This window comes from Cupressus sempervirens, chromosome 11 (assembly GCF_028749045.1).
Source record: "Cupressus sempervirens isolate cs-2001-9-10 chromosome 11, ASM2874904v1, whole genome shotgun sequence".
NCBI classification, from domain to species: Eukaryota; Viridiplantae; Streptophyta; class Pinopsida; order Cupressales; family Cupressaceae; genus Cupressus; species Cupressus sempervirens.
Window position 1 is genome coordinate 801,988,660 of NC_143128.1, and position 72,089 is coordinate 802,060,748.

Consider the following 72,089-nt stretch of genomic DNA (forward strand, 5'->3'; position numbering starts at 1 on the left):
GGGAGAATATCCTAAAGAGACAAGGCCTAAGAGGCAAATAATAGAAGAGAAGAAAGTTTCACAAGTAGAAGATTACTAACCTTCTCAATCTTCTCTACATATAGGAGAATAACAACTCATTAGAGAACAAATTGAGAAAATTGTGTCTGAAGGGGGTGTATTCATTACTACTAAAGAGTTGGAAGAAGGGAATCCCCAAGAGACCCCTATGCCCAACCTTGAAATGAATTTGGTAGATCTCAAAGGAAAATAGTTAGATCCTATGGTAGAACAAGCTAGCCATGAATTTCTATCAGATGATAACTTTATGAAATCAAGGGCTTTCTATCAATTTTCTCGAAGGATAAATATGCCATATTTTGATGAAAGATGTAATAAAATAAAGGATGACTTGTTAGAGAAGGAATACATAGATGTATAGGAGGAAATAAAAGATGAAATGATGTAAGAATTCAAAATCTTGACTCTAAACAAAGAAAGAAAAAATGATCAAATTATCTAGAGTTGTACTTTTTCCAAATTGGGAGATTGTAGATGTGATGGTTTTTAACACTTTCATTAAGAAATTGAATGTTGATGAGAAGAAAAAGAAGGGACTCAAAGGTGCCAAGTCTAGTGAAGACCATGTTTCTCTAGTAATCTAGTCTATAAATAAAGGATCTACAGCTAGCTTTTCTCAATCTAATGATACTAAATTAAGGGGCAACTTGATTGTCAAAAGAGTAGAAGACACTCCACATGATGAAGCAACAAAATTTAGTCTTGAATCAATTACTCTTACCTTAAATATTGCCAAGAAGGAGAAAAGATATACGTTAGAATTACAAGAGAAATATGAATAGGTCCTAAAGGTCTATAATAAGGATGTTCATAAGAGGATTAAACTTGAGAATAAAATAGAAGGACATAGAGGATATACAAGTAAACCTAAAACTACTTATCCTCATCCCCAAGTGCTATCTTTCAACACAACACCAAATGTAGAATTTCCAACTACTCCACATGGACCCCAATTCTCTAAAAATGATGAGTTTAATGAAGAAAAGAACAAATTATGGGCCATGCATGCTGAATTGGATGTTCAATGTTAAGATAAATTAAGAAATACAATTATATATTTGGTGCACAAGATTAATTGGTCTGTATTTTATGAACAATTGTCAACGTTAATGAATATATGGAATGAGTTGAAGAATAATGAGGCCACTTTGAATCCAATTGTAATGGAATAATAGGGATATATATATCATTATTTTATGCTTCTAAAGCATTAGTATTTCTTTTGAACAAGTGGAAAGAACATTTGACATGACTAATGGCCTCTTTGACTTTGACAATAAGAGAATTCTGCTCCAAAGGAGGATTATAAATTATTTTTGAAAATATATTGTTGAAAATTTTGGGCTTTTGCCTCATGTAATCAAGAAGAATGGGCTAAGGAATTGGATGATTTGATATGCATCAAACTAAAAAAGGTCATAAATGAAAAGAATCACATATGGTTTGCAAAAGCATCTAAGAAATTTATCAGGGTACAAATACTTTTTAATTCTTTAAAAAGGATTTTTCTGAAATTAAGGAGTTAGGAGAAGAAATCTTGAAGAAAAAAGAAATTTTGAACTTTAGCTAGCCAAATGATTCACTTTTTAAAAAGTGGATGACACATATTCTTTAGGGCCAATTAGTTAATATCTAAGGAAACTAGTGAAGATGGTGTGGAGCTTGATAAATTGAAGATAATTGATGCATCAGCTCCAACAAAAAAAAGGAAAGGGGAGAGATTAACTATAGTAACAGGTGTGGAAGTTCAAACTAGTGACTTAACAAATGAGCAACCAATTATAAATATTGATTTTATAGTTCAATATCATGATCTAGAGGGAGATCCATGAGACACAATAAATTTTTATATATTAGAACATGACTCACCACATGAAAATCAAAATGTCCCATAGTCAGAGGAACAACAAATGCATCTAGACCAATCATCACAACAAGCCTCTCAACAACAAGAAGATTCATGATAGAAACATTTTGTTGCAAGAAATCAAGTGAGTGCAATTTTTTTCCTTATTATGATAGAAACCTTTTTTATTGCAAGATATTTTTCTCTAAGGACAACTATCATTGTTCTCTTAGGCTGAAGCTTGTTGCATCTCATGTTATATAAATGAGATTTCAAGGCTAGAGAAAGGGTCTAGATTCCATAAAATTTTGAGTCTTAGAATATTTTTGTAGTTAGTCTATTAGAATCTATGTGAATTTTTTTTTGTATTCAAATTTGCATTTATGATAATAATTAGAACATGGAAAGATTAGGTGTCTGATCTTGAGTTATTTTAAACTTGATGCCTGTAATGTGTTATTTTCAATTAAAATAAATACAAAGGAAGATTCTAAAAATATCCTTGTCTCTAAATTTTGTCTCCTATTCCATATATCTAAAAATTTGAGAATTAATGAATAATGTTCTTTCATTTTAATGTAGCTTGGATGTGTTGTATGTTTGTTTATTGACTACCCTTAAGTCAAGGAATTAAATAAATGATTTCATTAAAGTGATAGGTTTTCTAGGTGTGTGTGATAATATTCATAAGAAGAGAATTTAGAGTTAACTACTGATAGTTTAAATTGTAAGGAAACTAAATAGATCAAGTTTTACTAGTATGATTTTCTCTATACCAATGGATAAGGCACCAATCACCAATTGGGATGCAAACTATTGATGCAATTGGCTTACATAGAGCAAAAATATAAATCAAATCAATCTTTACTTTCTTGTATGAAGAGTTAAAATAATAATTAGAATTATTTGAAATAATCTCTTGAATGTCATTGTTAGTTGTTACTATAAAGGATTATTTGTAAAGTATATAAGAATTGTGACCATATTCTGCTATACGAGATAGAAGTGAAATAGAAAGATGACTCTACTAAGTATATATTGAATTCAAGAACCATAAACTAATTATATATATCTATATATCTATATGATATGATTTTCCATGATTGTAAAATGTGGAGTCAACAAAGATTGAATTTTGACTAGCTTGACTCTTATTTTACTCTCTTCTTTCATAATTTTAGACTACTTCCTGTACAAAAATCTTAACGTTAAAAGTGAATTGAACTTTAACTTGCATCTAAGGTTAATCTACTTGTACTTCACTATAGATCAACATCTATCTTGTCAATTTGATCTCTTATCTCCTTTACAAATGCTACAACATAACATAGCTTTCCAAATAATTAAATAATATTAGAAATCATGTTTTAAGAATTATCATATTAGTTAGAGAGTTCAACCATCTTTATGACTATCTTGGTTGACACTTTCCCTATGACGTTATTGTCATATTTTCTTTCATCTCTTTCCATCATCTTCTATTGAATATCAATGTTAGGCTCATTGATCTTATCAACATTTTTTATAAATTGTTCAAGAATTGGGGATTTTTCATCAAAATTATTAACATTTATAGTGTCAAGGAAAATATTGTTCATATCATAAAAAAACTTTATGCTTTTGGACTTCTCTTCTTAGAACTTCTTGCTTAGCCTTTCTAGCATACAATTCATGGGCATGTGCAAGATCATGGTGTGCCAAAAAGTGGCAATCTAAAAAATATGTAGTTCTAAAATATCTCAAACCATTTCAAAATCTATTCCAACTTTTTTCCCAACCACCCTGATACTAAACAAAAAAAATTAATATCTTTATTATTTTTTTATACCAAACCTACATGGTCAACTTAAAAACATCCTAAAAATGTGCTTTTTAGCTATTTTTATGTGATTTTTACTTCAAACATGTAGCTGATGACTTTTTTTTCACCAAAATTTGATGAAATGAAAAGGGTTTCTTAAGAATGTTCTTATCTTTCCATAATTGTAAGGTTTGTCAAATTATGAGTTTAGTAAGTAATTACTTATTTTCTAATGGAGTTACATATAAAGTGTTGACTGACACACTACTTGAATAACAACTATAACTTTCAAATGGTACAACATTTTTTAAATCCAAAAGATTCAACACATTCTATGTTTCTTCTACTATAAAGAAAAAAAAATGAAAAATTGAATTTTGTTGAGTTTTGAATTAGTTAAGGTGGCCAGACATGAGAGTTTTTAAATTCCAAAAATACTAAAGTCAAAAATTAATTATTTATTATTTATTTAGAATTAAAATACCAAAAAATATGTGTCACATCTAGGCTTGAGTCTACTACTTATATATAGAATATTATTTAAAAATATTATCATTTGACTTTGATTAAGGTGGTCAGACATGCATCTACTTCTTTTTTTGGAGATTTTTGTAATATTGCATTAAAATTCAAAATTTTGACCAATCAATTTTTTTTTTTGAGATAATTCCTAGTAGTTTAGAGACTAGATTCAATTTTCTAGAGATTATTTTCTCTCAACTTTTTTGATATAAAATTAATAACAAGTAGAAAATTGAACGTGAAGTTGACATAATCCTAATTGTCTGATTTTTATTGCCACTTAAGAGCATTGTTTGGTTGTGTTGGAAATATTCAGGATATGATAAGTTACTGAGAGGGGAGGGTTGAATCAGTAACTTTAAACTTTCCTTTAAATTTACCACACATCCATGTATACTACTGTATACATTAGTATTGAAAAGTAAAACATTCATGACACAAAAGAACATAATATTTTGGTGACCCAGAAACCTTCCAAATAGAAAGTAAAACTAGGGTGGGGATGATACCCACAAAAATTTAATATTGTAGCATAAAGTTGGCCTGTTAAGGATTACATTGACCACTTTTTGTGATCTACCATATTAGAAGCACAAAGGACTCCTAGGTCCACCTTGTTAAAGGATTTATAAACATACAATGAAGTATGCACTTAGTTAAGAGATTTATACAAAGACTGTAGTCTACCTTGTTAAAGGATTTAGAAAACTGATTCACCTATTAAGATGAAGCAATGGATCTACTTACAACTGATTGCTGATAAGATCCTTTATGGACTAATCACCTTATGTGATATATATAACTTTTCTGCTTCTGTATTGAACTTGTTGTATTCCTTGAACTACTTCTGAAAATCCTTTGCATATCCTTTTCATTATTTCACTATTTCTTCATAAATACATATGATATCTTGCAACACACATTACATATATACCTTTCAAATTTACAAAACTACAAGTTCAGCGAAAACACATGTGAACAAATACATTACAAAGTTGGCCCAATAGTAAATAACTCGGGTTCACTGAACTGACTCGGTGACCTTCTGAAACATGGAATTGACTACATTACTTGGCATCTTCATGTACTTAGTAGAAGTAAAGGCTTTGTCCATACTAATCACTTGATGTAGTTCTGAAATCAGTAATCACTGGTGACTTGGTGGATGATGTGTCACTCGATAGATAGTGCATATTGCGTTTACCTTACTTTACTTATTAAACACTACTTCTTCCAATGCTTGATTTACATTGAATCTCCATCACACAAACTTACTACTTGGTAGACACTATGTAGCATGATAGCTACTAAGAAGCTTGGTAGGCACTGCTAGTCTTCACATTGCATGTATTTACTTGGTAGCTTCAAGAATGCTCGGTCTAAACTGCTTAACTGCTAAGCTTACAAGGTAACCACTAAATACTTGGTATAAACTATAGACTAAATGATGAGCTCAGTAAGAATTCAAAATCAAATAAGTGTTTTCACTAATGAAACATACAACATAATGCCAACAATCTCCCCCTTTGGCATTAGTGACAAAAACACTTATGAACCAAAACTTATGTTAAATGACATTCTTATTTTTATTTTTCAAAATTGATCTTTGTAAAGTTTTTGTATATACATATCTTACATATCTCCCCCATATATATGGCATAATATATACATAGCTTTTATCCATACATATGTCAATTTATTTTCTTTCTTATTTCTCCATAGGTCTCTTTTACTCCCCTTGCTCCCTTCTCTTGTTCATCTCATACTCCCCCTTTTTGACAATAATGCCAAAGAGTATATACAATAAATTCAAATAGAGACACTCAAATGTGAGAGAAATTTGGAGTGTACCTTGAGAATAAGAGACAATGTCTTATCCCAATTACCTTGCAAAATTTTGTAGGTGGAGAGTGCCACTTGAACTTCTATAGAAAGTTCAATCATATGATCTACTATAGAAAAATTGTTGTCTTGGATCAATGTTTTCAATAGGCAATATGTTTTTGCATTTGGTCCATGACTGGAAGGATCATATTTTGGATGTCAATCAGTGTAGACCTGATCCTAGCTTCTTCTCTAAGTAGCTCTACCTACATTTCTGACAAAAAATTCACCTTCATGTGATTTGATGAGCTTGAACTATGGTCAAGCTATAAATTTTGAGCACTAGCCTTCATATCCACATCAATATTATTTAATTTTTCTTTAGCATCCTTGGTGTACTCAATAACATCACAAAGCTTGCCAAAAAGTAATGTTACATTCATAAAAGATTGCTCAAGGTTTCTCAAAATTGTGGATAATTCTACTTGCTTTATTGCAATGTGCTCAAGCACCTTATTGTCAAATTTCTTCTCTACCTTTTCAATGATCTTCTCTTGGCTAGATGTGTCCTCATTAAACTTATTTACAACCTCTTCTAGTTGTAACAAAATGTGTTGAGATGGATCAACATCAACACCTAGAGCTTCAGTAATTATGCTTTTGGCATTCTTGATTATTGTGAATTCCCTATCCCTCTTGTCTCTTAGCTACTTTTGCCTTGTCTTTTTCTCTAAAATTTGACTGACCAATCTCATTTAATTGGTTGAGGTAGTGGCCAAATCTATCCTGTGAATAATAATTTCTTTATCCAAGTCTATATCTTCATCAATTTTCTTACCAATAAGCAAAAGCTTTAGAGGAGTCTTTGGTTTTACTTCAGTGCTTACTTCATTGGATTTAGAAATAGAAACAATAGTTCATATAGATGGACTAGCAGAAGAAACTTGAATTGGTCCAACTGAAGGAAAACTGAGAGAAGTACCAACTATATCCAAAATTGATGTGCTTCCCAAAAATGATGTACCAATAGGTAATGTATACACTAGAATATTTACAATTGAAGAACTAATAGAAATTGGTGCAACTAGAGCTATGGTAGACAAAATTGTAGAATGGGTTGGTAGACTCACTATAGATGAAGTAGAAGATGCTGACATAGTTGTCAAACTGATAGTTGTGTAGATAGTTGTGATGGATTGCTTAGGTTCTAATGAAAAGGGATGTAGCTTGATAGATGAAGTTACTAATACTTCCATATAAGATACCTGGAGCTATGGGGTGGTACGAGCAGATGATATTTCTGATGTAGATGCAATCAATCTTGTTGAAGCTAGCTCCAACCCTGATGGATATGTTAGCTTAGGTGAAGAGTGAGGAAGGGAAGAAATGACTTCTAATGTAATATTCATTGGATCATCTTCTTCATCCACTTCCTCCTTGTCTTCCTCTTTAGCTTCTTCCCTTATCTCTTCATCATCAAGCCTTAGTTCCTGATAATCTTCAACATAAAAAGTAGTACATTGAGTGTTGTCATCTTCTTCATCATCACTATCACCATCATCATCCTTGATCTCAATCAGATCATCACTAGGATTATACAAATGATAGATATTCTTCCACATATTTGTTGAATCTCTTACAACATGCTCAATGTCCTTAATTAGAATCAAACATGTGTGAAATCTGATCATCATTTTACCTTTATTATTCTTCATGGCTGCCTTTATTTCTACCTTAGTGAGATTTTGCAATAGTTTCTCAAAGGACTGTTCATAGATGTCCTTGGCCATCTATGTGGCTGAATCACACCTCGGTTGCAGTCTAACTAATAATTCTTTTGAGATCTTTGTCATTTTGGTGAGTACCAACTCCTGGATCTTCATCTTCTAGGCATCAGTTCTGGTTTCAAACTTTAAAGTCTTAAATTTTGTGATGCCAACTCCTTCTTTCATCTATTTTGGCCTTTCTTGGAAGGTAAGTTGGGGCTTGTTGAATACTACTTCACCTTTATCATTGCCTTTACCTCTCTTGGTGAAAACATTTGTGGAGGCCTTTGGAGGTTTAGTAATGATAACCTTCCCTTTCTTCTTTGTTGGATCTACCTCCTTTTCTGATTCTTGCTATTCATCTTCTTGTTCTTGATCCTCTTCTTCATCCTCTCATTTTCCCTTGGTAAGCATTAAGGACCAGTGACAGTTTTCATCTTAGCAATCTTCCTCTTACCTTTGTTAATTGTTTGAGGTAGCTTAATTTCCAATTCAATTCTGGCTTTTGCCTCATCATAAGTGGCAAAGACTAGTTTCTTGGGATCTACAGGCTCATTTAGTAGTGCTTCAATGATGTCCTTGGTTTCATCAATATTGACCTCATAAGGGAGAGGTTTCACCCATGCAACTCAAGGCTTGACTACCTGAATGTATACTATATCAAAGTCTACCATGAAACATACATCATCTTTATAGTCTTCAACAAGTTTAGGAGGAATCCTGAACTTGCTATTCATTCTTTCTTTGAAGTCTTCAAAATAATTATCCATTATACTATCAAAGTTTACACCCATTTCTGTTATAAACTTATTTATTTGATACAAAATGGGAACATCCTTTCTCCATATGAAAAAACCTTTGGATGGAAAGAATTTTTACACATAAAAGAAGAGACATGTTAATAAGAGAACCAAATTTGTAGGGATTATTCTTTGATGACTTGATGCTATCCATATTTTTGTTTAGTTTATTTAGTAGTAGCTTTGATAGGTCAAATTCCAAGTTTTTCTTCACGACTTTGAATGCTAAGCCTACTACCTCACATGGCACTCTATTCTAATGATTGGAACTATAAATCTTGTGGGCAATTACATGAATTCTGAACCTCAACTCGACATCAGTAATAGTGCTAATTTTCAAACCTCTATCATCCCAATTGGCTAGGGTTTTCTTTTAGAGTTCATCCCAACCTAGGGTTTTGGTGGATTTAGCTTTGCTCAGAATGGGAAGGCCAGTAATCTTGTGAATAATATTTTCTGTGATCAATATGGGTTGCTCCAACCATAACTAACTATCGTGAACATGGCTAAAAATATACCTAATCCATTTTATCTAAAAGCTTCTTGGCAGGTGTGATATGGGTGTCAACCCTTTTGTTTCCAAATTCTTGTGCTCAAGTTTTAGTGAGCCATCAACACACATTTCTTCTAAAGCACCATTCATTTCTAGGGTTCCTATCTCTTTAATTGAACACTGAAAATGAGTGTGGATATTGTTCATCAAAAGTACCTTTGGTGGAATTTGTGATTGTGTGCCATTAGGGTCAAGTTCCTCCATCACTACTGGAACTAACTTGAAATTTGGTGCTTTCCACTCTACACCTTTGACCAACATCTCTGATCCTCTTTTCACCTTACTCTTGCTAGTACTTTTGGATGCCATTTCTTCTTGATAAGTGATGGAAATATTTGAACAAATTCCCTAACTACAAATTCATTCGAAATCACTTGGAATCACTTGAAATCGCTTGAATGCACCTAGAAATCTCTTTGCTCTTGAAGACGTAGTGAAAAATAAAGCTGAATTCTACCTTTTTTGATGAAAATTTTCCATTAATGTTAGGTACCATACTGACGTAGTCCATGATAGAATGGCATCCACTAACCTAACTCAGTAAGAGTATCAACTTGGTAGATGAAGTAAGTTCATTTTACTCTAGACCTTGCTCAGGAAGGTCTCTAACCAACTTTCCTCAATGGAGTCTAGTGCAACTCAGTAAAAGATAGCCTTTCTATGATCTTGGTGTATCTGGAATACTGATTGGATCATTTGCATTCCTCATATTTCTTGGAATTTCTTATGATTTTCTTGCTGAGTACAACTCCAACACATTCTTAGGAATTTAGTTTGAGGGGATGGAGCTACCCAATTCTTGAGTGACTTCACTTCCATGATTTGAGCTTGTATCTTTAGTAGATTTAGAAATCCATTGATTCTTCATTTATTTCCTTATGTTGTCATCCCTTACTTTCTTTTCATATTCAATTTTTCCTATATTCATGTAGTTTAGTGCATGTGTAACAGCTTATAGTAGTATCCTTCTTCCTTAGGTGATGTCTTGCACAATTTATACTAGTGTGTCCATATTCTCCACAACAATGACATCTACATCAGGTATTCTAGTGCCATGCAAACATTGCCTTTACTAATTGTTTAGCTAGATTTGGATCTGCATTGAGATGCCTTGTGACCATGCTTTTTGCATTTGTGACATTTACCTTCAAATTTTGGTTTCTCCTTGCATTCATTGGCTTTGTGACCATGCTGATTATAGTTATAGCACTTTCCATTGAATTTTCCCTTTCCATTGCTCCAACATTTGTTTGATGTATGACCAATTTCCCCACAATGATTGCATTAGGGTTTTTGATTCCTTTTTGCACCTTTCTTTGAAGATTCACCTTGTTATTAATTGTATCCTAGTCCTACTTAACCCTTTTTCCTATGAAGGTTCTGCCCATTTTGCTAATTCAATTGATTCACATCTTCTTGTGATTTCAACATTCTCTCATTGATTTGTTTTTTAGCATTTAGGTCATTCTTCAATTTTTCAACAATTTTCTTTTCACATCTTAGTTCTCTCATTATTCTTTTATTAATTTCCCTTTCATAATTTGGATCACTTCTTATTCTTCCATTCTGTGTTTTGAGAATCCTAATTTCTTCATTTGATTCAGTGATTTGATCAATGAGGTCTTCATGCTGATCAGATTGATTCTATTCTTCATTGTTCCTTGCCTCCAAGTCTTGATTTACCTTATTCCTCTATTCCAAAATTTCACATAGCCTAATTGATTGGATTTCATTTTCTCTTTTGAGTTTTCTTACTTCTTCTTGCAAAGAGCCATTTTTTTCTAGGAGTGCTTTGATTGCCTCATTAGCTTCATCTGAGCTTCTTGATGGGAAAAGGTCTTCAATCTTTTCTTCAACATACTGATGGTCATCAATTTTTCTTGCAAGTTCCTTTCTTCTTTTTAGAGATTGAGAAAGAAGCTCCTTTGCTTCTTTGAGGTGAGCTATGGCCATCTCTAGATCTAGCTTTTCATTTTCAATTGCCTTGTCAAGTCTGAATATCTCCATTTGTCCTTTGATCTTTTCTCAAGCTATAAAACTTTTATCTTGAGAACAAAAAAGCTCTGATACCAATTGTTGGAAATATTTAAGATATGAAAATTTATTGGGAGGGGAGGGGTGAATCAGTAACTCTAAACTTTCCTTTAAATTTACCAGGCATCCATCTATACTACTATATACATTAGTACTAAAAAGTAAAACATTCATCACACAAAAGAACACAATATTTTGGTGAACCAGAAACCTTTCAAATAGAAACTGGGGTGGGAATGATACCCACAAATTTTCAATACTACAGCATAAAGTTAGGCTGTTAAGACTTACATTGACCACTTCTAGTGATCTACCCTGTTAGAAGCACAAAGGACTACTAGGTCCACCTTGTTAAAGGATTTATAAAATAACAATGAAGTATGCACTCAATTAATAGATTTATACAAAGATTGTTAAGTCTACCTTGTTAAAGGATTTAGAAAACTAATTCACCTGTTAAGATGAAGCAATGGATATACTTACAACTGATTGGTGATAATATCCTTTATGCACTGATCACCTTATGTGATAGATATAACTTTTCTGCCTCTATATTGACCTTGCTGTATTCCTTGAACTATTGCTAAAAATCCTTTGCATATCCTTTTCATTAATTTTCTATTTCTTCATACATACATATGATATCTTGCAATAGACCTTACATATATACCTTTCAAATTTACAAAATTGCATGGTCGACCAAAAAAAAAGTGAACAATTACATTACAAAGTTGACCCAAGAGTAAATAACTCAGGTTCACTAAACTGACTCAATGACCTTCTGATACATGATGTCCATTGCATTACTTAGCATCATCATTAACTTGGTAGAAGTGAAGGCTTAGTCCATACTAATCACTTGATGTAGTTCTAAACTCAGTAATTGTATCACCTAGTTTAGTAGAGTAAAATAAACACTAACTATTAAGGAAAGCATTACCAATACTAAAATGAGTAAACACTTAAGATAGGACTAATTTGTTATCACCACAAATGGAGGAAAACCAAGAATGGTAAGCTTCAAATGGTATAATACAATGATGTAATATATATGTCCCCACTTTAAGGTATGTATGCTCATAAGCTATGCTCAAGCTTAGATGGATGGATGGAGTGATTGAGGCAAGGTTTCAACAATGGAGTCATGGAGGGATTTTGCCATTATAATGGTATTTTGGTAGTTTATGAGCTCTGAAAATAGCATTATAACTTTGCATGGAGGATGGATTCATTTTAGTGAAGGGAGAGGGTTCAATTTATAGGCCAATGGTTAGAGGAATGGATGGCCAAGATGCAAGGATGACAAGATGGTGAGGGAGGGCTAGGATGCACTCAAAGGGGAGCACATTGATTGTTCTTGTTTAGCACCAATGGGGAGGTGACACTTGTCACAAGGAGGATGAGTGTGAGAGGATAAGATAAGGGTTGGTCAAAGGCTCGATGAGGGTGGTTGGATATGTAAGAGTCATGAGTGAGAATGTAAGAGCCATTTATGGCTTTTTAAGAGCATTCATGACTTGGTGGTTGGGATATTTTGAGGGGAGACTTTAGGTTGGATTAGGAAAGTCTTAAGCTCACTTAGGGAATGTGACAAGGTTAGGGGGGATTAGGTTTGGGTTAGGATTAGATTAAGGATGTTAGAGATGTGCAAGTGGATGGCATTCATGAGGGTGGGTGAGTTAGTGGCTAAGCTAGGTTAGTATGGGTGAATGGGGTGGATTAGTCTAAATGGAGGATTTAGGATAGTTTAGGGGCTATTTAGATTTGAGGGTTTTTATTTATTAAAGTGATTTATTTAATAAATTTGAGATTTGGAATTAGATAGGAGAATAGGATTAATTGATAAATAATGGGTTATTTGATTTATCAATTAAGACTATAAATGATTAATTAAATTAATCAGCTAGGGGATGGCAAAGGATTAATTAAATGGGAATTTAATTAATGATGCCTCTAGAGATAGCTAAATAGGATTACTAAAGTGGTGTAATTAGATTTAAGTGTCTACAGTAACCACTGGTGACTTTGTAGATGTAGTGTCACTCAATAGATACTGCACACTGAGTTTACCTTGCTTCACTTGGTAAACACTACTTCTTCCAATGCTCAGTTTAGATTGAATCTCCATGACAAAAACTTACTACTTGGTAGACACTATGGAGCATGGTAGATACTAAGAAGCTTAGTAGACACTACGGGTCTTCATATGGACTATATTTACTCAGTAGCTTGAAGAATACTCAATGTAAACTGCTTAACTGCTAAGCTTACAAGGTAACCATTGAATACTCAGTATAAACTGTAGACTGAGTGATGAGCCCAGTAAGAATTCAAAATAAAATAAGTGTTGTCACTAATGACAAATACAACATAATTCCAATAGGTTGACCATGATCCTAAACATATCCTCACTCAATATTATTATTTATTCTTCAAAAATATTTGTTTTGTCCTAATTAGGTATAAAAATATCTTCATCTAAGGTAACTCACTTACCATTCATAACCTAGGGTAAGTGTACTAGCTTCTTCAATCTTTTACCATTACCATCTAGTTTTCTTGAGCTTGGAACTATCAATTACAAATCCTTTGCCTGAATTACTAGATTTAGATTGGGTGACTCTTGCATCAAAACACCTTGATTTACTTCTTCTCTTAATTTATTCACTTTTGTTCATCTCTTTGTACTTAGTTGTTGTGTTGAGATACCTAGTTGATCTTTCATAGTAGTTTGAACTTTACTTGTTGAACTCCATTTGCTAGCCTCTTTTTCTCCCTTTGGTAAGGTCCTAAGGTAATTGATTGACTAATTCTAGAAGATTGATCTTCTTGATCATTAGAGTTCTTCTCTCCTTTCTCTTCTTCTTCATTATTAGTTCCCTTTGTGGCATCATATATCTTTAATTTATTAGGAGGTTAATTTTTTGTAGTATTGGCCATCTTTTCTTGATGCTCAAAACCTTCACCTTGTGCATCACCTTAACTAACCTTTTGCTCAAATGTAAATATATGAAAGTTAGAGGTATCTAGTGTTGTGCCTACAATTTGTGGACATACCTATATTCCTATATTATCATATTAATATATTTGAATGAACATGGGATTAGGATTTATCAATACCTTTGTAATAGGAATTTGAATGAGGGTCTCATCCTTTAATTCTTCCTCAGTCAATGAAACATCATTATTTTGATTTTCTACAAATTTATCTTTTATATTTATAGTTTCATGTTCACTTTCTAGAACCTTTCTTCATATGGCCTCCTCTAGATCTCTAGTCTCATTATAGTAGTCATCTTTATTATCTAGCTTAACTTGGTTAGGTTCATATTCTCTAGCTCCATCTTTATTGACCTCTTTAGGAATCAATCCAAAGATCCTCTTCCATATTAACTTACTTTATTGCATAATATCTATAATTTTACTCTTCAAAACAAATAACTCAATTGACTTAGGTTTGAATATATTGCTATACTTGTGCATAAATTATCCAATTATTTTATTTTTCAATTTAGGCATGATTTGAGCTAATGTGGCTTCACTAATCTACCTGTCTATTATTATACCATATTGCCACTTTGCATCTATTTTTTTATACAATTCATTAACGACATTATTCCCTATTAGTCTTGATGTTTTCCATCATATCCACAAGGGATTATTCTATCTTGGCTTTATCAATTTTATTTAACTTTTCATAATTAGTAAATAGAAAACTTGATAATCTAACACTATTTCTAATATTCTCACATACTGCATTTGTGATTTTGGGAGGCTTGTGTACAAAAAATTATTAATGAGTGGCATCATCATATGAAATCTTGTCATCACCTTCGTCATTTTCAACTATGATCCTTCTCCTTAGTTTTTTCATTTATTTACTAGGTTCTTATTTGGTTACACTAAGCTTTTTCTTTATTCAACAGGAATCTTCACTTGGTTTAACAATTCTTTCCATTCCATTCTTTTGTGGCTTGGTCTTAGTTGTAGTAGTGACTTCCGTATTTCTTAGTCTTTTCTATGTTGGAATTTACAAGTGGGAAGATTTACTTCTGAGAGGAGAGGGTGAATCAAAAGTAACTAATTTTAACCTTTTCAAAACCTTTTAATTGAAAATATTCACATGCATCTAGTTCATCTAATAATCATGAAAGCAAAGACATGCATGAAAAAAATAACAGAAGAATATGGTAACCCAAAAACCCTCCAAAATGAGAAGGTAGAACTAGAGTGGTGATGACACCCATAAAGTATCACTACAAAAATATGTAACTATTCAAGGTTACAAAATTTGACCACTTCCAATGGTCTACCAAGTGAAAGGTGTGTCTCGTTAAAGACTTTACACCTTGTTAAAAGTGACCTAGTTAAAGGATTTACAGGTACTCACTTGGAATGTTACCCTATTAAAGGATTTAGCACCTTGTTGAAAGGCTTACAACATGACTATTAAACCAACCTATTATCATAGGTTGTACATTCCTAATACAATTACTAGAGAGTATTAGAGAGTCTTGACCTAATAACTTGCAATCCTTAATTGCTAACTCTAGATCCTTTTTTTTTTCTGATTGCTCTGATCCTTGCTAGATTTGATATGTCTCTTCTTGAAATTACAATACTCTATTCTCAATCAACTAAATTCTACAATGTTGTTGTGTTCTTTCTATGTCTTTACACCCCTCTGCACTTTTCTATAATTCATACATACACTTCTCACATCCACACATACATAATGGGGTTTCATCCTCCTTTTAAAGGCTTTGAAGACTTAGGGTTAGGTATGAATCTATAATCAATACCTACTCTTCATTTCCCATCCAATTCTTTCACTTTTCCTATTAGTTGCATGGCTTCTCCATTTTTCTTATTGGCTACATGCTGATTACATAGGTAATGCAAAATATTTGATCTTATCTTCAAGATTTCTTGAGATTCATCCCGAGTCAGCTCAAAAATGGTTTACATCTGAGTTTTTGAAGATACAAACTCATATGCTAATTCTATCTTGCTCAGTACTTACTAGTTGCTGATGCTCAACACATATAGGAATTCTATGCCACTTAGCTCCTATAGCAATAATATTTCACTTGGCATCTATACTTTTCTTAGCACTTATAGTAACTCATCATCACTTATCACTCAACACTTTAACTTCACTCAGCACCTGAAGTTTACTTGGCACCTATTGAATTGCTGACTTAACACACACTATAGCTCAACTTTTGTATTATACTTGGCATCATCTTGAGAATTTGGTTAAGTATGTTGACACTCAAATATCAAAACCAATCTAAGAGAAACAATCTCCCCCTTTGAATGAGTGGAAAAAACACTTAACTAAGCATTATGAATCTAATCTCTATGAGTATACTACACATTCTATTCAGCATATGTACAAGACTTCAAAAACCTGTTCAAAATTTTGTGTACCTCAAAATTTTTTTAACTTTGTCTCAGTTGATTTTCCAATTCTATAACCAAAATTCCACTCTTGCAACCAAAGACTCTTGTGTTGAATTTGTCTCATGCTGATGTGTTTGATACTCTTTTCCTTTTTTGTACCATGTATCTACTTGTTTGTACTCTCCCTTTGTTTCTACTCCCCCTTCCACATCTTGTTGCAGTTTTTGCATCCTTTTGGCTATATCTCCTCAAAAGTTCAATATCTCCCCTTTGGATTTTCTTTATTACCTCCATAAAAGAATGTATTATCTCCCCTATTATTATTATAATCTCCCCCATGAAATAATAAATATCTCCCCCTTTTTGACACTTATGTCAAAGGGTCCTAAGAATGAATAGAATATTTAGCCAAAAATGTTTTGTTTACCTGCATTATCATTTTCAAAGAAGCATCCCAATTGTCTACTAAAATTTCTAGTGATTTCTGCTAGATGGTTGTCTCCACTACAAGATGTACTAGGCCTTCTAAGGTAGGAAGATTAGGATCTTTCTTTAAAACATATTTTGTGTAGGCCATTTCCTTATGCAATACTTCTAAATGTGGGGTAATAGTAGATTGAAGTATTAGATTGGCGTTGACATTGGCCTCTTTTACTATCAATACAACTAACTCCTTATGGGTGTGAAGCATTGTTGCAAAATGCTTCTCACTTTGAGATGTATCTTTGGGTAGTTGTGTGCTATAAATCTTAAGATTTTCTTCCAAGCTCAGTATTCTTTGGCTAGTTTTTTGTGTGAAAAATGATGGGTCACACAATTTGTAGTACAATGAGAATATGTTCTCAAGTATTTTTTTCACTTTTTCAACTTTCTTAGCCAATTCCACTTGTGAAAGTGGTATCTCACTTGATATTTCCTCATTAACTTTCATTTGAAATTTCCTTTTAGACCATTCTAATAACTTAACATCTGTATAAAGCTCTTCATTTTGTACCTAGTCCACTATGTTGGATAATTGCTCCATGATGGGCTTGGTTTCATTAGGTACTGGAAAGCTAAATACATCAAGGAATATGTCTTTGATTTCCACCAATGCTTGCTTTTGTCTATACTCATTTCTGAGTATCTCCTGCTTCTTCCTTCTCTCCAATGCCTCATGCACTTCATTTATGTATGCTAGGTTATTTTTTTTGCAGTCATAACTAGATATGACTATTTATTCATCAAGTGTAGGGTCTCCATAGTGAAGTACACTTGTTACCTTGTTGAAGCTTGAGCTTGGTGTTGAAATTTGCAGTGGCACTAAATTAGTGCTTGGCTACTTGGTAGGAGTCCCCATAGTAGGCAAGTTCACTAGTGTCTATATTGCCTCTTGCTCTATTTCCTTAGGGGTTTTCTCCTCTCCCTTATCCATTTCTCTAATGCCTTGATCAATGATATTGATTTGATGAGGTGCATCTTGGTTTTGTGTTGTAGGAACATCTTTTCCTATGTGTTCCTTTGCTAGCTCCTTAGTAGTTGCTATTACTATGACTGTATGATCAACCTTAGTAGTTGTTTCCTATACTTCTTTCTTGTTTGGTTTATTTTTTGTAGCTATGGGAGGTTGTGAAGGTGATTCTTGTTTACTCACCTTCTCCCTAGTGATTTTTGCTACAACCTTTTGCAACTCTTCCACACTCACCAAAATAGGATTTGTGGATAGTTGTGATTGCAATGTGGTTTGGTGAAGGATATTTTTGAGATCCTCTATAGTCAATGGATTGCTATTCTGACCTAAGGTATTAGGAACATCCTTTACAATTATTGTTTTTGTAGGTGCTATATGTGGAGGAATTGGTAGTGGCAATTGGGTGTCTTGGACACTTTGTTCTGGTTGCTACTCTTTAGTTGTTGCCTTTTCACCTTGTTGGGTCTTCTCCACTATTTCATCTTATTTTTCTTTCTCTCCATCCTCCTCTTTTTCATTCTCCTCTTCTCCCTCATCATTTATTCCCTCAAAGGGATATTTGTACCCTTCATTGATAGTTGTTAATCCATAAATCAATTTCCACATTTGTGTGGACTTTTGCACAATATTGTCAATTTGATTTTGCTAAATTCTATCGGCTCTGTATTTAGGTGTAAATTTACTCCCATGTTTCTTGTTAGCCTTTCTTATTTGACCCTTAGTTAGGTCAGGCATTACATGAACCAATGTTGACTCCCTTATTTCCTTCTCCATTTTAAGGCAATAATACCATTTATTCTCTACAATGGAGCTTAGCTCCTTAGGCATAGAGTTGTTTAGTTCAAGTGGGGTGGTCTTGAACTTAGCCATCATAGTGTAGATGGACTCTTCCACTATGTTTTGTTCCTCTCTTGAAAATTTATTAAAATCTTTGGTCTTTAAACTAGTTAAATCTATATCGTCTCTAATGTTATTACAAATATTTTCCAATTTATACTTGGTAGAATTCCTTACCAATCTGAATTGATCATTATGAGACTTTGTCTTTTCTTCATGTGACTCTAGAGGAGAAGCATATTTTCTTATTTTCTTTTGTTCTATAGGACCTCCTTGCTATTTGGCATTTTTCTTCCCCTTTACCTTTGCCACTTGGGTTATTGCCCTAGTATCTACCCTTGTAGTTGGCTTGGCTAGGCTTGGCTTTGTTAGTTTGTTCTTCCCCTTGGGTTGTGCAATTGATTGTTTTTGTGCTTTTCTCTTCTTTGGCTCAAAATTAGGTGCCTCTTGCTCATCACCTTCCTCTTCTTCTGCATACTCCCCCATTCCTTGGGTCAAAGAAAGTGTTTCATATCCTTGTTCTTCTTAATCATCCTTGGCTTCTTCATCTTCTTCTTCTCCTTCTTTTGTTGTGCCTTCACCAAATTTTTCCTTTAGCTTCTTTACAATTTTAATTTTCTTCTTCAATGTGGAGTTATTCTTTAACTCCATATCCACCTTTGATATGACCACATCAAAACTACCAAACTATGGTGCACTCTTGTCCACTTCCTTAGCTAGTAGTACAGTTATAGCTATTGATGCTTCATCTATATTTATTTCCTAGCCAAGAGGTCTTAGCCATCTAACTCTTAGTATGATAGCTTGTATATAGGTGTATTCAATATCTACAAGAAATCATACATCATTTACATTTTTTTTAAATAAGGAAATTGGTATTCTTAGCCTTTTCTTCACGGTTTTCTTCAAGTCTTCAAAATAGCTAGACATTAGGGTCTCAAAATTAGCTCCCATCTATTCTATATATTCATTAACTTGAGCTATGATAGACCTATTTTCTGTCTAGACTACTTTACCAAAAGAACAAAACTCATTCTATACATAGAAGAATATACAAATCAAAATAGTACCAAACTTGTATTGGGCTCCCTTGGTTCTCCTTATTGCTACTAATTTTTTTTTAATTTGCTACAATTACTGTTCTAGAATATCATAAGTATGATCCTTTTTCACCAATTTGTAACCTGCATCCACTACTATGCAAGGCACACTATTAAGTATACTAGATTGGTAGAACTTATGTGCAATAACCCTAATAGCAAATTTAACAAGAGGGTTTTGAATGGTGTCTATTGTGATCCCTCTCTTGTTCTACTTTGCACCAATATTATTTTCAATTGCTTCCTTAGAATCACTCCTAAGGGTCTTTGGCTGATCTAGGGTTGGGTACCCTATCACTCTATGTACAACCCTTTTTGTAATCTTTACTAGACCATCCTCCAACCATAAACTTCCATCATGTATGTTGCTAAGCAATAGCCTGATCCATTCAGTCTTGAAAATGGTAGGGAATTCTATGGCTTGCATCAAACCATCTTTTCTACAATTTGTTACTCTTCTTTCAATACTCCATTTTCACACAATCTCTCATAGGCTTCCCTCATCTCCATGTTTCATATGGTTCTAATTTTGTAGTTGCAACATGTTCTAACATCTTGAACCATAACTACCTTAGGGGGTATGATAGATAGGGCTCTAGCTGGGTCATTTTTATATGCTACCTCTAGAATTAACCTAAAATCAAGTTGTTTTACTTGATTAGATACTAGTTGAACCTCAAATAGCTCTTTCTCCTATGTTTTCGTAGAGCTAGAAGCCATTTGTGAAATCTAGAGTTTGAACACAAAGATAATATGAAACTATGTAACTCAACACAAATGCAAATACCTTGAATTCAATGAAATTGTGCTAAATTCTTGTTGAAATCTTCTTAAACACTAGATTCTCAACTATGATGTCATTTTGCACTCTTTTTCATCTTTGATCTTCACTTACAATGAAGAAAATTTATTCAAAACATGATAATATACCCTATTTTGATGGCATTTAATGCTTAGTGCATTTACAACTATCAACTCAACCTCTTAAGCATTTTTGCATTACTCAACTTCCATTTTCTTTTCACCACTCAGCATCCATAGAAGTATCATTTACTTGGCTTTAACTAAATTTTCCTCTTCACTTAGATTTCACTACCAACTTGGCTACTACTAATCATTTGGCTTCCACTATTTTTGACAAAAGTCAACTTGTACTGGAATTTTACTTGGCATTTGAGGGTAACTCAGTAACACTTATAGAATCTTGAAATTTTAACTTTGCATCTCTGTTCATGCTAATCTTGTCTTTTTAGTACTTACTTATTTATGAACTGATGTATGAAAAATCTTTGTAGATCAGTTCCTCATGCTTTCTCTTTGCTTAGTTTAATGAAGTGTGACCACTTGACCTTTTAGATGAAGTGATCCTTTCCTTTGATAGGCTACTCCCATATTTCTTCTTCCATGTCTTATTCATTTCTCCTTTGATGTGTTCAACATATACCTTCTCTTTACCTTTATTATTCTTTGAGTTGGGGGCCTTTGACCTTATTAGGCAATTCCTCCTAATATGACTAGTCTTCAAAAAATTGGAACATGTGGTTTGACTCAACCATCTATTGTAGTTTCCTTAGAAATGCGTCCTTATGCATTTTTTAGGAATATGTCCATATTTCTAACAATAATGATAGCTATACCTTGTGTTATAGTCCCAATTGTAGCAATGCATATGGTTATTTCCCCTTACTAGCTGATTAGGTATCCATATAGGCTTTGATCTACACTCAAAAGCTTTATGTCCATACTTCTTGCAATTGTAGCGCTGACCTTTAAATCTTGGTGTTCTAATAGTCTTGGTCCTATAGTTATGTGTTTGATGTCCTTTCTTGTTGAACTTATGATAGTAGCTCACATTCTTAGGTTTTCCATGCTGATAGACATTCTTAGGTTTTCCATGCTGATAGGCATTCTTGCTCTTGCATACATTAGAGGTATGTCCTTTTTTACCACATAAATGACAAGTAGGTTTAGTGTTGTTACCTTTATTACTCCTTTCTTCTAGAGTCTTGGATGACTCTCCTTGTTTAGTGCTAGTCTATCCTAGTCCTAAAGTATCATTGCTAGCCCTTGGTGATTTTAATAGCTACTCAATGTACTTAATGGCCTCATTTGGTTTGTTGAAGCTCTCTATAATCTCCTTCTCTCTTTTTAGGTCATTTTGTAGTTGTTCATCTTGTATATTCAACGTAGAAATCTCAATGCCCTTGATATTTTGTTTATGATGTGCATTCATCATCTAGCTTAGGAAGTCTAGGTGCATGTTTTAAATTCTTGCAAGCTTGATTGACTTTTCTTCCAGTCTGTTGGCAAGATTTCCCTTGTTTTCTTCTAGCATAAACCTTATCTTCAATGGCTCTTTTCTTCTGTTCAATCACCTCAGAAAGCATCATGGCTTGTGACTCTTGTTCAATATTGAGTGTTCTTATTTCTTCTTGAGCTCTATTCTTCTCTATTAGGTCTACTATTGCTGAATAAAACTCTTTGGAATCTCCATTTGTAAACAATTTTGAGGTGTCAATGTCCTTGTATTCTATATCATTCTCAACTATGGAAATCTCTCTTCTTCTCTTTAAGGATTTTGTCAGTTCCTCCCTAGCTTCTTCCAAAGTATGTAGAGAAAGTAGTATATCAATTTCCTAAATCTCTATTATCTTCCCAAGTTTGTAGACTTCCATTTCTAGATCTTTTCTTCAAGCTGTAAGGCTCCTTCTTGTGAGAACTTGGCTCTAATACCAATTGTTGGAATTTACAAGTGGGAAGATTTACTTTTCAGATGGGGGGGTGAATCAAAAGTAACTAATTTTAACCTTTTCAAAACCTTTTAACTAAAAATATTCATATTTATCTAGTTCATCTAATAATCATGAGAGTAAAGATATCCATGAAAACAAATAACACAACAACTTGGTAATCTAGAAACACTCCAAAATGAGAAGGTAAAACTGGGGTGGGCATGATACCCACAAAGTATCACTGCAGTAATATGAAACTTTTCAAGGTTACAAAATTTGACCACTTCCAATGGTCTACCCTATGAAAGGCCTATCCTATTAAAGACTTTACACCCTATTAAAGGTGACTTAGTTAAAGGATTTACAAACACTCACTTGGAATGTTACCCTATTAAAGGATTTAGCACCTTGTTTAAAGGCTTAAAAAATGGCAATTGAACAACCTATCATCATAGGATTTACATTGCTAATACAATTGCTAAGGAGTATTATAAAGTCTTGACTTGATGACTTGTAATCCTTAATTGCTAATTCCAAATCCTTATTTTGCTATGACTACTCTGATCCTCGTTTGATCTTATATGGGTCTTCCTGAAATTTTGATACTCTATTCTCAATCAAAATTTTCAATGTTGTTCTAGTCTTTCTATGTCTTTACATCCCTTCGAACTTCACTATAATTCACACATACACTTCTCACATCCACACATACATAATGGGTTTTCATCCTCCTTTTAAAGGCTTCAAAGACTTAGGGTTAGGTATGAATCCATGATCAATATTTACTTTTCATTTTCTACTCAATTCTTTCACTTTTTCTATTGGTTGCATGCCTTCTCCATTTTTCTTATCGGCTACATGTTTATTACATAGGTAATGCAAAATATTTGATATTATGTTCAAGATTATTCAAGATTCATCTTAAGTCACCTCAAAAATGATTTACATCTGAGTTTGTGAAGATAAAAACTCATATGTTGATTCTTTCTTGCTCAACACTTACTAGTTTTTGATTCTCAGCACATATAGGAATTCTCTCTCACGTAGCTCCTATAGTGATTATGTTTCACTCGGCATCTATACTTTTCTTGGCATCTATAGTGACTTGGCATCACTTATCACTCAACACTTTAACTTTTCTTGGCACCTAAAGTTCACTCAGCACCTATTGAATTTCTTGCTTGGCACACACTATAGCTCAGCTTCTGTATTATATTCAACATCATCTTGAGAATTTGGTTAAGTGTGTTGACACTCAAATGTCAAAACCAATCTGAGACAATAGTCTCACTAGGAGAAGTAGGAGTATGTTTATTTACTACATTTTTTCAAGCTCTCCTTTACTTTGGACTAGATAATTATAATTATTTTTCCCATATTTGGCTCGACCACTACTATTTCTTTACCATTCAATTTTTCATTATCATCCTTCTCCTCATCATTTCCTTAATCATGATTATCTCACTCCTAGAACTATCTCTAAATTTTATTTATCTAATATATTAAGACATTTTTTGTTCAACTCCTTCAGCTAGTGCTTTCTCCATGTTCTTAATCATATTCATCCTCTTTTTAATTCATCGTGTCAATTCTAAATTTAATATTCATTTATGTCTTTGCAAGCTCGTGTTTTCCAAAAAGGTTCAACATCATTATCTTCATTTCTAGAAGTGCACTAATTGTGTAGCTACTTCATCTATGTTGACTTCATAGGGTATATTTGTTAACCTTACTACCCTAGAAATAAAATCTTGAACATATGTTTAATTAATGTCTATTGGAAAATAAACATCATCTTAATACTTAGCAATGATTTGAGATTCTAGTCCTCTTCTTCATCTTTTTCTTAATTTTTTAAAAATAGTCATCCATCACATTATCAAAATTTTATCCTAATTAATCAATAAAATTATTTAACTTTTATGTAATAGGTCTTCCTTATTCCAAAACAAAAATTCCAATTATAGGAAAAGAATTATGATTATAGAAAAATACATAGATAATTAACGATCTAAACTTACACATTATATTTTTGGATTTCCTAATGGTTGATAATTTCTCTACTAAATATTTTGACTGAAGCCTGGTAAGATCATGAGTGTGATCTTTCTTCACAATTTTCCATGCTTGATCAACTGCAATGCATGGAACACTATTAAGTTAGCTTGATTGATAAATTTTGTGTATAATGACTCTTACACCAAATTCAATTTATAAATCAATAATTATAGAAAAATTTGACCACCTCTTGTTCCAAACTATGAGGGTGTTAATTTAAATCACATACAAACTTTGGCATCGCAAGGTCTTCTTCCAATTAGTGATGGGGTAACCAATCACATCGTGGATGATTTCCTTGGAAATCATTACTGGCCCATTCTCTAGCTATAATTTCATGTCACAAATCTTTCTCAATTATATCCTAATCCATTCATCCTTAAAGCTCGCAAGGAAATTTTGGGCATGAGCCAACCTTTTCTTGACAATATATCTATGTTGTTTCTTCAAAACTCCTTCAAAAAAATTATGATATACCAATCTCATCTTGTTATCTCCTACTTCTCCATCCTTGCACATATATCATGACCTTATGTATTGGATTATAATTATTATTGGTGGAGTTTATGATAGGGAATCCTAGGAATCACCCTTGATTTGAATTTCAAGAACTTCCTTATACTTAGGTGGGGGACATTCACCATTCTTAACTAATTGAGCATTACTAACCTATAGTCCTTCCTTCTTCATGCTTGTTGATAAAATGTTTTCCATTTCTTAAAATTAGGGTTTTGATCACAAACTTCTCTATAAATAGTTAACCAAATATTCTTGACAATTCATAATGACTGCTGAAAACATACTTTGCATGTCCTTGTAATCTATAATAAATTATCTCTAGATGCGCAAATTCACTTTGCTCTTTGAAAACTTGAATTCTTAGTGCTTGAAATAACTTTAAATTTTTTCCTATTTTTCTCAAAATTTAAATTTTAGGGTGTCATTAATATTACATTCTTGTGCTAAGTTACATACAACTATCTTAATCAATATAGGATAAATCAGTTATCATACTTCCACATTACACCAATTCAGCTGATACCATAGGCCAATTAAAACTACCATTCCATCTCAACCTCTCAACAATTTAAAAACTTTTAATACATACAATAATTCAATACTAATAGTTCAACTTGGTGTCACCATTCATAATTTTTCTCAAAAATCAAACTTGTGCAAGCACACCCTTTAATATGCTAATATGGAGTTCAAAGCATTCAATCTTAGGATTTACTATAATAACTTACAAGTTGAAAGATATTTCCACACATAACTCTTTACCTTGTTTGTAGTTTTGGTATCATGTGATCTATTAGATTGGATGATCTTAGCATCATTTGCACTAATTCTTTCTTCTTCCTTCTATCTCCTTTTTTGACTCATCTGGCTTCTTACCTATTCAACTATTAGCATGAATGTTGATGATACTACATTGGGGGAGTATCCTAAGCTTTGGAGAGTATTAACATGTTGCATTCATGACTATGTTTTTCATTGATGTCAATATAGAAGTAAGTTAAATGTGATGATTGGTAGAGTAGAATATAGAGATCTCCATTGTATGGACAAGGTTTTTCCTATTTGGTGATGTGTGGTTATGGACATTTTTTGCACTATGTCCAAGTTATGAGGTTTAATGTGCATCATGTAAGTTGATGGACAAAAGTTGTACTTGATTTATTGAGAGCAGTATAGAGACACAATGCTTCAAAATAATATTTTGATGTTTGTATTATATCTTTCATTTGAAATGTAATATGAAGATCACATTTAGCTAGTGAAAAAGGATAGTTTTATAGTGACATCATTGGATGTGAAAGCCCTAGTATCACACATGTGAAGTTATGTATAGACTATGATAAAACAATGCTATTATAATTGTAATTATCTTATTATCTTATTATAATTAATTGGGAAATCTTCAAGGCCTACTTAAGGAAATATTTTGAAGATATTGTATGCATGTTTTGATTTTTGTATGAAGTTAAAAGTGAAAAGCGTGGCACAAAAAGGATTAGTGTTTTTACTAAATGCAAGTAAGTGATTAAAGGGATTACTGGATGTGAGCTATATGATCTAGTTACAAGATCAGAAGGAGAAGAGGTCTGGTTGATAGGAAAGAAGAATCAAGTAATCTTTATTTCTATTATTATTGAAGGAATAATATAGAGATCATTCTAATAGTGGGTTAATTGGTCTATCCCTTGAAGTTGTTTATGTAGTGGGTCAAGTAGTCTTCCATAACTCCTAATAGGGTTGGAATCTCCTAATAGGGATTCAAAGTCTCCTAACATGGACTTATATGTACTAAATATTGTTATAGATTCTTAATAGGTTCCATCCACTAACAGGGAATATTTATATCAATACATCATCTTGTGGGTACCATGCCCACTGAGCTTTTCCCTCTGATCAAGGGCTTCCCTAGTTAACATATCTAGTGTTATTGTGTATGAGTATCTTTTTATGGTTACTTATTATAATGCTCATATAGTTAAATTTTAATAAGGTTGATAATTGTGATATTACTTGGATAATTGATGCACCCCTCCCCCTCCTCATCATAATTATATTGTTAAACCATATATTCTAACATCAATTCCAACTATTAATTTTCCTTCATTCTATTCATGGTTGAATACTAGTACTCAGTTCATAGAATTTCTTCTTAGGGACCAATTTTATGAAAATAATAACATACCATGTCACCATTCACCAAGATTTTGGATTTTCCTATGAAATGTAATTGTTGAGCTATCATCTTGCATGGTTCTTAATGACAAGAATCCTATCATAATCCTCTCTTGAAAAGCTAATCTAAGGATCAACTCCAAGGTTTTGGGTGATCTTGCAACTTTCTAGAATCTAGTTAATTAAAGATAAATGTGTTTGCTCACAAAAAAGCCTTTTCTTTTTTGAACCAATTTTGGATAAGATGAACATCTTGCTTGCTATTTCAAAATTAACCATAAAAGAGATATCTTTTTTGGTAATACTTTTTTTAAAGATGAATGTAATCTATCAATGCAACTATAATGAATTCCTAATTTAACCAAGGGGTTAGTAAAGAAACTAATGAAGATAAGGTGACAAGAAATTTAAGCAAATAACATGAACATAAATCCTAATGGAAATAAGATACATAAACCTATCTATGAGTTAAGATTTCAAAAAGACTGGTAGGTAACCAATGCAAATAGGAGCAATGCTTCCTTAATTCCATTGATGCAATCATCAATGGGAATTTAGTAACTATAAGATGTTTCACTTTTCATCAAACTACAAGGCCATAGAGAGTGCACTCATGTGAGACAAAAAACTATGTAGGAATAATATGATGATCTCTTCTTGAACTGAGTATGTTAGCAAAATTTATGAACATGTAGCAAACACTAGAATTAAAAGATCACACAATAAAAAATAGTACAATAAACTTTTTCCTCAATTAAATTACATAAACATACATCGACAAAATATAACATAGTTAGGCAAGATTCACTACATTCCAAATGCAAGCACCAAAAGAATATATTAATGCAAAATAATGGTAGCCACCTTGATATCATATCAATTTCCCATATTTATAAGAAATCTTCTCATCAATTTGTGTTGAGAGTGGGAGATATCTTTATGAAATCATATTCTTCTAAACTAAAAAGGCAAATCTATTTATGTACAAACCGACTATCTAACTGGTGCTAAGTAGGACTCCATCCATTTTATATCATTAATTGGATGCATGAGCCTTTACATGTCATTAAGAAAAGAAAGAATGAAAGAATAAGAAGGAGAAAGCCTTCAAATGATATAGAAGAGACTAAAAGTTTCAAAAATAGGATCTCCTTCTTTACTAGGCATCTATAGGAGTTAAATTGTTGTTAGAATACGTTTTTAATGCATGGAGAACTAGCAATTAACTATCAGTGCACCTCTAACTTCTTCAAAAACCTTCCAAAACACCACTAAAAATTGCACCTACACACTTGGCATACCTCTAAATTCCTCAATATCTTCCATGTCATTACTGGAAAAGCACACTTATGTACTAGCACACCTACACAACAATGCACCTTGGAAGCTCAATTTGCCAAAAAAATCAAATTTCTCAGTTTTGGAAATGGTTTTTGGGTTTTTCTTAAAAAAGGTCTAGGAGCACACTAGTGTGTTTATTTTTCCCATTTTTGATGATTTATATTCTCTTAATAGCCAAATAATTTCATACATTTAAACTCATTCTGCTTCTTTTATTTGAAATCCCAAGGCACTCGTGTTGAATCTTGTCATTAATATTTTCATAAGATGAGAAACCTATTCTAGTTCATGTGTCCAACCTCTATATTTTATTGATCTTTGTCTTCTTTCCAATTTCCCCTATCCTTCCCAGTGAGAAAATGTTTGAAACTTTTCACAAGATTTTCTAGGTATTTTTTATTGGCTTTTTCGGAGGTCTTTTGCTCAAAATTCCCAGTTGAAAATTTTATCAGTCCCTAAAATAGTGTAGCCAAAGGCTTGTTGTTTCAAAGACTGAAATTATATTTTTAGTTCTTCTTTCCAATAGTGTAAACAATTTTGAATTCTAAGCTCTAGGTCAAAAGTTATGACCCTAACAAGTTAAGGATGCCTTTTTACCTACACAAAGAAGAAAGCATTAGTCTAAAAGGTGAAAAAATAAATTTAAATAAGCCTAAATGATGACACAGACAAAAACTAGAAAAACTAAGTGTAGAGAACATCTAAAAAAACTTAATTCTTAACAGTAAAATGCAAAAAAGGGCGCACCTGGTGCACCTCCAAGGTGCACGAGGTGTGCCTTCTTCCTTGTTAAGCTTTAATAAATAGGGTGCACACTAGTGAACCTCATGGGGTGTGTTGATGCACACCATAACATATGCTTAGTGAAAAAAAAGTTGTGTAGCTATGAACCTAAATAGGTGCACAATTGCACACCTTTTTTTTGTTTAATGTTTGTGCTTTGTGTCTTGTGTATAGGTGACAGAGGATAGAGTGAGTGCATTAGTGCAACTCTTGGAGGTGTGTAACTATGCTACTATGTACTTATAAGGGGGAAGTGCCTTTCCTCTTTGACTTAGAACACTAGTACACTTGGTGAGGTGCACTAGGTGTGCTAGTGTGCATCTTTCACATGCAAAAATAACTTTTCTCCTTCAGAGCATGGTTTCTAGAATCTAGGTTTTTAGGTAGAGACCCAAATTAGTCAAAAACACTGGGTAAAACCCTTAAAAAAGACTTAGACCCTAGAGTAGGGATCTTATAAGATAAAAAATTGAAGTAGGGGATCCCCATTTCTCAGTGAAATGGGGCATGCATTGTGAAACCATAACAATATCCTTATACAATTTTTTGTAATATGACCATACTGTCCACATAACTAAGAATTGTAGAACATACATTATAATTCTAATTGATCTTGATACCTTTCCTCGGTACATTGCCTTGATTCTTAGGTGTTCAATTCTTCTTATCTTTAAATCTACAATCTTTCCCTTTATAGCCATACTTTAGCAATGAATAACAATATCACTCAAATATAGAAGTATCTCATTTTTTGCTAACATTTTATCTACACACATGCATTATTAATGTCCTTGTTTATTACAGTTAAAATATTAACCATTTAATTTGCACTTGTGATTTTGACTTACTAGACTTGCTCCTACAAAAATTTGTTGTTTTTGTTGCCAAGTTTTAGTTTTCTCCTTTTAAATCCTATGGTCATTGCTTATAATGAGTAAGAGCTATCTAAGTTTGTTTTAGGTCACTCCTTGTTTTTCTCAAAGTAATCTACTTACTATGTTTTCTGGGTCTCCCTTTGCAATATATTTATCTGATCTATTTAAGTGGTTTCCTATTTTTTTGGTGCCCTTGGGGTTTAGGTGATTTAGGGATGGTCAAGGTGTGATCTAGTATAATTCTAATGAGAAGTAAGTGTTCTAAATTTTACTATTTGAAATCTTTCTCTATCATTTCATATCTTATGGATTCCAAGCTTCTAAGATTTTTTCCCCCTGTGTGAAGTACATCAAGTGTGAATCTGATGAATGAAGCCATGACAATGAGTAATAAGATGAGAATATGATTCCTTCTTCATCCAAGGGCCCACAACATTGTGAATAGATGTCAGGGTGAGTTTCATTTAGATTTGTGTAGATAAAATCAATTACTGCAAGGAAGAACAAGTTTATCATTCTTCTACTACGTATTCATGGAAGTGAAGTTATTTTGTGTTGTTTCTGAGGCTATATGAACTAGATCGAAATATTGATTCAAAATAATAGGTAATGTGAGCATAATCTAAAAGAACCATTTAAAGGCCCATAAGTAGTAAGCAATTCTTGAGAGTTAATCTATGAGGCCATCAAATTAAAGTATAATGTTAAATGTTGTTTGTTGTGCTAAAGTCCAAGAAATAATGTTGAGAAAGGAGTTTTCTACCCCAAGGCAACAAAAAGGGCTACTTTTCTAGGGGATTTGAGAATATAAAGTCAAGTTACCCTAAAAATGTTAATATTCTACAAAGATGTTCAGAGGATTCTTTCAAAGAAATAACTTTTGGAAATGTGAACCCATTATGAAAGAAAGGTAGTTTTAAAAGCCATAGGTGGAAAGTGCAAGAATGGAGTGCACAAGCTATTAAAAGTATTAATCCCCATGTTGTCTTTCCAAATAAAAGGAAAATTGGTTTTTTGTGAAGCTATGTGTTTCTTTCTCTGCACATGTTAATATTATTAAGGATTCCTACATTTTGGATACTAAAGCTAAGTGAAGCACTTTGCCCAAAGCTGAGTATTTGTATTATTAATGAATTTTAGTCATATCTCTTTTCTTTAAGTAAAGTAAGAGTAATTTCTAGAACCTAGTATTTTATGTGCAAATAAATGAAAAGTTCAAATAGTTGTTTCTCATTGAGTTAAATGCAATTCCAGCCATTATAATCTATTAGAATTCTTTAGAATAACTGAGAGGGGGGGTGAATCAGTTATTCAAGGTCCAAATGCCCTATTAATACCTTTTTACTACTTTGAATGAATCCATACCATTTTCATCTGTTCAAACTTAAATCAATCATATAAGAAAATTACTGTAAATCAACATGCAAAGATAAAACATTCAAGATCAACACATGACACAATGATTTAGGTGGAAACCCAATTTGGGAAAAACCACCAGTAACATGCTACTTGATTCTCACTCTTCTAAAGTGATGCCCTATTAAAAGCCTACCCTGTTAAAGGCTTACAACACATTGTTAAATGTGACCTTGTTAGAGAATTTCACCAAACTGTTAAGAATGGGCCTGGTAAAAGGTCTTTAGAACATTCACTTGGAATGTCACCCTGTTAAAGGATTTATCTAATGGCTGTTAAACCAACCTAAATCCATAGGATTTAGACTTACAGTTACAATTTCTAGAAAGTAACAATAATGGTCTTTTGATCTGATATAACTTACGACATACTTTGCAGATTTTACTTTTAGTTCAATCCTTATGCTTGGCTTTAATCACTTTAGCTCTGACTTCTTGACTACCTCTCAAGCTTTGTCTCCTTGAGTCTTCCTACTCATTTTTCCAATGCAATCATCCTTGTGGTCATCTAGTCTAAATAGAGTTCCTGTGCTATCTTCTCCCTAGCACAATCTTCAACACTTCATTCTTTATGCTTAACTACAGTCTCTCTTTTCTTCTATCCCCTCTTGCTCTCTCTTTTCTCATTAACTTATGTCTTCTTATATAGAAGTCTGATTTTCCTTTGCCACTCAATTTTCCTCCTCTAATTTTAGGATTTTAAAATGGATTAGGTAGAATACAATGTATCTACCCCATATCTTGTTCTCTTATTGAAACTTCACCAGTTGTATCTTAAAATGTTCTACATAGTGTTCTGTGCCACCAACTCATCATTCTTATCTTTCTTTTAATTCACAAATTTCTAGATAACAACCTTGTCAGCTTAGATCTAGCAAATCTTCGATTTCTTTATATAATGTAGCAACTCGGCATTATTGAGTTACTAGTGCTCGACACCTCTACCAGCTCAGCACTTGAACTTACTCAACACTTGAACTTACTTGGCATTTGAACTTACTCAGCACTTGAACTTACTCAGCATTTGAACTTACTTGGCACTTGAACTTACTCAGCATTTGAACTTACTCGGCACTTACTAGCTTGCTTGGTTCCTTCTCTCTAATGAACTTAGTTTAAGCTTTACAAAAGACTTAGCTAAAACCTTAAATCTTTGATATGTTTCAGTGTGCCCATTCTTTGTAGTATGTCATCAAATACATTCTTTCATCAATGGCTTAGTTGATCCTTGTACTTCATTACAACATCATAACTTCAACCTTTCTCTAGGTATTTTAGTTACATCTTATTGATTGCCTCCACCTTGACAATCAACTAATTGATAGTATTTGGATCACTAAAGCAATTTTCATTCCTGTAAGTAGCAAGTTTGACATCAATGACAAAAAAATGATTAAGGACTTTCTTTACTAGTTCCATATTTTATTCCAACAATCTCCCTCAACTTTTCTTATAATTATTTCAATCATTTCCAACAATCTCCCTCTTTGGCATTGATGGCAAACCAAACTGATCAAGTAATCAGTTTAGTTACCACCAAGATTGTATACATTGTCTTGCTATATTTCACTACTGATCTCATATATCTCCCTCTCTCATATATATCTCCCTCTTTCTTTGCATTGATAAGTTTTCTGCTATTTCTCCCTCTTTGACATAAATGCCAAAGATGTAGCATCTTTATCATACAAGATATAAGCTTTTGCTTCTTGTTTTCTTTCTCCCTCTATCACCATGCTTGTGACTGATTTGGAGCTTCAGTTCCTGATGTCGTCCTTTGCATCAACCTATTAATATTTCAAGGATTTATTCCTGTTGATGCAAGGCAGCTTCCTTGTTGCCTTAAACTTCTTGGGTTAGGGGTATAACCCCCAACTCACCTCTAAGATATTCATAGGCATCCTTAGGCAATGGTTTGGTGAAGATATCTACCATTTTTTCCTTTGTATGAATGTATTCCAACTTCACTTGTTTGTCTTCTACCAATTCTCTGAAATAATGATACTTGATTGCAATATGCTTGGTTTTTGCATGCATCACTTGATTTTTGGATATGTTTATAGCACTTGTATTATCACAATACAATATCACCAGTTTTGTTACTTCTTCTTTCATTCCATTCAATAGATGTGTGAGCCATATAATGTTTGTACAATTAACTGCAGCTACCACATATTCTGATTCTGTAGTTGACTAGGATATACATGTTTGTTTCTTGCTAGTCCAAGTAACCAACCTTTTGCCTAGAAATAATGCACCTCCACTTGTGCTTTTTTTGTCATCAATGTTTCCTCCCCAGTCTGCATCTGTATATGTGTTGAGTTCAAATTTTCCATTCTATTTGTAGTATAGACCAAAATCATCAGTCCCTTTGAGATATTTCATTATTCTTTTCACTGCTATGAGATGGTTTTCTTTAGGATTAGCAAAAAACCTAGCCACTATTCCAATTGCTAATGCTATGTCTGGTCTACTATGTACAACATATTGTAGTTTTCCAATCATGGATCTGTACATTGTTTGATTGACTTTAGCTGATTCATCATTTTTGGATAGATTGTTTCCTATGGCCATTGGTGTGCTGACTGGTTTGGATTCCTCCAATCCAAACATTTTAAGAATTTCTTTGATGTACTTTGATTGTGTAACAAATATTCCATGTTTAAGTTGGTGTACTTGCAATCCAACAAAAAATTTGATTTCACCAAACATAGACATTTCAAATTCATGTTTCATTTTGTTAGCAAAGCCTTTGCAAAGTACTTCCTTACCACCAAATACTATGTCATCCACAAAATTTTTAGATACAATAATGTCTTTACCTTCTTCAGATTTGATGTACATGTTGATGTTATCATCAGTTCTTTCAAATCCAATTTGCACTAGATACTTGTGAAGTCTCTCATACCATGCTCTAGTTCCTTGTTTCAAACCATAGAGTGCTTTATGTAGCTTACACACCATATCCCTATTGTTCACATCAAAAAATCCTTCTAGTTGTTCAATGTAGACTTCTTCTTTTAGTATACCATTTAAGAAGGCTGATTTTACATCCATCTGATAGACTTTGAAATCTTTGTAGGTAGCATATGCAAGTAAAGTTCTTACTCCTTCCATTCTAGCAACATGAGTGAACGTTTCTCCATAATCTATTCCTTCTTGAGCATAACCCTTGCATACTAATCTGGATTTATCTCTGGTAATCTCACCATTCTCATCTAGTTTGTTTTTTAATACCCATTTGGTACCAATCACATTCTTGTCAGTTGGTCTAGGAACCAAACTCCAGGTTTTGTTTTTCCTTATTTGATTAATTTCTTCTTCCATAGCCTTATACCAGTCATCATCCTGTAATGCACCATATACTGTCTTGGGTTTAGATTTTTTGATCAGACATGTTTCATGTCTAAGTCTACTCCTTGTCATTGGTCTTGCATCTTTGTCACTAGTTATCTGTTCAGCAAGGTGATGTCTTTTTACATATTTGGATAATCTTGGCTCTGTCCTTGTTTCCAAGTTTGATCTTTTGGATTCAGGATCATTATGCACTTCATTGTCAGATTGTTCTTCATTATGTGTACTGTCTTCAGAATCAGATTGTGCATTTTCTTCATTTTCTAACTCGGCTTCTGAATGCAACTCGACATTCACTAGTTTTGAATCGGCTGAAACTAACACTTGTTGTTGATTTTCAATTTGATTGTCATCATCCTCATCAGTAGGCATTCCTTCATAAGAATATACAAAGGTTCTATATTCTTCCATTTTCTTTGGTTCTTCAGCTTGGACTTCTGTGTGCTCATCAAAATTTACATTTGCACTTTCCACAATTTTGTTAGTGTTAACATTTAAACACTTATATGCCTTACTTCTTACCAAGAAATATACCTTCATCACTTTTTGCATCAAATTTTCCATTTCTAATATCTTTAAGGATAAAACATTTGCAACCAAATATTTTGAAATGTTTTACATTAGGTGAGTAACCATACCATAGTTCAAAAGGTGTTGTATTTGTACCTTTCTTGACTTGTACTCGGTTCAGTGTATGAACAGCTACACTTACAGCTTCTCTCCAGTATTTTAGAGCAACATTCTTTTCCATCATTAATGTTCTAGCATAGTCAATCACAGATCTATTTCTTCTCTTGGCAATTCCATTCTGTTGGGGAGTTCTAGGAGCTGACGTTTTTCTTTTGATTCCATTATCATTACAGAATATCTCAAATTCATTTGATGTAAATTCACCACCTCTATCTGATCTTAGACATTTCAAGCTTTTTCCTGTTTCCTTTTCAACTCTAGCCACATACCACTTAAACATTTGAAAAGCATCAGATTTTTGCTTTAAGAACATAACAGTCATCATTCCTAGCTGACATTGTTTACATATGACATTATCTGGCTTCTTCAATTTTGGTAGCCCTCTAACTTTCTTCATTTTACTGATTTTGACCAGATTGTCAAAGTTGACATGACATAATCTTCAATGCCATAACCATTCATCATCAAATTTTGCAAATAGACAAGAAACATCATCCATATCAAGGTAAAAAAAATTACTCTTCGTTTGATCTCCTTTTCCTATTAGTTTACCATTAGTATCATAGATTTTTGCAATTTTGTTTCCAAATTCCACTTTGCAACCTATATTGCCTAACTATGAGACACTTAGTAAATTGTAGTTTAATCCTTCAACATAGTATGCATTATCACATGAAATCTGTTCTGTGAGCTTAATGGAACCTTTTCCTTTTATTTGACATGGAGCATCATTTCCAAATCTACCACTATTTCCATCATACTGAGTAAAGTTAACAAACTTACTTTTGTCTCCTGTCATGTGATGTGAGCAAGCACTATCTATGATCCATCTGTCATTCTTGTTTATACATGTCACTAGTGCTGTGGCTTCTTCTTCATTAGATTGGTCCTTCATGGCTACATAAACAACTTCATCATCATTGTCATCAGAATTTTCTTCAACAATATAACACTTCTTACCTTTTTCTTTGTAATCTCTTTTGTCATCATCTCTTCTGTTCTTGTAATTATTGCCTTCCTTGGAATCCTTTTTCTGTGGACATCTTGTAGCAATATGACCTACTTCATTGCAATTGAAATGGATGATAGGCATCTTACCTTTGAATTTTTCTTTGCCCCTGTGAAATCTTCTAGCGAGCAATGCTTCCAATTGTTCCACATCTTCCTCATCAATGCTACTGTCACTAGATACATACTTCATTTTTCTTCCTTTCTTTGATTTTATATGTTTGAAATCTTTCAGTGATAACTTTGCCTTAAAAGCAGATTCAACATTTTTAGGTTTTTAGTTGTCAAAGTTAGATAACTCAAATACAGTGAGTCTACCTATTATACCTTCAAAGCTTAGGTTATTTCCTGGTATACATTTTAGTTCTTGTATTGCTGATACTCTAATAGCATAGATAGGAAGCAAGGTTCTTAAGAACTTACTACTAACAGTATCCTCATCCAGTTGACCATTCAAGCATCGTATTGCACTTACCATTTCCTTTATTCTTGCACCATACTGAGCAGCTTTCTCATTTTCTTCCATTTTCATGTCATCAAACTTTCCTCTGAGACTTTCTCTTTTTGCTCTTTGTACATTTTGATCTCCTCCATAGATGTCTGATAGAGCTTTCCACATTTTGAATGCAGTGTCACATCCTTTGATATCATCAAATTTAGCATAGCTGAGTGTAGATGCAATTTCCAGCATTGTCTGATTGTGTTCTTGTTTGTTTTTCATGTCTTTTGCAGTAGGAGCACCTGTTGGATCTACATGTTCAATGAAAATTGAATTTTGGGCATAATCTCCTATGGATCCAAGATGTAGCTTCATCAAAATTTTCCATGCAACAAAGTTGTCTTTGTTGAGCTTGGGAACTTCTCTTTTTAGCATTTTGATCTTTTCTGCTAGTAGTCACTTTAAACTAAATCATCAGTCAGGCTCTGATACCAATTGTTAGAATTCTTTATAATAATTGAGAGGGGAGGTGAATCAGTTATTCAAGGTCCAAATGCCCTATTAATACCTTTTTACTACTTTTAATGAATCCATACCCTTTTCATCTATTAAAACTTAAATCAATCATATAAGCAAATTACTATAAATCAACATGCAAAGATAAAACATTCAAGATCAACACATGACACAATGATTTACGTGGAAACCCAATTTGGGAAAAACCACCAGTAACATGCTACTTGATTCTCACTCTTCTAAAGTGATGCCCTGTTAAAAGCCTACCTTGCTAAAGGCTTACAACACACTGTTAAATGTGACCTTGTTAGAGGATTTCACCAAACTGTTAGGAATGGGCCTGGTAAAAGGTCTTTAGAACATTCACTTGGAATGTCACCTTATTAAAGGATTTATCTAATGGCTGTTAAACCAACCTAAGTCCATAGGATTTAGACTTATAGTTACAATTGATAGAAAGTAACAATAATGGTCTTTTGATCTGATATAACTTACAACATCATTTGCAGATTTTAGATCACACTTTCAGTTCAATCCTTATGCTTGGCTTCAATCACTTTAGCTCTGACTGCTTGACTACCTCTCAAGCTTTGTCTCCTTGAGTCTTCCTACTCATCTTGTCAATGCAATCATCCTTGTGGTCATCTAGTCTAAACAAAGTTCCTGTGCTATCTTCTCCTTAGCACAATCTTCAACACTTCATGCTTTATGCTTAACTACAGTCTCTCTTTTCTTCTATCCCCTCTTGCTCTCTCTTTTCTCATTAACTTATGTCTTCTTATATCGAAGTCTAATTTTCCTTTGCCACTCAATTTTCCTTCTCTAATTTTAGGATTTTAAAATGGATTAGGTAGGATACAATGTATCTACCCCATATCTTGTTCTCTTATTGAAACTTTGCGAGTTGTATCTTAAAACGTTCTACATGGTGTTCTGTGCCACCAACTCATCATTCTTCTCTTCCTTTTAATTCACAAATTTTTAGATAACAACCTTGTCGGCTTAGATCTGGCGAATCTTCGATTTCTTTAAATAATATAGCAACTCAACATTATTGAGTTACTGGTGCTTGACACCTCTACCAGCTCAGCACTTGAACTTACTCATCACTTGAACTTACTTGGCATTTGAACTTACTCGGCACTTGAACTTACTCGGCATTTGAACTTACTCAGCACTTGAACTTACTCGACATTTGAACTTACTCGGCATTTGAACTTACTCAGCACTTACTAGCTTGCTCGGTTCCTTCTCTCTAATGAACTTAGTTTGAGCTTTACAAAAGACTTAGCTAAAACCTTAAATCTTTGATATGTTTCAGTGTGCCCATTCTTTGTAATATGTCATCAAATACATTCTTTCATCAATGGCTTAGCTGATCCTTGTACTTCATTATAACATCATAACTTCAACCTTTCTCTAAGTATTTTAGTTACATCTTATTGATTGCCTCCACCTTGACAATCAACTAATTGATAGTATTTGGATCACTAAAGCAATTGTCATTCCTGCAAGTAGCAAGTTTGACATCAATGACAAAACAATGATTGAGGACATTCTTTACTAGTTCCATATTTTATTCCAACAATCTCCCTCAACTTTTCTTATAATTATTTCAATCATTTCCAACATAATCATTGGCCCAACTTAATTTCATTCTTTTGGTTCCAACATTCTTATTCCTAAATCTATTTAATCAGAATTACAAGAAACTAGTTTCTACAAGAATATTTAAATGGTTATCTATTTAGATTTGAATCCTAAGAAATCATAAAGAATGGTAGCTAGAGCTTTTGGCTATGAAATATTAATTGTCTTGGAGAGTGAGTTAAAAGACTTCATCAATACATCATTCAAGTTCTACAATTTGGTTCATCTACATAGGAGGCTAAATTCCTAACCCATTCACCCAATCACTCTAAAAATAAAAAAGAGTGGATTGGTATGAGAAACCATATTTCTAATGACAATTCATGCACTAGAGTTGGTGAAGCAATGCATAGAGAGATACAATCCAGAGACAAAGAAAATTTTATATCCAGTCTAGTCCATTCTCTTATCAATTAACAAAGCATTGATGCAATCAACATTTAGCATCCCTGTGCAAGACCAATATTGTGATATTGATTTTGGGTCCTCTGTGTACATGTTTAATGACAAGAAGACCCTTAGAAGGGGAGACTTATAAAGGATCTGGTTCTAGACTATCAACTTAATGAAGAGAAAGATGCCAAAGAATCTATTTGGCACAAATATAAAGTGAGAGATTGCGGTTATCCTTTCACTTCTCCTCAAATTAAAAGGAAAAAGGATATTTTGGAATTCCTTGAGCACCACTTTTTCCTTGTACAAGAAAGATGTGTTGAGGATATGAAGATCAATTGAACAGAGATCATCTATGATGAGCTTTCCTCATAGTTCTAGTCAGCCAAAGGATTCAAGAATTTCTACATGTTCTCCTATTTAATCTATGTTTTGGCAAGCCACCATATTTTTCCTAGGCTTCCTAACATCCCAAATTATGATGAGTGGAACAAAGTCTATGAAATTTACCCACAGCTGAAGCTATAAAGAATCTATGAGGAGTATGTTGTTGTCAATGATGCTTTATAATGAGGTTGTGCCAAGAATTACAAGGATGCCTAGAAAGGAGGTTCTCACTAAAGGTTTGGATATAAGTCATTTTGGATGCTCATTCATCTAGTTCATGAGTTTCTCCTATTTGTGGATAGGAGCCTATGACTATTTTCTCAAGAGGTTGCCCAAATATTTGGAAGACAAGGTAGTTCTAGTCGAGTCATGTCAATAAATCCTAGAGGTGAACACATGTGTTCAAATATTAAGAAGATTGTTGAGATTCTATTACCTATAGTGGTAGACTCATATTCATGTGCCTCCACATTAGACACCCAAAATATTGTGAAGAGATTCAATGAAAATATTAAATTCTTAGATTATGAGGTGCTTAGGCGTCAATATTATCCAGTGAATTTTGTCAGGGATCATCTAAAGTTGGGATATGCCTATAGGCATGTCCCAAATATTGAATATTTTTTGTCTATTTGTCTCACTTAATACCAAACTCAATAGAGCTTTTGATTAAGAGTAAATATTGATGAAATAATATTGTACAACGATTATGTTGATGTCTCTAACCTTGCAAACAATGGAGCCTACATGCACCCCACATCTTATGATAAGATAAAAATACACCAATTCTATCTACCCCACCTATAGAACCATTCATTGACACCATGGAGGCTCTTATGAAGGGTATAATCAAAAGAAAAAACAAATGGGTGGAGTGTATTTGAGAGAGAAAGAAGAGGCCTCAAAGTACTAATTATATGGGTGGAGTATCATCTAGAACCACCTAGTCAGCTGCAACTAAGACCACAATGGCCACTACAACAACATTTGCAAAGCCATGAAAATCTATTGGCCAAGGAGTCTATTCTTGAGAAAATAATGTGCCACTCACCCCCTACCTATGAAGCTAGCCCTCTTCCAAACATAGGGAAGATTGGAAAGAAGAAAGATGACAAAGATAAGGAGAAGGAACAAGAAAAATCAATGGATAAGCCATCTTCTTGTGTTCAAGTCATCAAATTGGATGGTGATACTAATCCCATGGATTACCAAGAACAAGAAACATCTTAGCAAGTGAATACATTAGCCCTTTAAATAACCAAAGTAGTTTCCTTCCCTATTCCTCCCTAGAGATAGCCAACAATATTGGTTTTGAGGAAGATGTTTGACCCATCTATATTACAATCTGATGTCAATGTGCTCTCTATAGAGTCTTTGCTTGAGGAGACCATTGATAGGAAGAAGAAAAGATGTGAGGATCTAGCCCCATTAAAGAACTTGATCACACAAGTCACCTCCTCCTAGCCATTAAAGAAAAAAATAAGCAAAAGACCATTACAACACTTGTTATAGATTCATTAATTGGTCACATGCTAGTTAATATCGATGAGCCTCCAAAAGAGGGAAGATTTCATGAGCTCTCAAAGCAAAAATTCAAAATTAGGACATTGGATATTGGCATTATAGTTCATGACTCCATGGTGAACATGTGCAAGTCAATTAATGAGAAAATTGAGGATAAGCTAGAAGAGCTAAGAGAGAGTAAGGAGATATTAAAGTCCTTAGAAAAAGAGATAGTGGATTACATAATTTCTAAACTTGGGAGTACTTATTTCTATCAATTCAACCCAAATGCAAAGGAGAACAATAATTTACTACTCAAACTACAACAAGAAAGACAATTTGGGCAAGTAGGACACGCATGCATACATCAAATAAAGGTGAAGATCCCCCACTGGTTGAGAATCTGTGTAACTTGGTTTTGGATGCTCACAAGCTCAGAGTGGTAGCTTTAGATCATCAAATAGCTATATAGAAGGAAACAAACAAGTTGATAGAGCAATTGGCCCTTCTACAAGAAGTGATAGACATGAAGACTAATGTACCAATTGTTTATGAGATTCTAAAGACCAACCAAGAGTCACTATTTAACTACAAGAAATCCTTGGAGTTTGTCATTGAAAACTTTGTGAGGTGTGGAAGTAAGGTCAAGGATGTGCATGACCTAGTGAAAAAGATCATTGAAAAGTTATTTTAGTATTTGAATATCTTGCACATAGAGTCATTTGTGTCAACTAATGGAAATCTTGTGAAGATTGAGAGAATGAAGTCTAAATTATTCTTATTTTTTGATGAAGTCATTGATCGCATAACTTCCAAGTGTCTAAGATCTAGGAGCTATCAGTAGTAGATGCATCCTTTATAAGATAAATGGAGAAGTTCCAATCAACGGTGGTCATAACTAATGAATTTATAGAAATGCACAACTATTGGATGATCTAAGCTAACAATATTCTCATTCTAGTTTTCCAAGAGCTAGATAAAGTAACCAAAGCCATGAAATATTATAGAGCTAAGTTGGTTACTTCTAAGAAGACATGATGCTCTGATGTTTTTTTAGACATATGTTATTCTTCCCCTCTTCTTTCTTTAGTGACCATTCATGGCATTTTGTGAGTTTCTATAATGGACAAGGATTCATGATTGTCTACTTTTTAGAATATTCCATTGAAAGATGCTCTACAAGGAAAAGCATCTAATGTATGTGACCATTTTGAGAAGGCCTATCAATGTAACCTTTGATAAAGTTAATAAGATAAAAAAAAATTACTTTGGGAAACCCCCTATAACTTGGACTACTATGTGTGACTCGGAGTTCATTTTAAGTTTTATTGTTCATTTTGTTTAAGTGGGGTTTATGGAATGAATGTGAATGAAATTACCTTTATTTACTTTATTCAATAGACTATATGCTTTACTATATTCAGCATAAGTATGTCATCTATTACCTCTATTGTTTGTCATGGTCTGTGTGTTTAGCTTAATTCATTACATAAGTAAGATAGAAACTATTGTGTGGAGTAGTTGAGGTATAGACAATCCAAGTATTGTCAAAACATTAGATGACTGAATAATCTAGGAATTACTTATTTCACTATCTTTCCTTTCTTCCTATTCTTGTAGTTAGTCTTGCATGTTACCATCTTTCTCTACATTATTTTTCCAAGTAGATTGCATTTAATGAGTTAGTTCCCCACTTCTTTCATAGGTTGTTCTAAGTTTTGAAAAACTTGGTTCCTACCTCTTTTTCTCTCTAGTTAAGAGAATACCTCCAAAACCCAAAAGACAATTCATTCCATATCTTGCACTAATAAGGGAGCTCTACCTTTCAATGAAGGGGTATCTGATAGATTAATAATTTAGTTGTTAACTCTGTTGTTTTCCATATGTCCTTTGAAAACTCAAGAGTCAAGGTATAAACCAAAGTATCAAGGAAGGCAAGTTGCTAACCAATAGTCTCCTAGTTCTACACAATGATTACATGTAAGTTTCTTGTTCTCTAGATTTGTATTCCATTTTTCTCCTTTCTTAGATGACTCTTCATTCGTATATGATGAAATGTGCTTGATATAGCCCAATCAAGAAGTATCATCTGGTCTTATCTATTTCTTCATATGTTCATCAAGTGTCCTTATTAATTCTTTGGGTTTGTTCATTATTTCAATGAATTCCTTCCCAACTTTAAATTGATTATTTAAGATATCATTCTTACATTTTAGATTTATGATCTCAAGTTCCTTTGTAGTGCTTACTTGAGTGGCTCATTACAGTTGATTGACCATCTCAAAATGATTACGTTCCTAATTTTTTAACTCACTAATATTTTCATCCAAGCTTGCAATCAACTTCTTCTTGTCTTCTTCAATCCTATCTTTGTCATCTTTAGCCATTTTTCTTAGTGACTTCACATAACCTTAGTGTCATTGTTTAATGTTCTCTCTTAAATGCTCTTATTTTTTCATTCAGATTATTATTCCCTTCTAGTATATCTTTTATTATTGTATCAATATAACTTGATTCCCTTTTATTGCATATATTGTTAACACTTTATTCCTTGTATTATATTTATTTTTGTTTAATTACCATCTCCTTCCTTTATTTTAAGACCTTCCTTAGTTCCTCTTGTTCAAAACTAACTTTCTTCAAGGCAATGTACAAGTCAATCTTCTTATTCTCAATTATCATGTTGAACTTATAGGGTAGTATTTCTAAGATCATATCTCTCAAGTAGTTAGCATCCCAATAAGATAACTAAGCTCTAATATAAAATTTTAGAAATCTAATGAGAAATTAAGATATTAGGAGGATGGGGGTCAATAAGAATCCATTAATAAGTTAACACTTCAAACTCTAACCATAAGTGATAACTTCACCACTAACCCTTATCTAAACATCACTATTAACTAAATCAAACATTCATTACAATATATTATCAGATCTAACATCTACTCTCATGAATAGCACTCACAATAGATAAAATAATCATAACACATAATGCAAAGATTTGGTTAAAAATAAACCCTCCAAGGTGAAGGTAAAATTGCAGTGGGAATGATACCCATTTAGTCTTTAGTACAATAGCAACAAATTTTTTTAGTTAGGGCTATAATTTTGATCACTTCTAATGATCTACCCTATGAGGATTTTTCCCTATTAATATCTTAACAAGAAGTTTTTAGTGTACCTTGATTAAAGGATTTTACCTCATAACTAAGTTTGTACTCTTTTAGGATATTTACAATGATCAATTAAACCACTTTGATAAGAGATTTACACCTTGAAATAGTTATTCGAAGATGCATCAATAAAAAATCCTTCAATTTATACAACAATACTGACAAAAAATATCATCTATATAGTTTCTGATTACTTCTTTGATATGATTATTCACTAACTCTTATCTTCAATACTTTTCTACAATTATGGCTCACTCTTCTTGATTCACCTTCATACTTTGCATACAATGAAAAAATTTATTACATATTCTCCACACACACAAAATAGGTCATTAACCATTCTTAAATAGAAATTGGGTGAAGCTTCTATATAATGATCAACAATCTAGATTCATTGTTTTTGTCACTTAGTCCTTGACATTTTCTGATTGGTTATTCTTCTTGCATAGGGATGAGTGATCCTTGATGTAATATTTAATAAAATCAATAGCTAACTCCTTGATCATATTAAAACCTCTCCAACATGGAAAAAATAGTTTACCTAAATATTTATTCGATTACAAACAATCATATGAAAACTATCTTACTAGGTGCTTGAATTTTCTGATGCTCAACCATGTCTAATTTTCATGTTGACACTCAACCTCAACTCTACTCGACATACACTATTTTATTCAGTATCTATCAAAATCATCATAAGAATGAACTCAACTTGTATACTACTCTTTGATAGCTCAACTAATACTAGAGTACTTAGTGACCATATATTTTCTCAATAAAAACTACTACTCAACACAAACTAAAATATATACAAGTCCTTCATTAGATCAATCAACCTAGATAGGATTAATTGGTTAGTGTGATGAATGGAAAACCTTTTCTAATGAATTACTAAGTATTTTTCACTAACTAAGAATACCATGATTTCCTTGAGGATCAACAATGAATTCCATTTTGAACTATTCCCTCTCCTTCACTTTGACTTTATTGTGCCCTAAAAAACCATCTACTATTGATGACAACTCATTTGCTACCATCTTATATAGAAAGGATTCCATATTAGGTACTACATAGTTATCTCTAAGTGAAGATATATTAAGATTCTTTAAATCAATACACCATCTTATATCATGATTATTTTCTCTGTTTGGGACCAAGTTTAATAACAATGTAGAATGTCTAATAAGTTAGGTAATTCGACTTTCACATAGCTTCATTAATTGTTCTCTCATCTTGGGGGATAATGATAGAGTAATAGAATGTTGTCTCTTGTGGAAAGGCTTAGCACTTGGGTTTGGAGGTATTTCATACTTTAAAATATCCTCCTTATATTTTTTTAATTCATCATAATACCACACAAATGCATGTTCATACTTTCTCAAAAATATAATCAAATATGAAAACCTATATTAGATATCAATTTATTTCAAATAAACAACTCTCTTGGGAAATCATTAGACCCATGGTTTACCTTCTCTGCATCAATCTCAATATTAGGAACAAATTTCTCATACACTACATCATCCTTATCAAATATTATTTAAATAGGAACCAACCCTCTTTGCATTTTATTGGTTATTAGTTGTACTCCATCTTTACCAAGCACGGTCTATTTTCCATTTGCAACTTATAGTTAGGAATTGAAATGTATGTCTTGATTCTTGTATTTATTTGCACCCTAAAGGAATATCATATTTTTTTACTTATGTTTATAATCTTTCCAAATTATAATTATATTTAAAAAACTGCCAAATTCAAATATTATTTGGAACTGATGGTCAGGTTTTCATTTATAATTTTTATATGACTTCGAGGGTACCATCACTAATTTTTAGTACAAAATTTATAAGGAATTCAACCATAAATTCTTGTGATCCATCTTCAAAATCATTATAAAAGGAATGAAATCTTTCAATAGTATCTGTAGCATCATTTATGTATTTCTATCTTGTATCCTAGTGGTTCATATTGAATTGATTTGAAATATTATCAAATTTTAATCCCCATACACAATAATAATCTTTATCCCTTTCTTTCTAACAACATTTACCCCGACATTAGTGCTTCATATTTTTCAACATGGTTTTTACACCAAACCATTAACAAAAAGGAATACTTGATTGTTATACCTATAAGAGAGATGAATACAACTCCATCTCTAGTCCTCTCTTTTCTACAAGATTGATCAGAAACTAGTTTCAAAGTATACCCTTCATTATTTTAAACTTGGAAATTTATTGGATTAGTATTTATAACCTTGAACTCAAAGTACTAAAAAATAAAAGTCAACATTTTTGGGTCAAATTTTTTATAATATATTAGGATCTAGGTATTTTATTTATCATGATTTATTTTCCATTTAAGAGGATAGTATCATAGGATAAATCATGTTGGACATGACCATTGACCATTTTAGTCCATTGTATACACAAGAGTATGTCATAACTTAAAGGGACATTAATTATAGTGATATCAACCTTATATGTTTCCTCTAGACATTCAACAATTTTAAATTTTGCATGTTTCATGAAACCAATTATAGGATCTTATCCAATATTCATAGTGTATAGCTATGCATATGTAGTATTAACATCCAAATTCAAGTATTTCATCACCTCTTGTGGTGTAATATTTATAGATGACCTAAAATCAATCAAACATTTTCTCAACACTTTACTAGCCACCAAAGGGTCATATAAGATCAATCTTATTGAGAAAGATCTTTTTATAGAGTTGTACAAATATATATATTGGATAGCATGATATTTCACATTGATATCTTCCCTTTTTCATCCTTACAAACACCACACTTTATTTCACTTTGTCTATATTGAAGAAATCTTGTTATCTCCAATAATAGAAGTGATACTTTTTTTTATAGGACATGAGTGATGTTGAAACTAGTTGAAGGTACATTTGTGTAGAAGAGTGCATTTCCATATTTATTTTTTATTAAGATCATGAGCGTGTTTGAAATATTAGCTTCATCTTGGAATTAAGCATTTTTTTTTCTTTGAAACAAAAATATTACTCCTTACATTTTCTTCCAATTGAAAGTTAATACTTGTATGGTATTTTCTTGTTCATTATTAACTATCCTATGTTTTAGTTAGTAATTACATATCTCTTGAGCTACTACTACTATAGTGAAAGACATGCTTTCATTATTAGTGAAATAATATATTCCTTCACATCCCACATCATTATCTAATAACTCTTCATATTATTGGTTACATATAATGCAAGTATGGATGAAATAGGAAAGGAAAATTGATACAATGGATCCTAATGAATTGATCCTTTGATGATCAACTAGTCCTTAGATCCTCTTCACTAAAGATATGTCAAACAAAAGTATCCTTTGCTCCTATCAAATGTGCTAAAAAATGAATCAAAAGTTCCCAAATTAGGATGTTAGGTCATCAAAACCAATCTTCCAAACAAGGAAATCCCAATCACAAGGAAGACTCTTCAAACAAGAAAATTTATCATAAATTGCCCAATAATGCACAAATTGATAATTTTTGGCACAAGAATCAAAAAACATATAAAATGATCAGGGTTGACTCAAGGTTGAACTTGTGGCCTATTGAGGTTAATTATTAAGTGGATTTATGGTCAAAGATATATTGTTAAACATTTACCTTATGGTTGCTTCACAAATCCACTATCCTAGGATTCTAGCCCTTTTCATGAAATTATGACTTAACTTCAAAAATCTCTGCATAAACCTATGAAAAAATCACATATTATGATACCATCTTGGGGTTTAATAAACATACTAAAGCACTAGGACTATAAGGTATCAAAAAAATATGTTTAACCTAGTTTCTTCTCTAGGCAATTATTCCTATTAGGTTGCCAAATTCAAAGAAGGTATACTTTCCAAAGGCCTAAACTTCAATATAATACTTGGATAATGAAGAGGAATTTATAAAAGAATTATCAATCTTATTTAAAGTTCTATTGAATTTTGTGGAGAAAGTTATGGGAGATGTTGATTAGGGCTATAAGCATGCACATGGGTCTTGCATGCCTAGGGAATCAAATTTCTCTTTGCCACCTACACATAAAAACTTAAGACAAAATGAATCTTAAAGTGCATAATTCACACTTGAATTTTACCAGAGGCCATTAATCTTTCATTGTGAAATTATGAGATATGAAAAATTCTTAGTAAAACCCTCGGTATGACAACTTTCTAGAGTAACTTCTACAAAAATCTCAATATCTTGAGTTAGGGGTAGAAATGTAGATTGATCATCCTTGAGTATCACAACACATTTGTACATGTTGCTAGAACATGAAAATGATAGGAAATATATGTTGTTTTGGTTGATTTGAATGAAAAATTGCATCATAATAACTACAACCACCTAAAAGGGCTTATGTAGGTATCCCCAATAGTCACAATTGATACTCAAACTATTTTTGGCTATTGGCAATTGATTTACAAGTTTTTACAATTTTTTCTTAAAAGTTTCTTTGCAACTCTTGAAGAACATCTTTTGGGATTCATCACATAGATCCCAAAATGGTTCTTCACATACATATCCTCCAAGTCTTCAGCTTGCAAGATCTTTCCCTTGTTCTTATTTTCCTTCTTTGCATCCATCCTAGGTTGCTATAGGCCTTCTTTTCAAGTTGATCTCCAAGCCTCTTATAATCTTTCAACTCAACTTGATTTCCAATACTCAAGTTTCTCCTACCAAACTCTTCATCCTAAAATGGTATTAGGGAATGATTTTAGCTAACTTTTACAATAGATAACACATTCTTGATAGAATCATGCACAACCCTAGAATCATACTACACAGATCTACTAGGAAACACATGAAAACTATTCATGTCTACAATATCACACAATAATTGATCCTTATACTATGCAATCTAAAAATCACCAAGGCATTTCTCCCTTACTTCCAAAGCATGATCACCTTGTAACTAGCCAATCCTTTATAGATAAGGATGTCTCACTCTTTTCAAACTAAGTTTGTGAACCATCTCCTCAACAACAAGGTTATCAATGCTACCACCATCCATAATCACCTAGTAGACTTTACCATTACCCTTATAACAATTCTTAAAAAAATTAGTGCTCTAACAAGAATCCATTATTATCTGATCAATTAGTACTCACTGAGATAGCAAACTCTCTACTTGCTCAAGTTGATTGTCTTGGACTGCAACCTCATTCACAATAATAAATTTCATAGCATGAGTACATTCAAATGATCTATGACCTTCTTCACCACATCTAAATAATTTAACACTAAACCCACCTTCACCTATTCTCCTCCTCTAATCAACAAGTTTTGGTTAACCTTCTACACTCAATTTAGCCTTTTCTAAGCTATCCTCCTTCTCCTTTCCTCTAGCATTACCTTAACTTTTCCTCTCCAACTTATCATCAACCTTTAGAGCATACTAATAAACATCCTCAACTAAAGAAATATTCAACATACCAACCTCATCTTCAATATTGAATCTAAAACCATTAATGTATCAAGATACCTTTTTCGTTGACAATTCTCTATGCCCAAACTAAACAATCAACTTGTAGAATTCCTTGGTATAATCTTTCATAGTCATATCCTTCTATTTCATATTCTATAACCTTTTAAACAACTTAGGTTTATAATTAGCAAGAATGAACTTAGTGTTCAAATTAGTCACCACCAACCTCCATCTAACAATCTTTATTTCACCTTCCTCTTCTCTATCTCTTTGCAATTCTTTCCACCAAAGAGTAGCATGTCCTTTCAAATTAGTCCATGCCAACCTCACTTTGAGTGTAACATCAATATGCTCAAGCTTAGAGTAGTCTTCCAATTCAAAAATCCAATCATTTAGGTCTTTAGGAGTCAAAGTATCTAAAAAATTAGAATCCTCCATCTTATGCTTTACCCTCAATTGAGATCCAAGTCTAGAAAAATGACCAGCCCTAGTTCCAATAGGTCTCTTCACATGATCGATTATATCCTCACCACCAAATCTTTTAATTTAAAAGTCTTTACCAACATCCTCATGGCCATCATCAGTACCCATATGCCTAGATACACCACCTAAAGAAAGCATAATTTAAGTAATCATGCCACTCTTCATCAATACAATCTCATATCTAAATTCTACTCTAATATTCTATTATATCCTTCCTTTCACAACATCACTAAGAGGTATCTTCCAAAAATATTGTAAACCCCTAAGAAATAGATCTATAAATCTAGAATATCAATTAACTCCACTATGCCTAGTTTTAAGGCCTTCTAAGTTAGGGCCAAATATAACAACAATTACAATAACAATTCTGAAAGATCCCATAAGATTCAAGTTACGATACCAATCAACTACTACATAAGAACATCTACAATAATCTAAAATGGTTTTCTTAGGTCCACCAAGCTATTCTCTAGTTTACAAGCAGTAGCTACTAGCCCTTTAGATTTTGTATCCTCTTCTCTAAGATGGATCACACTAATGTCTAAAGACTTCACAAAATCCCCTACTTATACCAAGCTAAGCCACAAGTCAACCTAGTTCATTAAAAAATTAAATTAAGTCCCTTGCATTATGTATATGTTGAGCCACAAGTTGGCTAAAACACAAATTAAATACCCTAAGTTCACTATAACATGAAATAAATATGAAAATTTGGCTCACAGACAACTCAACATGAACAATAACCAAGACTATACCAAGCATGAAAAAGACTAAGCTAAGAATTAGTAAACTCCCCTCCACTATTGATCTTCAAGTACATGTTGAGAACCCAGTGCATATCAAGCACAGTATCTATTGAGCAACCAACACATGTTCAGCAACCAATACATGTTGAGCACATAGAAGATGCCAAGCTCCAACAATAATCAATCCATTTCAATGACCAAGCTCCTTAGCCATAACTAGACCCTTCAATGACCGAGCACTACTACTTGGTGACCAGGTCGAAAACACTTAGCTAAAACAACTCCAAACATGTAGGATTTCAAGCAATCTATGGATGCTCCTATGTCAGAAAGGATGACATTAGGGTGAAAACTATTGAGATAAATTTGTATTACATTATTCATTGTAATTGTTAACAAACTCTGATAACAAACTAAAAATAAATATTTGATAATATTGTATAAAATATGCTTAGTGCTATTGAATTATATATCAAATTTTTATTGTTATCTCTATTAGTCTAAGAATGGTTTTGACACTTGATTGCCAACACGTTTATCCACTTTCTACATTAAAGTTGAGTACACTATGTATGCCAAGCCATAGCTTGTACCGAGTTAGGAAAGCCATCAGGTGCTAAGTGATCTTCAGGTGCTAAGTACGATACAAGTACCGAGCAATATTTAGGTGCCAAGTCATAAACAATGATGAGCAAGATAGGAATGATACATGAGCCAAGTTATAGAAGGTGTCGAGCATCAAGAATTAGCAAGTACCGAGTAACTAAGAATTAGCATATGAGTTTGTAACTTCACAAACTCTGATGTAAACCATTTTCATGGCTGACATATGACGAATCTCAAAGGATTAAATGATAAGATCAAATCTTTTATATTTCCTATGCAGTCTACATGCAACCAATAATAAAATTGCAAGGAGTGAGCGAGAAATAGAGATTCAATATGGATCATAGATCCACATCTAACCCTAAGTCTTCAAATTCCTTTATAAGGAAGACTAACACTAATTATATGAAAAGGGATGAAGATATGGAAGGAAAACTATTTTTAGAGTGAAGAATATCAGATCTCAGAGGATCAAGATCAGAAGAAAGCAGATCAAGTGCATGTATTTAGCAATCAAGGATTGTAAGCTATCAGGTTTATTATACCTAATACTCTTTAGCCATTGTATTAGAAAGGAAATCCTATGATGATAGGTTAGCTTAATAGCTATTTTGTAGATCCTTTAAACATGTGATTAAATCCTTTGATAAGGTAACACTTCATGTAAAGTGTTCGTAAATCTTTTAACCAAGTCACTATTGATACAGTGTAAAGCCTTTTAATAGGGCAGACCTTTAACAGGGCAAATCATCAAAAGTGGTCAAACATTATTACTGCAGTGATTTTGTGGGTATCATCCCCACCCCAGTTTTACCTTCTTATTCCTGGGTATGTGCAGGATCATGGTCAACCAAACTATGCCCTTAAGTGGCAATAAAAAATCAAAAAATCAAGGTTATGTCAACTTGATGTGCAATTTTCTACTCGTCATTAAATTTATATCAAAAAATTGAGAGAAAAGAATCTCTAGAAAATTGAATCTTGTTTCTAAACTTCTATGACTTATCTCAAAAAAATAAAATCAAAAATTTGAATTTTAATGCAATATTACAAAAATTTCAAAACAAAAAGAAGAAGTAAACATATGTCTAACCACCTTAATCAAAATCAAACAATAATATTTTTTAATAATATTCTAGATCTAAGTAGTAGACTCATGCTTGGATGTGACACATATTTTTGGATATTTTTATTCTAAATAAATAATAAATAATTAATTTTTCACTTTAGTATTTTTGGAATAAAAAAACTCTCATGTCTAACCACCTTAACTAATTCAAAACTCTATAAAATTACAGTTTTCATTTTTTTTCTTATAGTAGAAGAAACATAGAATGTGATGCATCTTTTGGATTTAAAAAATGGTGTACCATTTGAAAGTTATTGTTGTTTTTCAAGTAGTGTGTCAGTTAGCACTTTATACATAAATCCATTAGAAAATAAGTAATAATTACTTACTAAACTCATAATTTGACAAACCTTACATTTATGAAAAGATAAGAACATTCTTAATAAACCCTTTTCATTTCATCAAATTTTGGTGAAAAAAAAGTCATCAGCTACATGTTTGAAGTAAAAATCACATTAAAAATGCCAAAAGCACATTTTTAGGATGTTTTTAAAATTGACCATATAGGTTTGGTATCAAAAAATATAGTAGACCTTATAAAGATATTAACTATTTTCATTTGGTATCAGGGTGGGTGGGAAAAATGTTGGAATAGATTTTGAAATGGTTTGAGATACTTTAGAACTACAGATTTTTTAGATCGCCACTTTTTGACACACCATGATCCTACACATACCTTCCTGGAGGGTTTCTATGTTACCAAAATCTCAAGTGTTATGTGGTGATGCATATTTGTTTCTCATGATTGCTTAATGTTTATATGCATGCATGTTCATTTCAAAGATATGTTATTAAGGATTTAAAATAGGTTAAAAGCTAGTACTTCTGATTCACACCCCACCCCCTCTTAGAAGAATTTTTCCAATAAGATATTACAAAAATTGGTATCAGAGTAGCAAGGTTCTCACAAGAAGAAGTCTAACAACTTGGAGAAAAAGGTCTGAATATGGAAGTCTTCAAACTTGGAAAGATTATTGACAATCAAGTGATTGATGTGCAACTGGCTCTACCCAAAGTAGAGGAAGCAAGGGAGGAACTAAGAAAATCCTTGAAAAGAAGAAAGGATATAGCCATAGCTGAAAATGATATAAACTACAAGGAGATTAATACCACAAAACTGTTTGCCAATGCAGAAACTAAAGAGTTTGATGCAGCAACAACAAAACTAATGGAGAAAAACAAAGTTCAAGTAGATAAAGTTAAGATCTCTCAAGATGGAACATGAATCATAGGCCATAATGTTATGTGAAATCACTAAACAAAAGGAAAGAATAGTCAAGGATAAAGTCATGATGGAAGATGAGAAAAGAATTCTTGCAAATAAACTTGAAGAAAAATGTACTAAATTAACAAGGATGTCAAACATGCAGATGGATACACTTGCCCAAATGATGAACCTTCATCATGAACTCAATATGAAAGATATTGAGATCTCTACTCTAAAGATGCAGAATGAACAAATGGTGAATGAATTGAATAGAAAAAAAGAGGTAACAAAGAATCTATAAAAGTCAAGTGAAGCCATAAAGTTCTTTGAACAATTGCTGAAATCCCAAAGATCCACCCATGATACATCAGGACTTGGATACAATAGCACTGAAGTGGTCAATTTTCAAAGAGTGTTGAGCAAAGAAGTGACAAAGGTAAGGATTCTAAACCCATTTGTCATTATTGTAATAAAAGGGGACATAGTGCTAATGTTTACAGGAGTAGAAGGATCAATCAGCCAAACACATCCAAAAGCAAGAGTTACTATCACAAATGCAACATGCAAGGACACATGACACAAGATTGTAGATCCAAAGTCCCAAGGACACAAAGATTTAATGGACATTGTCATAATTGCAAGAAATATGCACATAAGGCATTTTAATGCAGATCAAAGCCTATGTGGACATCAAATCAACCAAAAAAAGAGAATGAAGGTCACTACCATTGGGATTATAACACCAAGTATAGTTGTCACTATTGTCGAGAGTATGGACATATACCCCAGAATTGCATAAGAACACATTTCAAGGGTATAAAGATGGTTGAACCAAACTACTTGCTTCAGTTGCTTGAAAACTAGACATGTCAGCAAAAATTGTCCAACAAAGGCCAAGGCACCTAAGACTGAAGTAAATAAGGGCAAAGAAAAGATTGATGTGGAGCACATAAGAACAAACATGAAGAAGACATGGCAGAAAAAGGATGGATCAAGTAAATCCTACGAAAGGGTCACTTCACCCATGAGGTCAAGTGATCATTTCTCATTTAACTAATCACAAGAAAAGTCTATAGGGCTGATACATAAGGAAGTATCACACATCAGCCCTAAACCATGAAGAAGCACTGCAAAGTATAAATTTGCATGAGACAAGATGCTAAGACTAAACTTGAAAGATGATGCTGAGTTGTCTTTGGATGTCGAGTGAAACTGCCTTGGATGCCGAGTAATTATAGGTGCCGAGTGGATACTGAGTTGAAAAACATTTGGAAGCCGAGTGACAGGTGCAGGCACTAAAATGTTGCATAAAAGTAAAAATTGATTCATTCTTGAGACATTCAAATGAAGAGCAATTACCTTGAGCACAACTGAGCAATTTTCAAGCTTTCAACTAGTGATTCAGCATCTACTCAAGTGACCTAAGCATTTATCTAGGTATTTCCTTCAGGTGTCAAGTTTTACAGTTTGAGAAGTTTGCTTTAATTGTTAAACCCTAGTTCAGATATATATGGCATCTAGTTCAAAGATGACCCAAGGGATAGCGAGCCATGTGATTCAACTTGTTAGCAATGAGGTTAAGCAACTTGAGTTTAGACCTATACCATAAGTTGCATAAAAAAGTAATCCCATTCGTGCCCTATCTTCCATCCTTGAAAAAGTCATTATGGTTTAGGATGTGTGAAAGTGCTATAATTGTAAAATAGGAGCCATAGTTAGATTTGGAAATCTTTAATGCCTATGACAAGCTCTGTGAAAATGGTATCCTAAAAATGAGTTTTCAGTTATAGAAAAGAAAGGTTTAACCAAAGCCTTGGTTTTTCCAATTGTATTAAAAAATGAGTGGATACTCATAATACTCAACAGAATCCATGATGGATCATTTTGGTTAGAATAAGGACCAGTCAAGATTATCAAGAAAATGGTTCATAGGGTTACAGGTTTTCCAACCCTAGATCGGCCAAAGACATTAAGAAGTGAAAAGAAGGAAATAATTGAGAAGAACATAGGTGAAAAATGGAACAATAGACGCATGACCATAGATACCATAACTAATCCCCTTCTAGAATTTGATGTAAGGATCATATCACATAAGTTTTATCAATCTAGCAGGTTAAATAGTGTACCCTGCATAGTAGTGCATGTGGCACATAAACTTGTAAAGAAAGACCACAACTATGACCTTGCAGAGCCCTTGTTGCAACAGATCAATAAAAATCTTGAAGCTATTAGAAAGTCCAAGGGAGCATAGTGTAAATTTGGTTCAACATTGGTTTGTATTTTCTTCTATGTAATGAAGGAATTCCCTTCATTTGGCAAAATTAGCTAGCGTCAGAATATAACCATTTCGATGATTTCAAAAATGCAATGAAGAAAAGAATGAGGATACTAGTTTCACTAGTAGAAAAGCATGTAAATGACATTTTTTTTTGTTGATATTTATTATACTTACATTCAAGCAGTCCTTCCAAGAACAAGATGGCTTAAACCATTGGGATATGAGCTTGATGTTCACCAAACTTTTGTAGCCAGCACAACATTACTTGCAAAGGAAATAGACAAATCTACCAAGGCATTTGGAACATTTGACACTGTCAAATCAAGAGTTACTACAAAACTTGAGATAGCCACAATAGTAAAGAAAAAGGACAAGCTGGGAAAGAAGTTAAAGAAGAAATTTGGTGTTGAAGAATCAAGTGTAGTAGGTGAAGCCGAAGAGATTAGTGAAGGAGAAGAAGAAGGTGAGCTAGAACAAGAGCCACTTGAATTGTCACAAAGTCAACATGAAGAGAAAGATGAGAGTACCAAGGAAGCAGAAACCAAGAAAGAACCCATCAAAGGAAGAGTCATCAAAAGGAAGACAAAGAAACCTCCTACTTCTTAGCCTTCACCAAAGAAAGCTGCCATACAAATGCCCAAGAAGCCAACAACCAAAGCTACAACAAGGGCCTCTACCCAAAAGGCCAAAGAGGAAGCCACAAAGAAGAAGAACATAGTAAAAAAGGCATAGAAAGAGACAAAGAAAAGGAAAAGATATGTGGCCCAACTTGATATTGATGAAGAAGATTAGACTGATAGGGTAAGTCATCCTCCTAGATCTTCAGTTGATATATTATGTGAGAAGATTAGGAATGGAGATTTAAGTGAAATGAAAAAGATTGATTTCAATAAGTTCAGTAGAGAGGAACAAAATAGCATAGAAGAATCAGTCTATGCATTAATGGTACAGTTCAAGTATACACCTCTTGAACTAGATGGACAATTTCCAAAGGAATTGTCTAAAACTATAGAAGACAAATGGCATTTCTGTCTAAAGATGGAGAAAGAGATGAGGGAATCAACCCTAGCAAACTACTACCTGATTTAACAAAGGAACAAGTAACTAAAGTAGTCAAATGGCATAGTAAAAGGTTTACACCTAAATATAGGGCATTCTCCATCCTACAAAACAAAATTGAAGAAGTTGTATATAGAACAAAAAGAGTTTGGAAAAACTTGTACAAGACAACTGAAGATGTCCTTGAAGAGGAATACAAAGAGGAAGTTGCTGCTAAACCTAAGGAAAGAAGGAAGAGGAGAGAAGAGAAGATAGAAGAAGAGAAAATGGTTGAAGAAGAGGAAAACAAGAAAGAAAGAGATGAGGAATGAAAAGATGAAGACAAAGGTACTAATGAATAGAAAAGTTTGCAAGACACACAACTTTCACCTCCTAGCCTGCCTCACTCTACTACCACACCTGCAGAGATCATAAAGATTAAGGATGTTGTTGACACCACATGTCAAAACATAAATCCATTAACTACAAAGGATCTTACTAAGATCCTTGACCAAACAACTCTACAAGTGCAATTTTGTACGAGTCCTATATTGGTTAGTGTGGATAATCTCCAAAAGTTAGTAGAAAAACTCAAAGAAGCCAAGGTGTCACCACAAGAACCACCTCAAATCATTCAAACTACTAGGCTTAAATTTCTACCACCTCCATCACCACCAAGAATATCCATTCAAGCTCATCAAGAGCTAAGTGGAACAATAGAGGTAGTCATAGGGATAACAACTCAGACAACAAGTATACCTCCAACAATAGTGACACAAGAAGAAGCCAAGCAAGAAGAAGAGGAAAAAGAAGAAAGACAAGATAAAGAGGAGTCTGCAATACAAACTTTGGTTGAATTACCAAAAATAGGAACTCCCACAAAACCCAGTCATAAGATGAGTACTGAAATGATGACCTTACATGTTAGTACACCAAGCTCAAGCTCTACTAGGGTAGCTAGGACCATTCATCATGGTTTTCCTAAGCTTGATGAAGAAATTCAAATACCCTATTATGATTCAAGCACTCTAAATGAGGAAAAGATGAATGAAATACAGAGTGCATTGGATAAGAGAAGGAGGCAAGAGGCAATGAAGAAAGACTGCAAATACAAGTAGGAAATGAATGAGATAAAATATATATTCATGGATGCTTTTAGTCTTCAACCTCTAGATGCAAACATGCCAATACTTGAGCAACTATCTGATATAGTTGACCAAGTGAATAATGAAGACCATGATACTAATGTTAAACTAATGGAATGGTCAGAAAAGAAGTTTGTAGGAAAAGTCAACCAAAAAATAGCTAATAACATAATTTTTGGATAGGTTGACCTAGCTAAGAAATTGGAAAATGTAAAGAGTGTATTAGGGAACATATTTTCCCTTTATAGAAAATTGTGTGATTTTCCAGGTTCACACAAGAAATAAATCCAAACATTTTGAACTTTGAGAGTAAATTAAAGCTCTCTAACATGCAACTACCCTCAAATCTTGCACAGAGTGTAAAGCAATTTTCTCAAACACTTTACACTCAGAGGGAATTAGCTGCATTATCAACAGGAGAGGCCACTATCAAAGAAAAGCTAATGCAAATCCAAGCCTCCATCACTCCTCAGTTGGAAGTATTACATAAGGAGAAAATGTGTGCAGAAATAGTTCTGAAGAAGGATTCAAATATTTCTACACATGAAGGACTTGTTGATCTAGCAAAAAAGCTTGCAATCCAACAAAAGTCATTAGATATTGCCTTAAATAACTGGGATGCAACTCTCCAAATACTCATTGAGGTAAATAAGACATCTTTGGCCAAGCATGGCATTACTATTTAGGACCTTTAACATCTATATCAAAAAGGGGGAGATAATATTCTAAGGGGGAGATAATATTGTGAATATTGTGAAGATATATTAAAGAGAACATTAGGCATAATGGCACAAGACATTAGAATTCATGTCATGACAAGGGATGATCAACTCAGGGGGAGTTATAATAATTTTGAGATTAGTAAACGTACTCATAAGATCAAATAAATAATGCTTAGTTAAGTGTTTTTGACACTCATGTCAAAGGGGGAGATTGTTAGTCTAAGAATGGTTTTGAAACTTGAGTGCCAACACACTTAACCAATTTCTATATTAAAGCTGAGTACACTATGTATGTCGAGCCATAGCTTGTGCTGAGTCAGGAAAGCGATCAGGTGCCAAGTGATCTTTAGGTGTCGAGTGAAGATCAAATCCCAAGTGACTCCAAGTGTCGACTATGATACAACTACTAAGCAATATTCAACTTCCGAGTCATAAACAATGTCAAGCAAGATAGGAATGATACAGGAGCCAAGTTATAGAAGGTGTTGAGCATCAAGAATCAGTAAGTGCCAAGTAACTCAAAATAAACATATGAGTTTGTAACTTCACAAACTCGAATGTAAACTATTTTCATGGCTAACATATGATGAATCTCGAAGGATTAAATGATAAGATCAAATATTTTATATTTCCTATGCAATCTACATGTAGCCAATAAGAAAAATGGAGAAGGCATGCAACCAATAATAAAATTGCAAGGAATGAGTGGGAAACAGAGATTCAATATAGATTGTAGATCCACATCTAACCCTAAGTCTTCAAATGTCTTTATAAGGAAGACTAAGTCTCATTATATGAAAAGGGATGAAGATATGGAAGGAAAAATATTTTTAGAGTGAAGAATATCAGATCTTAGAGGGTCAAGATCAGAAGAAGGCAGATCAAGTGCCTATATTCAAAAATCAAGGGTTGTAAGCTATCAAGTTTATTATACCTAATACTCTTTAGCCATTGTATTAGAAAGAAAATCCTATGATGGTAGGTTAGTTTAATAGCTATTTTGTAGATCCTTTAAACAAGTGATTAAATCCTTTGACAGGGTAACACTTCATGTAAAGTGTTTGTAAATCCTTTAACCAGGTCACTATTGATACAATGTAAAGCCTTTAACATGACATATCATCAGAAGTGGTCAAACATTATAACTACAATGATTTTGTGGGTATAATACCCACCCCAGTTTTACCTTCTTATTCTTGGAGGGTTTCTAGGTTACTGAAATCTCAAGTGTCATGTGGTGATGCATATTTGTTTCTCATGATTGCTTAATATTTATATGCATTCATGTTCATTTCAAAGATATGTTATCAAGGATTTAAAATAGGTTAGAAGCTAGTACTTCTGATTCACACCCCCCCCCCCCCCCCCCCCCCCCCCCCCGCCCCCCAGAAGCATTCTTTCCAATAAGATATTACAACAATCTCATGTGGTATCAGAGCTTAAATTTCCTACTATTTTCATGAGATTAAAAACACTAGAAATTTTGATCAAATGCATTGCTATTTGTTGTCTACAAGGAGATAAAAATGCCTCTTTTACAAATTAGTGTTTAATATACTTCTAAAATAATATTGAGAATGATAACTTTCATTTGGTGGTAGCCAATAGGATACTAAGACTATATTAGTTTGATGACCTATGGAGGATGCAACAATGATTGGTATATCATATAAATAAGTTGGAAAGAAAGATGATATCCCAAGAGTTACTTTTGTCAGTACTATTATTGTTAATTTGAAGTCTAACAAAATTTGATATTTGCCTCACCACTATGTTTTTAAATTTTTCATTCATGGTTGAAAAATAAGGGTGAATTGTATAATATCTAAATGAGAAACCCTTTTCATTAATAATGGAATGATCCCACAATAATGGGTTCCACTTTTTGACCAATTTTGACACTAAAATCATTATTTTTTCAACAAACATCACGTTCAATTGACTATATCTCCAAAACTATAAATAATTTCAAGATGACATAAACTAGTGATTTTGAGTACTTTGTTCCTACTTTGTAACCATAGTTTTTAATCTAAAAAAAAAATTTATTTATGTCAATTTTTTTTATGTCCTCTGAAAAGTGGTACATTATAAAATTCAATATTTTAAAAAGTGACAGTCTGTTTGACACACATAACTTTTTCTCTAAAAATGATAATGAAGTAATTCTTTTGACATTAGATTTGTAACATCAATATCCAGAATATGCATTTGGTTTGATTTATTTTGGTTGAATATTTTATAGTTTATGAAGTTTTAAAGTGACATGAACCGTAATTCAGACACATGTTTCATTTGACACAGATAATTTGAAGTCAATTTATCATAAACCATTTTATTTTTTTTGAATAGAAAGGTATCTCAATAAGCTAGTTCCTCCATATTTTTCAAAAAAGAATTGACCTAGTTTACTAATTTTTCTGAGGTGTCAAAGTTGGTTGATGTTCAATCGGTAATGAACCTATAATGAGTTAAACTCATATTTGAAAGTCTTAATGATTAAATTATGTATTAAAATTATAGTCATTGGAAAGCTTGCTCTGAGCAGCACATTTTGAAATTTTTAATTTTATAGTAGGAGATCATTCTCCTACAATTATGGAAGTCAAAAGAGCAAAAAAAATATATCTGAAAAATAGGTGAAAATTTTTGTAGTTTTGCATGTTCGCGCAAACATGGCATTCACGCAAACATGTTTACCATGTTTACGCAAACATATGTTCGCACGAACATGTGCCATAAAATTTTGTGGACACCAAAAAAGTTTGAACACATGTTCGCCCAGACATGTGTAATTCAACGTGTTCATGCGAACACCCAAAAAAAATCAAAAAAGTTACCATTTGTCTTTTTATTTTCCATTTTGATAACTATTTTCCATCAACCTGACAACGTGCATTGTTTGTCTTTGCCATGAATTTCATTTGCAAAATTGAAAGCATCAATTTGGTAAAAATATTGTATATTTAAATTATTTATTTATTTCTTTCATTAGTGAAGTTGTTTGATGGATGCATTGAAGTTAAATTAAAAATTAGTAACATATTAATGGTGTTAAAAAATGTATATTCTTATTGTGTTACTAATGGTCTCCTTGCAGCATGTGGTAATCGTGGAATAAAGACATGATCGTAACAAACAACTAATGCTTGTTTTGTAGGATGTCGTTGAAGACCATTGTGTGTTTGTCAAAACCATGTGTGTGGATTTATTAGATTAAATAACACTTCATTTGGTGCTTAAAATTAACTTTTTATTTTCTTTCTGGTGTGTTTACAGTGTTTAAATCCCTAAGAATTGCATTGGACATATCCTCTCCCCTCGCCATTCGTGGATATTGGGTGTAAGAGAAATCCATATAACTTTTATAAGAGGCCTGCCTTGGACCAAGATACTCGATATTGCATATGCCAGGGGATGACCTTCGAGTGGTAACGGGCCAAAAGCCAGGTCAACATTTCAGTCGCTATATAAAACTTGATTACGATGAAAGTTGTGTCAACATTATTGCTGAGTGATAGCTCTCCTCCGGTACCTTTATGGTGCGTCAAACCCCGATTCTCGAGGCTGGGAGACCTTCTAAGGAAGTTTATCATTCACTTTCTTAACGGAATTGCCTTACTAAAAACCATGTTTTAGTGGCCAAAATCCTTTCTATCCACTGGCTCAAGGGGTCACCCATGCCCATGAAGACATGTTATATTCTTGCAGTCCTTAGTAGAGACAACAGTCCCTTAGGAAGTCATGCCCCTTGAGAGATGGATCTTGGTAGCCCCCAGAAGTGATTATGTTGTAAGGGGGAGCCTGTGGTGCCAAGGTCCTAAGTAGTCCACTTTGGATAAATGCGGTTGAACTTTGGTTCAAGTAGGAATCCAGTGGATATAGTCCTAAAGCCTAGGTTGTGGTGTGATTGTTCACTTTTATCAATAGTTATTCTTGTCTTAATGTTTCTTGCATGCGTGTAAAACATAATCAAGATAAAAGCTAACATTCAAATTTACACCTTGGAAACTTGCAAAACCTTGTCAAAACATTAAACATTGTCAAAACCTTGTCAAGATTACACCTAAGTTTAAAAAACCTTATGTGTACCTCTATCATTAGCATAATCATATTCCTAAATGTCATTTTTGACTTACCCTAGTGGTATATCCCCCTCATATTGCATTGTGAAAACCCTAGCATCATTTTCACTATCAAACCATATCAAATTGTCCATCAACCAACTTGTCTTCTTGATCACCTATCCTCATTTTAAAGTGCCTAAACATCATTATCAACCCTAGGAAACCATCCCTTGCATAGTCCACTTTGCATACACCTACCTTTGGCATCTTTACCAAATCCAAAACATAACTCTAACTTTCATTTTGCATACCATATTCTTCATCTTGCATACCTTCAAAATGACACCTTGCATTTGGACTTTCATAACATCACTAGGACATTTGAACTTTTCATATCAAAACCCTATGTCTTTTAACATTTCCTCACATTGCATAACATCTCTAAACATTTAAAAATCTTAAAAAAGCTCATATCTTGCATACCCACATCTTAATTATCAAGTTTTGACCTCTTTTACCAACTACAACCCTGTTTTACCAACTACACACTTCATGGTTGAAGTTGGTAGTTTTAAGGCGCAGTTGATAGTTTTAGGGTGCACTTGGTAATTAGATGTTTCATTCTAAGTTCAAGAACCCTAATCTGCACTTCCAAACCTTGCATTGCATCCCATGACCTTAGGAAACACTCTAAATTATTCAAAACACTCAATTTGCATTTTAGGCACCCTGCAACTCTATTTTACCAACTCTAACCTTTTTTTATCAATTGCACACTTGAAGTGTGTAGTTGGTAGTATAGGTATGCACTTGAGAGGCATAAAGTTCATTTAAGTTTCCCTCCACTACATCTGCATTTTGAGGTATCATGCCAACACTCACTAAGACACAACCTTTGGAGTTATCAAATGCAATAATGACACCTATAAGGTCTCATCAAGAATCAACCATCAAAATCATCTAAGGTACATTTGAACACATCAATGTTAATCCCTTGTTTGATGAGATACCACCAATTCCTAAATATCCCAAAAGGACGTTAAGACTTGATTTTAGGACTCACATCATTTGGAGCTACATCATTTGGAGAAGAAAGAAGGACATGAGAGCTACAAACGAAAGAGGGGATTTCTAACATTATGTTTGCTTCTTTTGATAGCTGATGCCATTTTCTTTTATGCAGCACTTTATTCTTGAAGAACATTTATTATAATGTTTATTCTTGAAGAATTTTTGTGACTCACAGATTTTAGTCATATTATAATGAAGAATATTTATGCTTTGTTGCAGATGATTGCATTCTATTGATTTCTGTCAAACAATTTAAAACTACCAACACCAACAAACAAATCCATACGGTGGTTTTTTTTATCTGGTTATTATGCAAAATTTATCTTGAGGCAAGGGATAAATTATTATTATTATTATTTTATAATGGGAAACAAGAAAGGAAGGCAAAACAAATATGCAAGAAAAAGATCTGATGAAGCAAAACAAAGAAATATTCAGAAGACTATGGCACATTATTATCAAATTAAATAAGGTGAAAGAAATGTTGGAGAAGGCTCAATAGAAGTAGAAGTAGTGCATATGGGAGAGAGGTCAGGAATGCTCCCTAAAGAATCTCAAACAATGAATGTTGAAGAAGGTTCAAGATCAATCCCTACAAAGGTTCAAATAACAGAAATTGAAAAAGGGTCAGAATCTTTCCCTATTGAATCCCAAATAATGGATGCTGGAGAAGGCTCAAGCTCGGTCCCTGTAGAAATTCCAGTAATAGAAATCAGAGAAGGGTCAAGATCAGGTGTAGGAATTGGTATGGATGAACTCTTAAATATTGTCCAATCTATAAAGTATGGTATTTCTCATAAGAATTTAGATCATTTACCTAAAATGGATGTAGATAAATTGAGAAAACTTATAGCTAGTGTTCAACCATTAAGTTTGTCTAAGAGAAGGTCAATGAAGAAGAAGTTAAGAGAAATTATGACTCAATTTGATAATACTGAAACACTTGAACAAACTCAGTTGCTTTCACTTTTTCTTACACAAAAAAAGTTGCAAGAGGCATTGAAATTGTTAGGTGTAAACACAACATCAAAGAAGAGAAGATTTTCTAGCATGCAAACTGATTTGATTGAAAATGTTAAACAAGGTTTGAGAAACATAGGAAAACACTCTCGAACTAAAGATAAGTCTCTGGCAAGAAAAGTGATGTTGATGTTTGTTATAAGTAATAATATGTCTCAAAATAGACAAGTATCTTCAATTTCGTCTAAAATGGGTTTTGGTAGGAAAACAATGAGACAATATGTTAAGAGAAGATTAATTGTGGATGACAGTACTATGGAGGGCAACTGGGAAATCATGTGTAGAGCACCTCATTCTGATAGAATTGAAGAGTTATTAAAAAAAATTAGTCATATCATTTTGGATTGATAACACTCATCCTTCATCAAATAGTAGAGATGTTATCAGGCATAAGATTGCACCTAGTCAATATCAACATCATACAAAATATTTTTTGGACACAACACAGCATGAGTTATATGTGTCATTTTGAAATTAACATCCTAATGTAAAAGTTGGGCAAACATTGTTTGAAAAATTGAAGCCATACTTTGTGAGGTCAAACAAAGTGTTTGAAACTTGTTGTTTTCGTCACCATATTGAGTTTGATCTCCACTATCAAGTATTTTGAAAGTTTATAGAAGACAGATATGGTTTTCATACTGCTCCTCCTAGTAGGAGAAGTGAGTTTATATCATCCATTTTGTGTGACAACATAGATGATCCAACTAGTAAAATAAATTGCATCAAAGGATTATGTGAAACATGTGGTGAATAGGCTCTATTTCCTTTGAAAATTGAAAATATTGATGTAACAAAAATATTGAATTGCAAAAGTTACAAGTATGTCAAGAATGAAACAAAGTTGGGGAAAGAAACAAAAAGGTTGGAATATGTTGAAGAGGAGTTGCCTGTTCTAACATTTATGGACAGATTTAAGAAATTGATTCAACCTTATATTTGTCATGCATTTTTTGCAAAGTAGCAGGCACAACAATTTCAAACTCTGAGAGATAATTTTCCACTTGGAACAATTGTATCAGTTGTTAATTTTGCAGAGAACTATTCATTTGTTCATCATAAAGCAATTCAATCAGATTATTACTTTAATAAGCAAGTCACTATTATGGTACATGTTTTTTATAGACATGCATAGTTATATTTGGATGGTGTTCAAAGTATAGTTCAAGCATGAGTAATTATAAAGGAATATCATTTTTATATAAGTAATGATAAAGAACATGAAATTCACTATGTAGAACATTGCTTCAATACGTTCTTTTCTTATTTGAAAGAAAGAAACATAAATGTTGATAAACATTATGTTTGGTCTGGTGGATGTGCCACATAGTTTAAATCATCTAGACCATTTTATGCATTTTATAGATATCATCATAATGAGAATATAAAACACATATGGAATTTCTTTGAGAGTGGCCATGGAAAAGGTGAACATGATGGTGTTGGAGCTTGAATCAAATGTGCTTTGCGAGAGTATCAAATGAATTGCCAGGGAGTTTGTGTAAATGATGCACATGATGTTGTTGAATGGTGTAAGACTCATTTTTCATTAGATGAGGTCAGGACATCATCAACAATGAGTCGACAAACACCATATAGAGTCTTCTAGGAGATAACAAGTATGGATGTGCACGTCTATTTAACTTTTATGCACAACTAAATTATAAAATTTTATTGTTAAGTTTTATTTTTGAATTCATTGAAGTTTAAATTTAATTTTTCTATATTTTCAATTTAACGAACTTTCAAGTGTCAATAGAAAAAACATGCATGGTTGTAAGAGGATAGAATAGACACGTTCCTTACATTCAGTCATGAGCATAGATAATTGCAATTGGACATTGAAGACAAGAGAATACTCATGTTTTTGTGACAGTTGCATTGATGAAAACTATGAAGAATGCATCAATCAAACACATGGATATACAGGTGCATGGATTTTGGTACCACTTGATGTTACCAATACATTTGATAAAGAAGTTGAAAATTTTGATTATATTCTATTGATTTTTTATGATTATAATCATATCTCTAGATTGGTAAAAGTGGGTGAGTATCATTAAAATTGATCTCAACTTTTTATTTAATTATCAATTTCAACTGTCTTATATATATTGTACACATGTATTCATGTATACTTGTTATGAAGGAGATGTCTTTACAGTGATTGTCGAGCTTGGAAATCATGAATGTGTCAGTTATTATTTATTGCGATGTACTATAGAGAGGACAAAGTTATATGACCCTGAAGAAAGTGATGGAATGTTATTCCCCATAGGTAAATTATACATATACATGTACATGCACATATATATTTAAATAAAAAAATATATCTAGGTAACTTCATATCTGTCAAATTTTAAAACACTTAAGTTTGTGGTACAGGTTCTGTTGTGATAGAGGGAACATTTTTGAAGCAAGAGAAAATAGTCCAACATGGAATACACTTTGTTGACTATCAACCTGACAAAAAAGTTTTACAATACAGGCACCTAGTTGTTGCTACAGGGCTTTGTCTGCATCCAGTCAAACTTAAGCATGTACATCACAAGTGGAGACTAGACAGTGAAGATAATGAAAAAATACTACATGTTATAAGTGTACATCATGGTTGATTAGACCTTTGAGATTTATTTTATAATAATCTGAATATCAACTTTGGTGAAATGTGTTTTCAATTGTACTATGGTGAAATTGTGAATATCAATTTTGGTGAAATTGTGTTTTTAATCTGAATATCTGAGTTTCAGTTATCATTAGTTTATTTAAAAACTATAATATTAATTGTACTATGGATGAATTAAACTATTGAATTATCTTTGTTACAATTCTTAAATATCAACTTCTTTTCAAACTATTGAATTTCATCTTGAATTAAATGTGTTTAGATTAATTGTACGATCATAAGTTCTTAATTTTCATTAATTTGTTAAAAAATTATATAATTTAATAATTTAAATTAATTGTACCATGGATGAATTTAATAATACTCCACCTTAAAATGTTCCAAGGAAATTCAAGTAGTTGCAAAAAATAAATATAGTGATTTTGTATCATTGTAAAACAAAACGCATACTTTCTAAGCCCATGGAGGTCCTCCAAAAGTTATAATTAAAAACCATCTATTAAAGATCAGAAATATTATTATTACGATAAAATTCCATGACAAACCACTTTACAGTCAGCTCAAAGAAATTCGTTGGACAACTAAAAATTGAACTCTCATTACGAAAAATATTATTTTCTGATTGTAGACCTTTATAAAATTAATTTGAAAATGAAAAAAAATTAGTATTCTTAGTTAGGGTATGTAATCTTTTGATTTGACAATTTAAAATCAGTAGAGAACATTCTGTTTTGGTTAAAATCCTTTTCCATTTTTCAAGTAGTCTATTAACATTGAGTTATTTACAAAAAAAAAATGAGCCTACACATTGATCAAGAAAAATTATTAGCTGAGGCTTTTGAGTGCATTATTTCTCTCACTTCCATCACAATGCGAGGAAACTCATAATTTAAAATAGATACAACACAACTTAAATTTATTCCAAATCAATGAAGAGCAATTTCTGCTCCACCAATACCAGAAAATAGAGAAAGTACTCTGACACCATCAGGATATAATGCTTTCAAGACTGATAAATGATATGCAACTGTATCTGTTTGGAATGAATTACCCAAACAACACAAGCGGTCAATCGGACAAGAAGTTCCACAACTGTGATCTCTATCAAATTTTAATATAAGCTCTATCTCATGGAGCTCTAGAGGGACGAGGTCACTTGGCCCCACCCATACCAAATTCCACTCTTTATAATTTTGAAGTATATATTTATGTGCACTATATTGCAGTTTCCTTTGTGCATTCTGAATCATAACTCTCAATTGATCAATAAGGACAGTGCCACATCGTCTTGAGTCTATGGATTTTTTTTTTGTCGTCTAATTCCATGAAGGCCAATACTTTTTTATTTGTGAAAGTTCTTCCTAAATAGTCATGGGGGGAAAGGTTCTACTTGAAATCGCTCTTCTATTGGAAGGTTATGCACATGCCCTCTTGCTCTTCTCGAAGCTAAAAAGAACATTGAGTCCACCAACTCTGGTTTAACACTATTAAATTGTTTAGATATTGTCTTCCAAATATCCTTCAATGCAAAAGCATCATTCTCATAGTAGAAGAAATGTGGCCCTTGCATGAACACATTGATTTCCTTTCAACACTGGCCAATAGGTTTCCCATGAACTCCAAAACCAATTAGTTCCTTGGGACACAAATTAGGGATTGCATCACATACTTCAAACATTGCTTGCTTGTCTTGCATACCCTCTATGTATTTTTCATACTTCAACACTTTCATTATCTATGTTACAATTTCGAACTTACACAATTTCATTATCTATGTTACAATTCTTAAATATCAACTTTTTTTCAAACTATTGAATTTTACCTTGAATTAAATGTTTTTTTAATTGTATGATCATAAGTTCTTAATTATCAAATTTAGTTTATTAAAAAATTATATAATTTAATAATTTAAATTCATTTATCAACTTGTTTTCAAACTAGATTGAATTTCATAAGTGAAAATTAAAGTATGTGTTTTTAAAATTGTAAGATTATAAGTTTATAGTTATCATTTAGGTCACTTTATTAAAAAACTATATATTTTAATGTTACTTTATTACATCTACGGTCATGTACTCTTAAAGTTTAAATTAGTTTAAATTAATAATTTTTTTAATATTATATTTTGTAAAAGTTCTCTAAAATAATGTATTGGCTTACCTAATTAACATATTTTTATCCACATAAAAGTAATATTTATCTTTAGCAGGTTAGTAATTGATTATCAAATTTAGTTTATTAAAAAATTATATAATTTAATAATTTAAATTAATTATACCATGGATGAATTTAATAATTTAAATTCATTCATCAACTTGTTTTCAAACTAGATTGAATTTCATAAGTGAAAATTAAAGTATGTGTTTTTAAAATTGTAAGATTATAAGTTCATAGTTATTATTTAGGTCAGTTTATTAAAAAATTATATATTGTAATGTTACTTTATTACATCTACAGTCATGTACTCTTAAAGTTTAAATTAGTTTAAATTAATTTTTTTTTAATATTATATTTTATAAAATTTCTCTAAAATAATGTATTGGCTTTACCTAATTAACATATTTTTATTCACATAAAACTAATATTTATCTTTAGCAGATTAGTAATTGATAATTTAAGAAATATGTATCTTTCTAACTTCTTACTAATTGATAATTGATATACATGTACACACGTGTCTCAAGATTATGTTGTATAGCTATAACACAAAAAAATACACATATGTACACATATACACGTCTCAAGAATAAACATCTATAGATCTAATATATCTCTATGTATCTGAAATGCAAACTGGAAATCTTGAATAAATATACATATGTAGCAAAATATAAAAAGTCATATATATGTACATGTGATGGTATCTAACACTGAAATACTCAATAATCAAATAAATAGTGAAAGTACATGCATATCATCAAGGAACTGAAATACATGTGTACATGTGAATTGGACCTCCAATATATATGCATCAAAAAATATATAAATCTGATCTACTACTAGAAGGACCCCTCAAGATGCATATGAACAGAACAACCCTCATATCGAGTCTCCTGTACATCTTCTCATCGAGGCGCATCAACCAAGCCCTGCAAATATATATACATATATACATACATGTGTTATAGTTCTATCTTTAAAACATATATATACATATGTGCATCATGTAAATATACATTCAAATTAAATACAAATTTTCATATATATATATAGATATATATCTAGTTTTCAAAATATTTAAATAACTTTAAACAAACTATTTAAAACTCAAGTACCTGAGTACTACTAGGTGCCTCTATAGAATCATCTCTCTCATGTATATGATGCCTTGAACCAATAGTATGTGTAACCATGTGCTCAATGACCTGTGCCTACATGATTTATTATGAGTTAAAGATTAAATTAAATATCTACATATATATTTGAACTAAATTTTTCAATAAATGAACATATTTTTTAATTTCATATATATTTAAAATTAAAAATA